The following is a 72,089-nucleotide window of genomic DNA, read 5'->3' on the forward strand; positions in this document are numbered from 1 at the left end:
AGGATACTTCTCACTTTCTTCTCAAAATTAAATAAGAATATTAAACATTATAATTACATATTCAATTGTGTACCAATAATATTTAAATAGAAAAAGAATGCAAATTTCAATTTATGTTGGTAAAAATTCACTAATGTCTAGATATATCAATTTGTTCTAATTTACGGTTAAGAAACTCCCATAAGAAAAAGTCTATAAGACTAAAAAGTTTTATGGGTCAATAGGTCACTTTATGTCAGTTGGTACTTGGTCAAAATAAATAAGGTTGCATTTAGGTAAACTCAAGTAGGTTGTTCGGGTTAGATCAAGGTTACGCTACATCCAGGTCAAGGTAATGTTGATAAGGTCCACACCTTGCCGAGTTGAATCAAGTCCATGTTGGATGGAGTTGAGTTAGACCCATGTTTGACTAAGTTGAGTCAAATTGATAAAAATGTTGAGTTTCGTTGGACAACTTGAGACCAATCAAGTTGAGTCAAGTCAAATTGGACTCAAATCGTGCCCAATCAAGTTGGGTTCACAACGAATCAAGTAGAGTTAGACCTACATTGGATCGAGTCAAGTTAAACCCATAATGGGTCCACATTAAGTTAAGTCAAAGTTGAGCTCACCTCAGGTTGAGTTAAGTTAGGACTACCTATAGCCTAGTTGATTTGTGCCCATCATTGGCTCAATTGAGTTAAGCACACCTTAAGATGAGTCTAGCAAGCCTACCTCAGGTGGACATTAAGCCAAGTCGAGGTGAGTAAGACCTGCGTCTTCTTGAGTCATGACAGATCCACATTGGTTAATGTAAGGCTCTTCCCCACATCGAGTCGAGTTGAGTATAATTCAGCTTAGGTCGAGTTAAGTTAGATCCACTTGAGACCGAGTCAAGTCAGGATAAACTCAGGGCAAGTCAATGCGGGCACATCTTAGGTCGAGTAGATTCAATCACACCTTAGACCAAGTCAGTTTGGGTCCAACTTGGACTGAGTCGATTCAAGCCCACTATTGGCCAAGTCGAGTCTAGCCATCTCTAGCCAAGTCGAGTTGATTCCATCTCAGATTGAGTCATACTAGTACCATCTAACTAGAGTCGAGTCAGGTTCATCTCAAACCGAGTTGAGTGAGGCCCACCACTAGCCGACCCACCACTAGCCGACCCACCTTGGGCCAAGTCGAGTAAAGTTGATGAATTCGTTGGCGCCGTTAATTGGAGGAAACTTGCTCCATTCGACGGGAATGACCTCCAAGTGTCGATTGTTAAGTGAAATCAACTGAAGAATGTAACAGAAGACTCGATTAATCTCACGGTGAGAGATCGATTCACTCTCGAACGAAGTTCCAGTGGGGAACTCGCGAACTCTCACTGTTCCGGTAACCCTAGGAGGAGAAATCCTCTACTAGGAAGGTGCGCTGACAAATAAAGGGATTAAACCTCAATATTATTCATCAAAGCTGATTAATACATGAGGTTGGTCTGCCTTTATAGATGAAGAAGGCAGCCAAGAAAAAACGGAAGTGGTAAACACCGTCTAACAACAACCTAACAGTGAGAGAGGGAAATGGTTTTGCTAATTGACCTTAACAGTTAAGGAGCAACTCGTGAAGGAAGGAAAACGTAATGGAGAAAAGAGCGTTTAAGCACAACAAAGATAACTCCTTCATTGAACCCTAGCGGCTGCCATGACAAGAAAAGAGGTGGAAAACGCGTGAATGAACCCTAGTTGAAATGTTGGCTTCAATGGACTATGTGCTAGAAGTGTGTAGGTTGCTGCATATTGGGTTTAAGCCCAATGACACTAAATCATGAGGCTGAAGCGCATGTGCATGATGCGCGTTGGCAGTTGGCAGAATCTTACGGAAATCTAACATGTGATGAAAAAAACGTTGGTAATAGCTGCTAAATTGGGCTTCTCGATCCACTATGTATGTACGCATATTGGAAGCATTGGTGTGGTGAAGAATTGGGCCGCAGACCCAATACCAATTGGGCAGCTTGGAAAATGGGTTGCAATTAACAAAACAAGCCCAATTAGAACAACATTTATTTAATTAAAAATAAAGAAAATAAAAGAAATTAAAAGAAATGGGCCTAGCCAATGGCCCAAGCTATGAGCCTTGTTGGGATCACATAAAAAATCCACCCCTCAAGTCAAGCAGAGTTAGATCCAACTCATGCCAAGTCAAGTTGGACCCACCTATGGCTGTGTCATGCTCACCTTGGGCTGACTTGAATTAGGCCTAGTTGATTTAGGCCCACATAAGATCAAGTAGAGTTGTTTCCATGTTAGGTCGAGTAGAGTTTGGCCATGTTGGATTGAGTTAGGTGCGGTCGACATCAGGCCTAGTATAATCAGACTCATGTTGGGTCGATGTTAAGTCAAGTTCAAATTGTGCAATGCTAATTTAGATTGAGACAAGGCTGACCAAGTTCAAATATACATTAGATAATGTCGGGTTGGCCAAACCCAAGTTGAATTGGGTTAACTCAATTGGACAAGTTGGGTTGAGCTCTGTTGTAACCGAAATGACGAAGGAACAATGAACCAAAAATAAAATTTGAAACAAACAGAGTTTGGAGTCGTCACCATAGTTTATTTTGAAAAACTACGAAAAAACCAAAAAATAAGACAAGGTCTGCAAAAAATCATATTTTTGGGTCGGAAGTCGATTATGCGTAGTGAAGGTGTTAAAACCCTACAAAAGACGGTACCTTTAATTAAATGTGCAAAAATTATGTGGTTTTCAAAATATTTAATTTTTCCTAGAAATAAGAAAACATAGATAAAATAGAAACAAAAAATAAAAATTATTCTTGGACTCGACAAGGATGTAACTCATTCCAACGTATTTTCATTCAAAATGAAAAATCAAGGACCATGTAGCTCTAAATGAAAAACCTATTTGAGAAATAATTTAATTTTATTTTGTGAACCCAACAAGGATTGACCTCACTCATACGTATTTTCTTTCGTAATAAAAAATCAGGGATCATGTAGTTCTTAATTAACCTTTTAAAAATGTATTGATTTTTTTATAATTTGAAAACCCTTTTTTATGTTTTTATTGGATATTTTTAATTATTTGAAAATGAGTGTCACATGACGCGAGCGGTTGGACAGACACTATAAACGAAGAAAATTATTTTTTATATTTAGTTCTTTATATTTTTTATATTTACTGTAAAAATAAATTTAAAAATTGGTGTCACGCGAACGGTCGAACAAACACTAAAGAAACGACATTTTTTTTATGATTTTTAGAATAAGATATTTATGAAAACTAATGCCCATAAAGAGAATGCCAAAATTAAGTGTAAAAAATGTGTACAATATTAAATAAAATATAATAAAAAATTGGGAATGCATAATCAAAAGAAAAATATTGATAGGGACATACCTTCTAAACTTTTCAATTCTTCTTCTCTGTTAATCTCTATCTTTCATTCCTTACCTTTTAACTACCTTTTGTCCTTTTTTCTTATTTTGCGTACTTCTCTTAGATTTTTGTTTTCCTCCCAAAAGAAATACAAAGGAGGTGTATTTGAGAAAGGAAGATAGAAGTATAGAGAATATTTTCTTTATCTTATCTCCCTTTTCATGACATACTGTGTATTTATATCCACACATTGCAATATCAATGTAATCCTAGCCTTAATTGTAATGAACAATATAAGGAAGAGATTGGTCATTGGTCACTATAGCAACACATTACGAGAATCAAATCACAAAAAATCAGAGCACACTATCATTAAAATAGATATTGCTTCTAATTATTAGAATCATATAACTATTTTCTTTATCAGGAACAACGAGTAGAACAACAAAGAGCGAGGATGAAATATATTAGTTTGTTGGGCTCATGAGGAGGGGTGTGATAGTTAAAAATAAATTGGGCTCTTCCTTTTTTTTTCTTTTTTTTCTTTGTTTCATCTCTCTTTTTTTTTTGTTGAAATTAAAGTTTGAAAATATTTGAAGAAAATTTTATTTCACCCTTTTTATTTACCATTAACAAAAAAATACTTCTTTTTTTTATTTTTTATTATTTTTGAAAATAATTTTATTCACCATGACGAAATTGGGTGTTAACAAGTTCTGACTTGTCTATTAAGTTGGGAATAATACAAATTAAGTAAGAACTAATATATACTTAATGTAAAATATTTGGAGATCAAGTTGTAATTTATAGCATTTTAAAGACTCACTCACGCTATTATGAAAAATGTTTAAAAGTTAACTAAAGTCTTATAGTGGGGCCTATCCCACTTTGGCCCTCACCTTAATCCACTTTTAAGTGGGGAGGACTAGGACTTTTTTAGTCCACTTATTTGGTGGGCCGATAAAAGGGATGCTTATTTAGACAACCCCATGGATTCGAAGATTCAACAAATCGATGCTATGTCTATAAACTCAATAAAACTTTATATGGTTGAAAACAAGATCTTAGAGCTTGGTATGAGAGATTTATAAGAGGTCATGTAGACACCACCCTCTTTAGGAAAAACTATTAATATGATTTCATTTTAGTGTAAATATATTTAGACGATATAATTTTTTATGCTATTATGTGGAGACTTTTCAAGACTTATGAAAAGTGAGTTCAAGATGAGCATGATGGGAGAGGTGAAAATTTTCCTTGGTTTGCAAATAATAATAATAAAAAAACTAAGGATCATATCTACATCCATCAAATTAAGTATGCGAAAGAACTCCTTGAGAATTTCAACTTAGAAGATGCTAAGGAAATGAAAACATCAATGCATCTCAACACATCCCTAGAAATGAAAAAAAAAAATCTAAATCTATAGATTACACTAAATATAGGCAAATGATTAGTTCATTGTTATATCTTACTGCATCAAGACTTGATATTATGTTTACTGTTTGCATGTATGCTTATTTTCAATCTGATCCAAGAGAGGTACACCTAAGTGATATTAAGGGAATTTTTAGATATTTAAAAGGTACTACTAATCTTCATTTCTGCTACAAAAAGTGTGAAAGATATACGTTGTAGGGATAGTGTGATGCATATTACGCAAGGGATAAACTTGAAAGAAAAAGCATTAGTGTGTGTGTGTGTGATCGAAACTTGGTCACTGTTTGGTCCCTACACTTTCAAAATCATTGTTTTTGGTCCCTATTTTTGGATGACGTTAAAAATAACAAACGACGTGCCACATGTATTTATTCTTTTTGTAAAACAAAAAACTAGAGTTGGCTAGACCGACGCTTTTCACGAACATTGGAAAAAATATGTTTTTGATCCTTGATGGTCCCTGGTCAAAACTGGGTCACTTGTTGGTAGAGATGACAAATAAACCTATTCCCGTGGGTATTGCCCGAACCCGTCTCCGTTTTGACGGGAATTCCCGCATTGATTGGGTATGGGTATGGGTATGGGTATGGGAAATTCCTGACTTTTTCAATTGAATATGGGGATGGGTATGGGGATGTACATATGCCCCCATAATACCCGTCCCCGTTTAAATTATTAAAATATTCACAATTAATTAAGTAACCATATATATATATATATATATATATATATATATATATATATACTTACTATTATTTATTTCTTCTAATTATTTGGTTTATCATGAAACTCATTCGCATCTCCATTATATTTTTCATCTTATCATAAATTTTATGTAATTATTTAAAAAGATGTATCTCAATTAAAAAAAATTTATGTCTCACATTTGAATATTTATATTATTTTTTAATATTTTTATTTATTGTATATTTTCCTTTCATATGAGAAAATTTAATACTCTCAATTTAAGTATTTAATAGCACAAACCTTTCGTTTACTATGTAATATAAATTTTTTTTTACTTATTATTATTAGTTTTTGTTTCATTTGAAGAACTCTTTTGTTTTGCTAAAACAATTTTTGTTATTTTTCAACCATTGAGTATATATATGTTGATATTTGAAAATTTTTGTTAGATCTCCAAACTATTTTTCATCTTATCATATCCTTAATTATACATTTGTTTTCCTTTGTAAGATTTCTTTCAATAGTCTCTCAAATTGTTTCTAAACATTTGTTAATTTTTTAATATTTTTATTTTTTTATGTATTTTCATTATGTAAAATACTATTTCAATATATTTTATCTAATTATTTTTTATTTTCTAACTCATTATCAATCATACTGTAATTTTTTCACTATAATTGTATAAATAACTTTATTTATGCAATATAAAAATTTAATGTAATTTTCATGAATATTTTTTTATCACTATCCAGCATAATTGAAATTTAAAAGATACAAGATCTATGTTAAAATTTTATTATTATGATTATTATTTATTCTTTGTATCATTTTGATCAAGTGATGTAGTATAACTTTTATTCGTGTATAAAAAAGAGATTCATTAGAATTTAAAAGATTGAAATAAACAAACATTTAAAATATAATTTAATTTGAATATTTGTTTTCCTTTTATATTTTTTAAAAATTATTTTTAAATTTTATCAACTAGGTTTCATTAATGTTTGCAAATTTAATAAATATGTTGGTTCTCATGAAATTTTATTTGGTATTATAATCTAAAATGTAAATAATTATAATTTATTTTAAAATTTTATTATGATTATTATTTGTTCTTTGTATCATTTGATCAAATGATATATTATAATTTTTATTAGTGTATAAAAAAGGGATTCATTATAATGTAAAAGTTTGAAGTAAACTAAAATATATTTTAATTTGAATATTTGTTTTCCTTTTATATTTAAAAGAAAATATTTTTAAATTTATCAACTATATTTCATTAATATTTGGAAATTTAATAAATGTTTTGGTTCTCATGAAATTTTATTTGGAATTATAATCTAAAATGTAAACAATTATAATTTATTTTAAAGTATTTGATATCGAAGAAACAAACAACCATCTCTAATATTGAATATTTGATAATATTATGTTTCCTTTACCATAATTTTTTATTATTTTATAAAAATTAATTCAAATTAACATTGAAGTAGTAAAAAGTACGAGGTTATATCCATTACCTGATGGGGATGGGGATGAGACAAAAGTTTGATACCCGTTGAGTTTGGGTATAGGGATGGGAGATGATCTTTTTTTACGGGAATGGGTATGAGATAGCGAAACCGTTCCTACCTCGCCCCGTTGCCATCCCTACTTATTAGTCCCTGCACATTGAATAATAATTATATAATAATAATAATAACAATAATAGTATTATTATTATTATTATATAATAATAATTATATATAATAATAAAAATAATAGTATTATTATTATATAATAATAACAATAATAGTATTATTATTATAGAATAATAATAATAATAATAATTATATTTAATAATAATAATAATAATAATTATATATAACAATAATAGTATTATTATTATATAATAATAACAATAATAATAATAATTATATATAATTATTAATAATATTAAAATAAATAATAATATTTGAAATATTATTAATATTAATATTAGTAATAATTATATAATAATAATAACAACATATTAGTAATAATATAAATAATAATTAATAGTATTAATATATCAGTAGTAATATTAATAATAATTAATAATATTATTATTTATTATTAATATTATTAATAATAATATATAATAATAATAATAATAATATATTATTATTAATATTAATATTATCATTATTATTTCTTATTAATAGTTTTTTAATGTTATTAATGTTAGTAATTAATAAGATTATATAATAATAATAATAATAATAATAATAATAATAATAATGTTTATATTATTAATAATATAATTATATTACTAAATATTATTAATATTATTAATAATTATTAATATATGATAATATTATTATTAATAATTATATAATAATAATATTATTATTATATAATGTTATTATTATTAATAGTAACATTATTATTATATTTTAACAATGATTTTGTATGTGTAGGATCAAAGAGTGATCAAGTTTCAAGCAGAGACCATATCCAAATTAAGTTCAAACTTTAGGGACAAAAACATATTTTTTTCAATTTTCGTGGAATGCGTCGGCCTAGCCGACACTAATTATTTTTTTGTTAAAAAAAATTAAATAACACATGATATGATATTTATTATTTTTAACACCATCCAAAAATATGGACTAAAAACAATGATATATATATATATATATATTTATATGTGTGTGAAAAAATATGTTTTTGTCACTCAAGTTTGACTTAAATTTAAAAATGTTTACTGGTCGAAACTTGATCATTGTTTGGTTTCTACACTTTCAAAATCATTGTTTTTAGTCTATATATATATATATATATATATATATATAAAAAGAACTATTATATATATCCATCATTTTGATATAATAATCTATAATTCAATAACATCATAAAAATATTATCATGATATGTATTTTAATTAAATTTAGATATGAATATAAACTAGAACCAGATTACTTCATTAATTTAACTTACTATACATACAATCACAAGGTAATTAACTATAATTGGGAGATGATACCTTTCATTTTGGAACAAGGTATATTGCAACTTACGGATAATGTTTTGCTATTGCTTTGCACGTAAGCTGCCTTATCCAGAAAGAGAAAAGTTAATGGAGATATCACTAGGAACAGTCAAGAATCTGGAATATCGATAAGCATACATGAAAACGGTTTTCTATTACTTGACATGCAAGTTTTCTTCATCTTCAAACAATTTTCCAAATATCTTATGCTTTCATTCATCTCCTCAAATACCTCTCTCACATTCTTCTCTTCCCAAACCCCAACTCATAACAAATTCTTTTGCCAAATCATTCTGTACTTCAATGGATCAACGTGAAGAAGGCAAACAGCAACCATCCCAGAAAACACCATCACACAATAATCAGCTTGACCCAGTTGAAAGTTCTGACTATGTTGCTCCAGAAAATGTTTTGCAGGAGCAAAGTGGCACATTCACAACGTTTGCATCATTAGAAAGTGGAAGTGAGAGTGATTCCTCTTTCGATGAACATGATGAGGATTCTGAGTTTTTTCTGAGCCAGGAGTTTGAATCTGAACTTCAGTTTCTTGAGAGTGAAGGGAGCAATGATGATGATGATGATGATGAGGAAATGGAGGAAGATGAGATCGATGTGGATGAGTTGACCTACGAGGAGTTGATTGAGTTGGGAGATTTTATAGGGCGAGAGAAGAGAGGGTTATCAGGAAGTGAAATTTGTTCATGCTTGCATTCATACACTTTTCATTCTGCAGAAAGCAAAAGTGGAGTTGATCTTTGTGTGATTTGCCAGGTTGAATATGAAGAAGGTGAAGCCTTGGTAGCAATTCAGTGTGAGCACCCTTATCATACAGATTGCATAACCAAGTGGCTTCAGATTAAGAAGGTTTGCCCTATATGTAACACTGAAATTTCTGCTCCCAAGATAGTTAGTTAATTAAGAATAATACTTGGATTTTAGATAGTGTCATATTTATGCTTCCTTAATTTGTTCAATCTAAATTTGAATGAAAATATAGTTGAGGAAATAAAAGCTGCACCCATAAGCTTTGTAACATTGTAAATAACACAACTTTGATGTTTCATAGATACAAATGGTTTCAAATCAAATTATACTTGGTCATCAAATGCTTGTTCCATTCCGTTAATTTCGTGATGTATATGAAGACATTAATGTGGTTGTTTCATTAATTTGTTTAGATTTAATTCTTTTATATAAAGTCAAAATAAAAAGAAAAAAGAAAAAGAGTACAAATCATTAGTAAACCAAATCTTATTCATGAAACCAAATCAAACAAAAACACCTATTCATAAAACTTGAAGGCAAAGAATAAGATATATGTGCCAAGAGTTCTCCCAATAGAAATGAACTTTTGATCGTAAAGTGAAATTTATGCAACGTCCATTCCCAATCAAACGTTATTAATTATGAGTCACCCGTCTAAGGGGATATTTGTTAAAAAGGCATTGTCGTAGCTTTATGCAAAACCCCAACCCTATTATTAATTATTCCTGAAGCATGGGTTGAGTCCTGGCAACGTAGTAAAGAAAACTCATGTTAGAAGGTTGCAACAGGAATTGCATAAAGTATTGTCAAGCTTCAACTCTATATAGTTTGGAGTAGACCAACCAATGGACCAAAGTAAATCCATTATCGAAATTTCAAACAAGACACCTGAAGAACCAACCAAGAACCAAATCAGCATTAAAATCACAAAGAACCAACCACTACCCCTCGTGATATGCAAATTCAGATCTTTCTAGAAAATTCTTCTTTTTGGAGTAATAGATGAGATCAATTTAGACATTAATTCTTTAATTCTTTGATGGCTAATATTAACGGATCAATTTAAAATCTAATTCACAAGTCAATTATAATTGATTGTAGTGTATTCTCATAAAAGTGAATTGTTGTTTTTTTTTTTGTTGTGTTTTGATATGCTCTTTTGTTTGGAATTAGCCGGTGCCATGGTTGGTTAAAATCTTCTAGCATGAAGATAAAAGCTATATTAGCATTGCTTTAAAAGTGAGTATTTTTGTTTGAAATGATCATCAGGTAGTGACCACATATGGAGTAGTACATATGGTTTGACTTCGTTCTATATGGTTTGACTTCATTCTTTATGGTCGAGACTTTGTGTTTTTCTTTTGAACTAATCATCAATGATTTAGTATGTTATATTAGTGTTTCTGATAACATCTATTTTTACCTATTTTTATGTGTCTATTGTCATGAATAAATAAATTATTTTCTACCTTTTATCTTGTTTTATCATTAGGTTTAATGTGTTTTGCATTGTTTTGTATTTTAGTTGTTTTATGTTTGTTTTACCTTTAAACTCTTTGTTCAAGTGCATGAAATAAATAAGTAGGGAACAATTTTAGTGGAAGAAAATAAGCAAGAACTCAAAGGAGCATGTTTTGGAAAAGAAAAAATCAATTTGAAATAAATACCCGCATTGGGCGCCATTGGGATCATGCCTAATGCTTCAATTATAGAGTGTTGTCAAGCTATCTGGGTTGAGCGCCACATTTGTAGAGTTGAGCACCACCAACCACTGTAGAGGTAGTGTTGAGTGGTGGAAAAGTGGAGTTGAGCACTAGTTAATGCGAAAGAATTGGCGCTCAATGGTGGAAAATGGGGTTGAGTAGTTGTTTGACAAAAAGCCCTTTTTGCATTTCAACTGATGGTGCTCAATGGTGCCGAGATGGCACCAAGCGGTGGCATCATTAACATGTCAAAATTGGGTATTTATTCATGTTTTCCATGAGGTTTTTGATCATTCTCTCCTCCCACACTTCATTCTTCACATATAGCGACTAAGAGAGGCTCTTAGAGGCTGTTTGGGGTGCTGGGAAGCTCTCCCTTCTCTTCCTTGGGCTTCAATCTTTATCAATTGTAATTTTTACCCTTTTAGGTTGAGGGGAAAGACGAGTCACGAATTGGAGATGGAAATGTGAAGTGGAAACGCGATTGGGGCATGGAGTAGGGGCAAAGAATCTTGGGGAAAGGCGTGCATCTCTCTTTGGTTTCAATTTCTTCCTTTCCTCTTCAATTTGTATGACTTAGGTTCTCTACCATGGAGAGCTAGATCTATTTGTTGACATTAGGTGTAATAAAATGAATCTTGTGTATTTTGTGATGTTAATACATATGTTTTTCCATTTTTATGTTAGTATTTTATTTCTATGCTTCATGCTTGTTGTTGCTTAATTTATGGTTCTTAAGGTGTTAGAAAATTGTCTTTTGAACCTAGAACTGAAATTAAGTATCTAATGGAGCTTGTATCTAGGGATAAAATATGATTCATTAGTAATCCTAAAAATCTTGAACTTAATGCATGGGTTTTGTTGAGGATTCAAAGGATTGGAACTTGATGAGTTACCATAGGCTCAAAGTCATTTAAGTATTTTTATGAGTTAATTTTGACATGAATTTAGAATTGTGATAATTGTGAATGCATGAGAATGAAGTAGATGAGATCTAATATTGACAATTGTAAATACTCTATGTTAAAAAATTTGTGCACACTAACTGTATGATAAAAAGCCAAAAGAGTTTCTTTGTGTTTTGTGGTCTGTGTCTAATTGAGTTGTGAATTGTAAGAGTTAGCATGTGTTGCACAAGCACTGGAAGAAAAAATGGTTTTAACGAAGGTTTATTTTTACATTACCCGGGGTTAAAACTTTTGCTAAGTTCTTTACCCAGGGTTTATATTTCCCCCGCTAAACCATCCCTGGAGAATGTATTAGTCGGGGTTTTTGCGAACCCCGAGAAGCACCAATCAATAATGGAGGTTTTTTATCCTCTTGTATTTAATAGAGGTTTTAAAACCTCAGTTAAGTTTTGTGGGTTTAAAACCCTAGTTAATTACCTTGAATTTTAGAACCTCTGTAAAAAATCGTGGGTTTTGAAACCTTTGTAAATTAGTATGGGTTTTAGAACCTCCATAAAATACCAAAGGTTTCAGAACTCCCATAAAATACCATGGGTTTCAAAATCCCCATAAAATACCATGAGCTTCAGAATCTCCGTAAAATACTATAGGTTTCAAAACCTCCATAAAGTACCATAGATTTTTAAATTATTAATATTATTTTTTTACTCATTTATCATTTATGTATTCATATATATTTTTTCAATCACAATTATTTACATTTATTATATTTTTTTAATCTATATTTAATGAAGTTATACATAAATAGATATAAACTCATCAAATTGACAAATTATTTATAGATGACTAAATGTATATCAAAGTATAACAAATATACGAATTCAAATTCAAATTCAAGTACAATATTAGTCAGCAAAAACTATCATGAAGTATTGCAATGGTTCTCAAAACATAAAATGATTCGATTAACTTCCACATTATATTATATTCTTCAACTATCGCATATGATTTTCCTCATGTCCAGAACTTGTTGTATTAGTTGGCACACTTCTTTGATCAGAAACCTACAATATAAATGTGAATCATAATTAAAAATGTAAACTCCAAAAAATAAAAGAAGTTATGCAGTCTTAAACATTACCGGTGCAGGATTGAACATAGTCAACTCAGGTGGCAATTGACCTTGATAATTTGGAGAAAAGAAGTTCATGATTGCATCAAGTCTTTTGTCACGTTCTTCATTTTGTTTATTTTATTCATCCAATTGTGACTTTAATGCAGTGACCTATATTAGAACACAATCTATTATTAAAATCGTAAAAAACACAAACATTATAAAACACTCAATCTATCAACAAAAGTTATACTACATTTCTTACTCCTACTTATGAAAACCATCCAAAGCAACACAACAACAACATTAATAGTGTCCAATAATATTCAACACAACAACATTTATAACCTTGGCATGACAATCCAAAGCAAACAACATCATATTGCTACACATGAAAATGAATGTTCAATAACTTGATTTTGCAATTCTGAATAAGAAGGACAAGATGAGGATGTCCCAAAATGAAAATTCGTAGTATATCCAAACACACGAGAGAGGCAAGGTCCCAATCCCATTCCTCGGACACGACCACAATGTTCTTTACTTCCCAAAACATGAGCTAGTGAATTTTCAATTGATATATCTTGTGAAAGGGAAGATGTATTTGTCTCATATGCTTTAATTTTTTCCTACAAATAATACAAAATGTTATCAATGAAGGTAACATTCAATTTGATTCATTATTTTTCTTTAGAAAACTTATGCTTACTCCAATCTCTCTTGCTCCATCATTCACAAATTGCTCATTAGCATGTTTATGTGTTGCTATCCAAACTTCTCCCCTACTAACTTTGCGACCAAGCTCTTGCTCCTATAAAACTTAAGAAAATCACGAATCATATATGATATAACAAAAATGATTGAAGAATAAAGTTATCATCTCATCATTCTTCCGTGCGATCCACCTGTGTGAGGAACTGTTTGCTTCTTTCTATTATCTTTATTTTTTTTGGAAATTTCCTAAGCATATATGTAGAAAATTACTAAAAATAAGTAAAGTAACACTTAAAAGAATGGAAAAGATAGTTGTTATTACCTTTGTCCTTGAATTTAAACGGTAGTCAACAAAAGAAGCCCATTGGTCTCTATTCATTCCTTCTGGACACATTGTAATGATTTCATCTGTATTACGTGTTCCATCATCTCTTTGTTGCTATAGTTGTTGTCTATACTCACTCCATTTTATGTTAAGTGATTTCAAGATATATGTCACATGAGCATTAGATTCCACTAGAAACTTGGCCTTCAAAATTATTACACAACTAGTTTAACAACTATTGCAATATAACAAGAATCAAAACATATAAAAAGATTTATAGGTCAATTACTTGAATGATTTTCTTAAGTATATCTTCTTTGTAATCATTGGGAATCTTCCTCCAACTTTGATAGTTGATTGGAAAGGCATTAACATTTCTTGCAACACGACCTAAAATCCTATTCAACAATGCTCCACTATCATCAATTAGTTGGTTGTCACTATTCCATTTCACAAGAATCCTTTCATTGGGAGATAGAAACCAAACATCATTCAATGTTAATTGTTTTCTAACTTGTGTGCCTTCATCATCTATCAAAATACATGTGAAATATATCGTTAGTTTAAGACAAACATAAAACACAAATACTATATGGCTTGGACAATTACACATAAAAATCAATAAATTAACAATCTTACCAATGACATCAACAAGCCATGACCTTTTAGGTGATACATGCTTTGATTGATTACTTTGCATCTCAATATCCACATTTTTTGCCCCTTCACTATCAGAGTGTAACCTTGGTGTTGATTCAGATGTAGAATCATGCACAAACTCATTTCTAGGTTGATTATTAAATTCAAATTCATGTGCGGAATTGGTCTTGGTAGTGGAGAACAACCTCTTCTTCAAACATTCTACAAATTAACTCAAGTCACTAAATAAATAGATAATACATGAAATTTAAAAGTACCAAAATGATATGCAAATGAGACATCTTACTAGATTTAAGTGTTGAAAGCATTGAATTCATGTGAGGTGGGGGTGGAGGTTGCTCATTATTATTCTCTATAGGATGGGAATTCATGTGACGTGCTGCATAATAATTAGATTAATACATGAAAAAAGTAAGATACTTTTTAACATGGAAATATAATCATCATACCAAATTGAGATGCAAATTGAGGTGTTATGCTGGACTGTGGCGGAAACGGAAGTTAAGGTGGAGTATGAGTAGGTGAAACTTTTCAATTCTTACTATAGGTGAAACCCGTGGTGAAACTTAGTCAACTTACTTGGGCAAGATGGATGAGGCGCAGGTGGACACATTATAGATGATGGTTGGCCACTTCTATTTTGGGTAGGGGCTGAAACTTTGTCATTAGTCTTCTTCATGTATATTTTCTTCATCATCAGGAATTCTATAAACAATAACATTAATACAAGTCAATTCACATTCATTAAATTATGATTATCTAATATAATGCATGTATAAGTAATATGGATGATAATTTAAACAAAAACTAGTATAGAAATGTTCAATTTCAGTATGACCTTGTTAATGGTATATTCCCTTCTCCATATGGAAATAAAGTTTCCAAATTTTGTTGATCAAATGGTTCACATTCATGGAAAGTGACATCATTATCTCCACCAATGTCATATAAGTCTCGTGGCTTTAGATGCACAGGAATGCTCCAATTTTTATCTAATTCATCAATTACATAATAAACCATTTGAGCTTCTGCAGCCTGAATGTATGGTTCGTCATCATCATTATCACCAATGTGTATTAAACGTGGAAAGTTTACTAATCTAAATCCCAAGTCATATGTTATAATCCCTCTAGAAGTAGTTGTATTAGCTCACATACATTTAAACAAAGTAACAGACAATCAAGCATTATAGTTGATCTCAATTATGTCTACCAATTTTCCATAATAAGGCACACCCCCAAATTGTATTTGATTGTCAATGCTACTTGCATAGCTCGTTGTCCCAAAAGTACCAAATATTCCACTATTTTGTGTTTTAAGTCCATCATCTCTCTCTAACGTATGAAACTGGAAGCCATTAAGCGCTTTGCACAATCAATTGGACCCATAGCTAAGAACTTTAAATCATCTGAGTAAGGTCCATTTAAGTCATTCTTTATCTAAAAAAAAAGGAAAATATGATCAACATAATGGGATGTCTTTAATATTATCAAATTTAAGAATGTAAATTAGACATACCCGACGAGAAAACCATTCCACAAATTCTCTATGAACCCTCTTATCTATCATAGAGGATGGTCGTGTACGACTTTTTAACTGTCTTCGTACAATTTCTCTAAATTCTCTAATTTTAATAAATGAAATAATTACATGGTTAGTCTTCAATGTAGATGAATAATAAAAAGTTGTAAAGATAAAGTACTTACTGAAGAAAAGGGTTAACTTGGGCACAATTAGTCAATACATGACGATGTGCTTGTAACTTTTCCTTTGTTGATAAAGAGAAGTAAGTAAAACCCCCAACTGGTTTTCCAACTGGTGGAAACAAACCACTTACACTAGATGCCATGGTGTCGGGTTCGTCATCAACACGCCTTATTCGATTAAATATAGTCTCAATTCCATCTAAATATCTAGAACAAAAGGTTAAGGACTCTTTAGCTAGACAACCTTAAGCTATTGAGCCTTCTGGTTGAGCCTTGTTACGCACATAAGACTTCAATTTTCCCAAATATCTCTTAATGGGATACATCCACCTATATTGGACAGGTGCTCCAATCTTGGCATCTTCCACCAAATGCACAATCAAATGAACCATGACTGTAAAAAATGAAGGAGGAAACAACATCTCCATGTGACCTAATGTGAGAACAACTCTATTTTGCAATTGGTTAAGTTCATCCACTTTTAAAACTTTATTGCACAAGTTCTTAAAAAAGGAACACAGATTAATCAAAATAGAGCACACTTCTTTAGGGAGCGTCTTCCTCATTGCTAAAGGTAGAAGTTGTTGCATCAAAACATGGGAATCATGACTTTTTAATCCTCCAAGCTTAGATTGTTTAACATCAACACATCTACTAATGTTACTTGAGTAGCCATCTGGAACAGTGATGTTCTTCAATGTTTTCAAAAATATATGTTTATTTTCTTTTGTCAATGTATATATAGCCGGAAGATATTTGTTATTTGCATCAGGCCAAAGATCAGGTCTAACTCCCCAATCTTTTAAGTCATTTCGTGCCTTTAGGTTGTCCTTTGACTTTTTACATTGGTTTAATAATGTATAGACCACATTATCACATACATTTTTTTTCCAATATGCATAACATCTAGATTATGGTGCAATAAATTGTTCACCCAATAAGAAAGTTCAAAAAATATACTCTTTTTTCTCTATTGTAGAGGGCCATCAATAGGGTGGTGACCTTTCCGTTGTCTTTCCCAAATACAATATTAACATTCTGAACTTGTTGTAAGACATTTGTTCCTGATATTCTCAAAGGAGGATTTCTACTTTCCACACTTCCATCAAAACGACTACGGCATAATCTAAATTTGTGCCCTGCATTTAACCAACGTCGATGATTCATGAAACAAAATTTACCCTGAATCTTCTTAGGAGTTATGTCAAAATTGCACCTAGGGTAAGCCAACCCAGTATGTGTGTTCCACCCAGATAAGGTTCCAAGACCAGGAAAATCACTGATAGTCCATAATATAGCTGCATGCATATGAAACACTTCTTTCTTATGTGAATCAAAAGTTTCAACCCCAATGTTCCATAACTCTTTTAATTCTTCTATTAATGGCCTTAAATATACATCAATATCCTTTCCTGGTGCTTTTTTACCAGGAATGATCATGGAAAGAATGAATGAACTTTGCTTCATACACATCCAATGAGGAAGATTGTAAGGTATAAGTACAATAGGCCAAGTACTATGACATGTACTCAAATCACCAAATGGATTGAACACATTAGTAGCCAAACCAAGTCTGACATTTCGAGGGTCTGAAGCAAATTGAGGATTCATTAGATCAAAGTTCTTCCATGCTTCAAAATCACTTGGATGCCTTAATATGCCTTCATGTGTACTTCTTGATGCATGCCATTGCATATGCTCAACTATTTTAGAAGACATAAACATTCGTTGTAAGCGTGGCTTCAATGGAAAATACCTTAAAACTTTAGCTAGAACTTTCTTTTGTTTTTTAGTAGCACCAACAATATTATTGCTCTTCTTTGTTTTCTTCCATCTAGATTCATTGCATTTCGTACAAAATTCCCTAACTTTATCTTCTCCATAGTATAACATGCAATCATTTGGGCAAGCATCAATTTTGGTGTAATGAAGGCCAAACTTATTAATGATTTTCTTAGGTTCATAGAATGAAGATGGAATTTTAGCATAATCATAGGCATCTGCTAACAACTCCAATATCATTGACATTGCCTTGTCAGTTATTCTGCATAGACATTTGATGTGGTACAATTTGAGCAAGAAAGAAAGTTTAGAATATTTGTCACATCCTTCATACAAACTTTGTTGTCCATCATGCATAAACTTCATATACTGAGCAATTTCATCAGGCATCATTTGGCTTGATTCAGGTCGCATATTCTCATGATTGTCCATATTTTGAGTGTTTACAAAATTTCCGAATGCATCATTAACCATGTCACATATGGGATCATTAGCAAATCCTCTATCCTCATTCGATTGGAAAATTGGAGGTGTTGAAATTGTATGTTGTACATAATTTGTCTCACCATGTAGAAGCCAAAATGTATACCTTTTGGAAAAGGATGAAGAATTAAGTGTTCATATGTTGCTCCTCGATTTTGCCATTTGTTAAGATTGCATTTCGGACATGGACAAATTATCTTACCCTCAACACTCTTATTAGCAAATGCAAAGTCCAGAAATTTATTCAATCCATCCATGTATTGTTGTGTATTTTGAGGCAAATCAATCCAAGACTTATCCAAATCCATTAAGAATAGTCTGTTTATGAGAACAAAAATATATTTAGTAAAGAAAAAAATGTAACAAATGATATAAGAATAGAAAAAAATATTGATTTTCCCACCCACGATCATATATTCCTCTTTCTCATATATTCCTATTCTATGTAGTAACCACAAAAAAATCTCAATTTTTCATTATTCACTACCAGGAAGACTTAAAGCACAAGGTTTTAATACCTCTTTAGAAGATACAATATGCTCTATGGCTTCTTAGATGTTGAACTCTTACAACGCTCCAAATATGTACGAGAATTTTATAGTTCATGTACCTGTAAAACAGAATTTACTCATATATCTATTATTTTAAGAAATAAATAGGGTGTAGTGTATCTGTTAGGTTACTTACTAGCTTACAAATTTAATGGAAAGCTGATTGATTGCGCAGACATAACCATCAATATAATGTTACGGCTACGCTTTCATTTAAGTTTTTGATGAAGATAAACATAATATAACCTATGTTTTTTGAATTTGTATATGACCTTGATTCATTCTTAGTGTGTGTGGTGTGTTTCAAACGAATAAAGAAATGAATCATGTAAAAAAAGGAGACACATTTGGGATTGTGTTTGAAACATTCAGTGGTATACAGAGCACAAATTCTTTCTTAGGAATATTGAGCTATTACTTGTAAGAAAGTGCTTCGTATGACTCGATCTAACTAGTTATTAAACAATCACTACACTTTCCCATCAACATACCATACGCTCATCTGACTGACAAAAGGGACACTAAGACTGAGAACAATCGCTTGAAAGGAGGATGAAGGGTTCTGAAAGATATAGTTTGTTATAAGGTAATAGTGTTTGTGTGTGTGTGTCCTACGCCAGTGTTAGGGTTCTTCCTCATCATTGGGGTAAAGTCCACTTATGAAACACTCATACGCAACTATTATAGGGGTCTTTCTCGTCATTGGGTGGAGTCAATCTATGAAATATACTCAATCCTAATATCAATTGCATGCACCACTCGTGGGTATGAAGAAGGTGAAGGAAACCTTACCCCAAAAATGACTAGGGTTCCATTTGGACCAGGCATGTGAAAAATTTGGAATTGATGAGTCATGGGAAATTATTAGTACATGGATATGAAAAAAAAAAACCATCACTCTGAATCCCACAACATGCATAAACCTTTGTTATCTAAAACGACTACAACAAATGCCATCCATCTAGAAACGACTAAAACTGTCGTCGTTCGTCTAAAAACAATTAAAACACAGTTTTTACTCATTAGCGTCAATAATATACAATTCTTAAATATGATAAACATACTTTTTTTATATTTGTAATACGAATTAATATATTGTCGTGTTGAATACATATTAGATTTGAGATGTAACTATAAAACTTTGACTGAAATCAACGACTACAAGAATTAATGTATGATATGAAGAGTGAAGAGATTGCATAGAAAATTCAAGTTTATAGTATCTATATGATTAATATGTATATATTCCAAAAGGTACAAATGGGCTGCGTGAACCGAGTTTTAGATCCGAGGGTATATATAGCTTTCTCAACTGCATTTCCATGACCCCAAATACAACTTTATTCTACATCCACTAAACACAAACAATTTCTATAAGATTCTACCTTTTTATAATATAGGAACACATGTGAGGTACGTAGCGTAATTAATTAACTCTCTCTGCTTCTTCTCTTCTTTTCAAATAATAAGAAGAAGATCAGATCTTATGAAGTTCATGTAAAATCATCAGATTGAATTGATCAAGGAGTTGATGAGAACACTTCCATGGCTGAAAGATCTAAGGAACTCCAAGTGCTCCAGCAAGTGTCACTCATTGAATGCATGGTAGAAGAAGAAAAAGTGATGGGTAATAAATGGGCATCGTTTTCACTCAACGACATCGAGTATTCCAATTCCTTCACGGGTGGTTCCCAAGTAACGAAAGAGGACAAGGTAGCATCACACCAAAGACCGTCTTCATCACCACATACACCCAGAAGCCTCTCCAAGTCGTCAATCTCACCCAAACTCAATTCCTCCCCACCAAATAACTATGAGAAGAAGATCTGACTGCACTTTATTAGCTACTGCGCTGATCTTTGTTAGTTCCTATTTTGCCTTGTTCCCACTTTCTAACTCCTCATCCTTCGATGAAGAAAGACAGGCCTTGGTCAAGAGTGGTTGGTGGAATGATTACAGAAATATTTCAAACCATTGTGATTGGGATAGTGTTCGTTGTGATGAAGCCGAAAGTGTTACTTACATTGGCTTATCTAATATTCTCCCTTTCACAATTCCTCCAATGCAAGAACTGCAAAACTTGAATGTGACTGTCTTTCCCAATTTGCAGTTTCTTGATTTAAATGGAATGGGTCTGAGGAGAAGCATCCCTACAAAAATTGGCACACTTACAAAGCTTACCCATCTTGATTTGTCTCACAATAGCCTCCAAGGTAAGCTACCACTTAAAGCCCTTTCAAATCTCACTCAACTTCTTCGTCTTGATTTTTCTGGAAATTCTCTTAGTGGTTTCATTCCCTTGTCATTGGGTGAATTGAAGAACTTGGTTTATCTCAACCTTGATTCAAACCTTTTTACTGGCATTATTCCATTAGATGTAGGCAATTTGACAAATCTAACCCAATTACACCTCAAACAATTTTCTCTCTGGTTCAATACCTCCTACATTAGGTCTACTCAAGAGTTTGAAAGATCTCTATTTAGAGTCTAACCAATTGCAAGGTCACATACCTGTTCAGTTATAGAATTTATCCAGTTTGGTTGCTCTACGTCTTTCTCAAAATAAACTCTTTGGTTTAATACCTCCAAAACTTTTTCAAATGGACAAAATGCTCACTTTGTATATCTCATCAAATTCCATGGGAGATTGTGAAATGTCCCTCCATTTCAGTAATTGGTTTAAGCCACAATAGATTAAATGGAAACCTAACTTCTCAAATTGCTTGTGTCAATGACCTTGATCTTAGTCATAACTTTTTTGTTGGTGAGATTCCATCTCAATTGGGAGTGAAATCAATACTAGATAAGTTGGATCTTAGTTATAATTATCTCACTGGTAAACCTCCCAGGGAACTTGCCCATCTATCAAATATAAAACTTTCATACAATTCTTTTAACTTTTCACAAGATCCTGACTTCAAGTTACACTCATCGGATTATTGTTATTTTCCAAGACATTCACTGATCAGTAACAACCCACCAGATTTTGCATTGTGCTTTAGCTCCCTCCAAACCAATTCTCATACTAGTGAAGTTAAGCGTAGCATTGAAATTGCTCTTCCCATCATCTTCACCCTTCTTATTGTTATCATTCTAGCATGGTTACATCAGAATGCAAAGGAACATATCTAAAAAGGAGGGACTTCGTGGCATAGCCATGATGCCTTCATACCCAATCAAAAATTCCTCTGATAATCCAACAGGATCTTTCTCATCTCCCAAAGATGAACTTTGGAAAAGCCTCTCACAAAATCAAACTCTCATATGCCTTAGTTGTTGCTTTTTAAATTTTATCTAAGATTGTACGCCAATGTATCCATCAATATATTATACATCAAACAGAAATAAATGTTTTAATTTGACTTCAACGGGACAGACACATCATAAAACTGGCCAATTCCAAGTTCAAGCTATGACCAAGAACAACATTTCAGAATGGTTCATGATGATATATTTCCTCACTAAAAAATAAATAAATAACAGCAATTACTCAGGATAATTTAGAAAGCATTCTAGATGGATGTAACTAAGAATAGGACCATCAAGAGTAACTGATGCTCTGATATTATCACCCTTAATTATTAGAAGTGACGAAGTATTGTCATAGAAGACATAAGTTTTGGGCAATGCAATTTACAGTGCTTAAGGTATGAATCATGTCAACTAGAGAGCACATTCAGGCTTCCTTAGACAGGACAAGAGTGAAACTGAGTCATATAAACTTTTGTTACTCATTCTAATGTACAGGGTTCAGGTCATGTCCAACATCATAAGGTTTCAGTATTTTATTACACTTACTGATGAATTATACAATTTCCAAGTCATTGGGATGCAATAATCCCAACAAACTTCAGCTTATTTCCTTTCCTTCCGAGTTTGACAAAGACACTATTAACTTTAACACTAAACATACAACCTTGTCTCAGTAGCATGTGTGGCCAATACCTAAGTCCTATTGCCGCCATGTGTATTGTGTGAAATGAACATTGAACTCTTACAAGAAAATAAAATAATGAAAATTCCTAAAATCTATAATATCCTTTTTATTGGAGTTAACTAGGTAGATTATATTCATGTATTTCAAGAAAAGAAAATCACATATCCAATATTATAGAAGAATAAGTCAACCAAAGAAACAATAAACCATTGTGCAATCACTCCTATAAGATTGTTCAAACACGCTAATATAGTATTTCCATGTATTACTTTATTATACTTGTTCCAGGCCAAATAAGGGTCTTCTATCAGCTGTAGTTTTCATGACCTATCAGAAGTCTCCAATCCATAGTTTTAACCCTGATTGCTATTGAGAAATTTACTTGTAACTGTGTATCTGGTACACAAATGAGTACTCTTATTTATAATGAAAAAGGAGGTATGGTAAAAATAAACAAAATAATAACTAATACTAGGAAATATTTGCTAATATGTTTCCTTATTTGAAGTAATCAAGTCATACTCCTCTATTTAATGTAATAAAATCATATATTCAACAACTGCCTAGTTCTTTAGATCCTTAACTAAGATACACCTATTTGTTTTTCTCATCAATCACCCCCAATGACCATTTCACCCCACATCAAATACACCAATTATTTAAGCTGATAAGAGATATTTGTTTTTCTCATTAACATTACCACGCACAATAAAATATGCAAATAGCAGAAAACAGAAAATACTGAAAGAGCAGAAAACTTGACATGAAAAGAGGAGCACGAAAGTAGCAATGGGGCAATTACTTGGTAGTGGCAAAATCGAACACACTGCAATTGTAATGGCTATGGTACGGTTACTTGGTGGTGGCAAAATCGCACACCAGTGACAAAATCGGAAAGAGAAACGAAATTAAGGAAAAATCGAAAGAAAAAATCGAACGCAATAGCAAATGAGATGAAAACAAAGCAGAGATTGAGATGCTGGAAGATGAAATCGGGAGATCGAAAGAAAAAAATCGAAAGACGAAATAGGGAGATAAAGTATGAAAACGAAATTGGAAGCAAGGGAGAGCAATCTTCGTTACCTGTAGAAGTTTCATGCGACAGTGAAGAACGGTGGAGAAGGATGCGGAAAGAAACGGTTCCTCAGACCTTTAAACGATCTTCTCTATTGAAGAACACGACCACGCGACAGATCTTTTCCGTTGAAGAACACGACCACGCGACAGACATCTCCTGAGACACTGTTTCTAAAACATTAAAACTTATAAAAGAAATGAAAATGAAAAAATTAATTAAATTTTAAATTTTACCGGGTTCTTAAAAAACCCTCTGCTACTTAACTCTGGTTTTTAAAACCTCTAGTATATTGTATTTTACTAGAGGTTATTATAACCTCAACTAATTAACTCCTTTTAAAATTAAATAATTTTGTAATAAAATTTTTGTAGAAATAACGATATTTATTATTTACTACATGTGACCGACTTACTTGCCATTTTTCATTAACAATTTCAAAGATAAAGAAACAAAGATATAGAAAACACTTTAATTATTTCAATTAATCAACTAAGAATTAGCTATATATAGAGCAAAGTAATAGAGAACCAGAGGATAATTACCTCTAACAAAACTAGAACCTTCAACAGAAAAAGATACAATCTGAAGTAATAAAACTATCTTTAATACCCCTGTCAAGATAGATTGTGAATATCAATTAATTTCATCTTAAACACATTTTCTTCAAAGGGTATTGGATACAAAGACTTAGTAAACACATAAGCAAGTTGATATTTAGAAGGAACGTGAATAAGTCCAAATTCAGAAAGAATTTGAAGACAAATTTTGTTGATTTAGAACCAAACCATGCTAGGATCTAGCACCTTCAAATACCAAAAAATACTTTAGTTCACTAAGGCCCTTGATGTGAAAATTAATTATTGAGATAAGCTATGACTTGATTGATCATATAAAGGTTGGTATCAGTGATAACTATGTCACACTACGCTGTCTATTTTATGTTAAAAATTTTCGCAGAAAAATTTTGGGCCCACGTTGCCTTTTCCTCCATAAAATATCTTTCTCAACTCTCACCCCTATTTGAAATTCACTTTGACGAATAGTTCCAAATTTCACTCCAAGCTTTACTCCTACTCACATCTTGTTCGCGTCATCACCGACGTATATATTGTCATCTGTGTCATCAGCATTGTCTGCGTCATCATCAGTGTCGTATGCACTGTTTGCCTCTAGCCTATCATCGTTGAGGGCACTGAAATTACAAGGTATTATCCGCAATCCTTGACTCCATTTTTGCACAAAAGTTTTGTTCTATTTTGATAAACCGTAAATCCTATTTCGTTTCAACCTTAAATTCCGTTTCAATGTGCGATCTGTTGGTACGAGTTTCAGGACACCAAAACATGTCATTTTATCCCAGTGTGTGCTGCGTCAACCTCATACTAGTATAATCCCAGGATTGCTTTTTAAAAATCTAGATGTTGATATTATGATCAAAATGGTGGTGCTGGATCATTTTTAAAAATCTTGATGTTGACATTGGTTGTTGCTTTTTTAGTAAAGGGTTTTGAGAGAGAATGAATGCACAAGCAACGTTGTGTTGACTGTATTATTATAAAGGCAATACAACCCTTTATATAAGGGCTAAAAAGAGTAACCATGCTAATAAAAAAAGAAACGGAACAGAGCCAATATCTGTCACATAGCAGTTTCTGCTTATGGCATAACTGCAAAATATACCAACCACCTCCCTAAGCCAAAATTTCTTTTACATTAGTAACTCTAACACGCCTTACAGTGGCAAAACTCTAACTTTTCGTTCTTCACTTGGTCACGAATGTAGTGGAATTTTGTCTCAATGTGCTTACTTCTCCCATGAGAAGCCAAATGTTTAGCAAGATCAATCATAAACTTGTTGTCCACAAGGAGCTAGATCTTCCCTGCTAGTACCACCTTTAAACCTTCAATCACAAAACTCAACCATGTAGCCTGATAGGTTGCTTCACACGCCGCTATATACTCAGCTTCACAAGAATTCAAAGCAACAATTGATTCCTTCGTTCCGAGTCTCTAAGGAAAAACAAATACCTTATTGCACTCTTCCTATCACACTTGTCTCAACACCAATTTGCATTAGAGTATGCAGTGATTCTCAACTTTATTCCTCCCTTTCTTCTTGGAAACAAAATACTACAGTTGTGTGTTCCTTGCACATACCTAAGAATGTGTTTTGCTGTATTCATATGGGAAACTCTTGGATTCTGCATATACCTACTCACAACACCAACATGTAACTCACATCTGGCTGTGTGTTACACAAATATCTCAAACTCCCTACCATACTACGATAGGCTGTAGCATCAACGACTTCTTCCTCTGTATTTGTTTCTAGTCTCAGACCCACCTCAACTTGAGTATTTGGTGCATTGCACTAATTCATCTCTATCTTTCTCAATATCTCTTTTGCATATCGTGACTAATGCATTACAATTCCTCCCTCAGTTTCAGTAAATTCTATGCCAAGAAAGTAACCCAACTTGCCTAAGTCGCTCATCTCAAACTCACTAAGCATGTGCACCTTGAATTTACGTATCAAGGCTTCACTACTTCTTATGACCAACAAGTCATCTATATACAAACATACTATCAACTTCTCAGGTCTTCCTCTTATTTGACTACAATGAACATAGACACCATGCTTTGAAGCAAACTTCTCAAAGCTAATGCTACTCATGAATTGATCAATTCTTTGGTTCTAGATTGTCGGGGCCTGTTTTAACCCATATAAGGCTTTCCTCAACCTGTATACCATACCGTGTTGCATTCTGACTTCAAAACCTGGGGGCTACACCATATAAACATCTTTTTCTAGCCTTCTGTTGAGAAAAGTTGACTTTACATCTAATTGATGTAATGTCCAACCAAGCTGAGTTACTAAAGCCACTACAAGTCTCACAGTTCCATCCTGGCCATGAGTACATATACCTCACCATAATCCACTCCAGCCTTTTGCAACAAGCCTGGCCTTATATCTAACAATCTCACCTTATGGATTTACTTTGGCCTTGTAAATGATGAGTGCGTATTTTTGCCCTCATTCAATGTTTAATTATGAGTATTTAATTGAATTTTTGTGCTTAAAAAGTAATTTAATTGATAATTATGATAATTAGGCTGTTTGAGCTTGTGTGATAAAAATGTCTTAAAAAGTGATTTTTAGTTGCATAAATTATTTTTTGGATATTTTAACGTTTGTTGATGTAGCTGAAATTAAGATTAAGCTTATTTAAAGGTGGAAAAATAAATTGATTGAAATTACAAAACACCTTTAAATAAGGCTAAAATCAGCAAGTTCTGGAAAAAACACTTTTGTACCCATACATTACTTATACACTCCCCTTTTCAAAAATAGGCTGCAGAAAATCTACTTCTACACCCCTGCCTTTGTCTATTTTCACCCCTTCCTACCACTTAAACTCCATTCAACCAGATGCTGCCATGTGGCCATCTCCACCTTTCAAATCAGGCCAACTATATGTTGACATGTGGCATTAATCCTTGCAAACACATATGCACCAATTAGACATTGCCACATCATCATCTCCTCCATGTGAACCCTAACCCTAATTTTCTTGCAAACACATATGCACCAATTAGACATTGCCACATCATCATCTCCTCCATCTCTCACATGGCAGTGTCGGAAAACGTGAACCAACAGCACTGACAGCAGTAGCATGACAATGGACCAGCACCTCCATTAGTTCGCACTTGCACCACCATGGAAGCACAATTCCGCCATCACCACCTGCAACGAAACCAGCGCATCTCCACGCATTCAGCAGCGAAACACCATCTTCAACCTTCGTTCACGTCGTGAGCACGATGCAAACGTAGTAGCGCCACCATCACCAACAGAAACGTAGTAGTGCCACCATCGCCAACAGAAACGTAGTAGCGCCACCATCATCTACTCCGTGAGCGAGAACGAACTAGATGCAGAAAGCACGCGCACCAGATGGAAGAAGAAGAAGACCGCACTAGTGACGCGCACCGTTCGCCGTCCACACCATAGTTCCGTCAGCACCCCTCGATGGCAGCAACCTAAAACGCGAACTGCACCAGGACCATTCTCCATCTTCTCTACAACGCGACCCAGAAGCGGCGCGGCCACCATGTTCATCAACGGCAGCGCCTGCACCTATGGACCACCTCCTTCACGCATCTTCACGCTGCCACCACCATTAACGCGAGCACGAACCATGGCAGCTCCGCAGCAATAGTTCGTTCACCGCAACACCTCCATTGCAGCAACACGCAGAAGTAGTTTGAACCTCCGGCTTCGCGCCTTCAACCCTCCACACAACACTGCATTTGCGCTGTGAGCCAGCAAGCGCGCCACTGCCAATCTCGCTGGAAAACGGCAGCAACAGCCGTCAAAGAGACAACCTCACTCATTCCTCCATTGCGGAAACCCTAATTCTGGAGAGAGAAAATGCACTGTCACGTGTCCACATCTGACAACGGATCAAAGTTGGTCAACTGGTGAAACTCTGATCAAAGGTCAATATTGTAAAAATGGTCAATATTGGAAATTTGACAGAAATTAAATTGCTAATTAATTAAATAAAAATAAAAGATTTTAACAACCGACACATAAAGCCAAAAGCCTAGTCCAATTGCTATATAAAGAGACCAAGGGAGAAGCAGAAAGGAACAAGTTCGGGACTTCGGAGTTTTGGTACCCTTAGGGGGGCCTAATTTCGTTTCCTTTCTCTTTCTCTCCATTCTTCTATTTTTATTTTGCATTCATGGAGTTCTAAATGTCTAGGGTTGATTCCATTGTAATTTCATTATAGATTCTGAGTTTAGAATAAAATAATTTCTTTATTCTTTTTATTATTGTTGAGGTTTTCATTTATCTATGTCTTTTATCTTTGAATCATGTAAAAAGTAAAGATTTTAAATCTATATGCATGTTGATCATATGAGTTCAAAGGTTTTTAAATTTAATTGAAACTTTACTTTGATTTTATTTAGAAACTTTCATGTGATTGAATGAGTTTTTACTAATAATTGAGGCTTTACTTTGATTAAAGGTATTTACTCTAACTAAAATTAATTGAGACTTTACTTTAATTAATTAAGCTTTTTATTTGGGTGAGGAGATAAAAGAATAGACATGATTAGGCATAGTAAATTTGATTGAGACTGTACTTTAGTTGAATTTACTGTAGATAATCTAAAAGTTCTCATTTTTAATTGAGATTGTACTTTGGTTAAAAGTGAAAACGCCAACAAATTAATTGAGACTTTACATTGATTAATTTGTAAATCTACAACAATAATTAATTGAATAATAATCTTCAAATAACCGATGATGAATTATTTTGAAAAAGCAATGGAATCAATCTATTTTCTTTACTATTGTTTTTATCTCTTTTTATCTTTTCTATTTCATTCTTGTTTATCTTAATCCTCCCATATTTTTATTATTTTATTTGACTAACCGTTTTGTATAGTTTTTATAAGAATTAATTTGTTAAAAATCAATTCCGTGTTTGTCGGGAGACGACTTTGGGTTACTTTACCCTTTCTATTTTGTTGACTACTTTCTTAACAATACTGAAGTTGTTATAGTTTAGTAGTATTAATTTGAACAACTCAACGACAGCGTTATCAATAACCAATCCTTTACTTTGGTCAAATATGCTAAGGCTATTGTCTTCCATCTTCATCACAAACCCTTTTGCAAAAGCTGACCCAAGCTTAGTAAATTGGTTTTTAGTCCTGGCACGTATAACACTTCTTCCATCACTACTTCTCTATTATCTGTGTCTCGAAGAACAACTCTACCATACCCTTCTACCACTAAACTCCTATCATCAACAAACTTGATCTTCCCATTAACCACATCCTCCATCTTTACGAACCACTCTTTCTTCCCAGTCATATGGGTCGAACATCTAGAGTCTAGATACTACGATACATCCTCTGACTCATCTTCACTCGTTCTTGCCATCAACATCACTACTTCAGAATCAGACGTGTTTTCTTTCTGCCAAATGAGCTTGGTTCTTGGGTTTTTCTTTGCACTCTCACCCTTCCAGCAATTCTTAGCAAATTTCCACTCCTTTTCTCCATCAGAGTTAACAATAGCCTTTGGTTATTGCGTTTTCCAAACTTAGCCACACATTCGTTCTTATGTTCTTGTGTGTCTTTATGCTGAGAATTGCTCTTGCTTGACTTCTCGAACATTTTTCCTTTTCCTTTGTATGATGAACGAGCTTGCAAGACTTGCTCTTGGCAGACTTGATGTTCATTCATTCTGTATTCATGTGACTCCAATGAATGTTACAGCTCCTCGATCTCCATAGTTTCCAAATCATGTGTTTCCTCAATAGCAACAACCACGTGATCAAACCTTGGTTGTAGGGTTTTCAAGATCTTGTCCATAATACTCTGATCTGAGATGGTACTCTTGCAAGCCCGCATTGCATTGACATGTTCTTGAATCTTGTTGCAATAATCTATCACGGTTTCACTTTCATCCATGGTCAAAAACTCAAATCGCGGCCACAGTGTTTGCAATCTTACCTTCTTGTTCTTGTCCTTTTCACCATAAGTCTTGACCAAAATCTCCCAAACTTCCTTAGCAGTGGCTGCCTTTGAAATCTTGTTGAAGATCTTTGGCATTACACATTGATAGATAAGATATTTGGCCTTACTATCCAACTTCAATTGTGCCTTGTGATTCTTCTTTTCTTCCTCTATGGTCTTCAAACTCAACTTTGCCACGCCTTCACTCACTACTTCTGCAACATCTCGGAAGCCAAAGATAGCTTGCATCTTAATGTGCCAATCATCAAACACCTTGCCGTCAAAGATCGGCACCGACCCTTGCATCATCCCTCTGAACCCAACCATGACTTCGTTCTTGATTTAGAATCTTGAACCTTCGTTAACTTCTCACGTGCCCAAGATTCCAAGACAAAATTCTCCCATGTTCTTTTACTGAGAAAGAAACATGTGCTTCAAGCATTACCTGTGGACAACCCTATGCTTTTGATACCATAAAGGATTTGAAGAGAGAGTGAATGAATAAGCAATGTTGTGTTGACTGTATTATTATAAAGGCAATACAACCCTTTATAAGGGTTAAAAAGAGTAACCATGCTAACAGAAAAAGAAACAGCACAGAGCCTATGTCTGTCACAGCAGTTTCTGCTTTTGGCTTAACTACAAAATATACTAACGGTTACTGGGTTGTTATTAATTATCTTGAATTGCTTTCATTGGATTGAAAGTTTCTTACTTTGGATCTTTTTATATATCTACCTTAAAATTCAAAAAGAAAAAGAGAAGGAGTTGTTAGTGAATTCATGGCGGTCGATTTTGTCTGGTGGATTAAATTTCTTAATGGGGTCCTTTGTGTGTATAAGGGATTCACTTGCTTGTCTAATGAGTAATTGTACTATTGCAGATGCTACTGGTAAAATCTCAAGACAACATTACATTAAAATAACTTTAGCAAGAGCTTTCATGTTATCTTTTGATATTAATATTTTTATGTTTATTATGTTTTTAAATGATTGGACTTGTAATATGTTGGAGTTGCTCATGTCTGATTAGTTTGAAAGTCTTGGAACCAAGCATCGGTCATTTGCTTATAAATGTTGCGAAGGGAATTTCCATTGCTTTTGAGTGAAATGACAAAAACAATCTTTTTGTTGCATGGTAGCTCATTTGGATATAAATGTTTCCAAGGAAATTTCCATTGCTTTTGAGTGAAATGACAAAAACAATCTTTTTGTTGCATGGTAGCTTGTTTATTCGTGACAAACAAATATATATAGCTTGTGGTGAATGATTTGTCTTAGATGCCTAATTCGTGAAAGTACTATGATGTAAGCATTTTAATTATTGAGAAAATTTTTAGCACAATACATATGAGCCATATTATCAAAATCCAATTTCTGATTGGAGATATATGATTGGAAAATGATTTTTTTGATAATTAAATTTTGACAACTTTTTCTTACAACTTTAGATATCATTTTCTAAGTGGTTTTTATTTTTCCATTTTCTCATTTTCAATATTTCAAAACCACTTAAAAGATGACACATCATATTGTAAGAGAAAGTTGTCAAAATTTAGTAGTCAAAATATCATTCACCTATATGATTTAGCTAGACAAGCATCATGTGGTTTGTTTTGTATGCAACTTTAAATATCCATGATTATATACCTTTTAACGTGAAGTTACTTTTGCGATATGCAAATTCTTTGTTATTTATCTCTCAAAATACTTGAATAATGCCATAGCCTTTAGGTTAAGAAACTCTGTTTTTCGTAAACAAAATTTGGAATGAAATGCTTCTCTCCCCTTTTTCTGCCTTTCTATAAAAAAATAGTCAGTCTTATATATACATGCTAGTTCTGAACCAGACACATTATTAAGACTTAAAAGCCTAATTAATTACAAGGGTTTTCCCTGCATAGTGTGTTGATGGAGAGGACCAAGCATGCATGTAGAAAAACTAAAGATATCATGGCATGAATCTGGTGGGATCCTATTAAAATTATGATTTACGATTTCGTTTTCATTAGGAATAAAGATTGTGGTGCTTTTTGCAAACACGTGATCCTTTCCATTAATATTATTTGGTGTGCATGCATAGAAAATAGATGGAAGATTTAAAATGAAGGTGTATGCATGGTATATGAGCAGGTGTATCTCCTAGAGAAGGAACGAGTGCAAAAATGTCAGACAATAAAGAAGACCAGGCTAAGAGTAATGTAACTTATACGAAGGAAGCACGGATGGTGCTGATAGTCTCAACTTTGGACCTCTTGTTCCCACCGAAACTGAAAGATCTTTGATGGAACGTGTTAGGCATGAGTTGTGAGCTAAAATAGGGACTATGATTTAGGATTACAGAACCAAAAACTTATTCTCTGATTCATGATTAGTATTGTTTTTCACAAACTGAAAAATATGGTTACATAACTTGGTCTCGACCAGGGTTACTAGGAGAAGATTGTGTATATAAGAGAATAAATTCAATGAAAGAGAATAGTGGCTCCCAGGTGACACCACTTCCCTTTTAGAAGCTTGGTGGCAATCACATTCCAAATGGCCATATCCGACGGTAAGTTTACACATTACCACCAATCATTGCTTTGCTTTCACTTAATAATATGTTTAAACTTTAAAAATGCATATAACTTATCCTCAAACGTATTTGAAAAAGCATGGTGTCAAGTCATATATATATATATATATATATATATATATATATATATAAATGATTGTTTGACAAAGTAAATATTACAAAGTTTTTGACAAACTGGCGTGGCATATATTAAATGAATTTTGTGAGTTAAAAAAATGGGAAACTGCACGTGTGAGAGAGAAATTGAAGAAAAGGGAGGTGATTCAAAAAATGGAGTTCTTTATCACCTCCTCTAAAGCTTTTCTTCCCCACGGTGAGAGAGAACCATTCTACAAATTTCTGTTGATTAAAATTTTCGTTGCATTTACCCAAACCCCATTATCATTGCACATCCAATCCCACCCACACAAAAGCAGTTCTCGACGGTGTAGACGAAATCACAGTGGAACGTTCCCGACGGTGGTTGACGGAAAGCATTGAAGTTGCAGGTTAGGTTTTTCGATTGTAAATTAATTTGGGATTTAGGGTTTTCATGGGAAACCATAGCTTCTTGGAGTCGAATGCATTTTTGGGGTTTAGGGTTTTTATCGGAAACTGACGTGTTCCTTGTGATGTGTCACAGCGTCGTGCCATTGCCGGAGCTAAGACCGGGCCTTGGGCTGGCCACGGTGTCGTCCCACAAGTGGTCGAGGAGGCTCACTTATTTGCAGGTTAGTTTTTCATGGCTAACTTTTCCATTCATTACGTAATGGGCAGTCGTGTTCTTTTATAAAAATTTATAAATATTCAAAATTATTTTTATGTATCTAACAAAATAACACCACCCTTTTCACTTGTAAAGTTAGATAATTAATAATCTTGAGATACTTTCATCATCCTCTGTTATACTCAATTTGAATTGCTTTTGAAGTAAGTATGCATATGGTTTACAATTTGAGAGTAACTTCATTATACAATTGATATTAGTCAAAAGTGTGATAGATTTAGCTTTTAAAAGTGTTTTGACGGAAAAAGTGATTTTGAAATAAGAAATGTTGTTAAAGTAGTAAACTATATTTTTGTGAACAATATCAAATGAGATTTCACTTCACCACAGTGACAAAACATTGTTTTTTTTTTTCTGGATAGAGAACAAGTGATAACTTTGACGCAAGTACAATATGATTATAGAATCAAACAAACACTTTAACATAGATTTGAAAGCACATTTATGGTTTGAGACGTGGTTGTACTACATGTGTTAAACATGTATGAAAACATTCTAGAAACACTTCATTGGAATAGTCAAAGGGGTTGTAAAAGATTCGGTTTTAGGATGTAGGCGAGGTAGAAGTAATGGCTAAAATATTACAGCTGTATAGAAAGAAAATTCAGGTTCTGTTCTATCCCTGTGTAGCAGGAAAAATGAAGATTTGGTTATGGTATGAAGTAGGCTGCTAGATGTCAACTCAATTTACATAATGTTCATGTGCACATATATTATTCATGCATTAACTAGGTTTCATGAACCCTGCCACTTGAGTTTAAGTATGCGAAGATAAATTGGGGTTTAGTGTTAATATAATTAATTTTCAAATTGTTATTAATTTTGACTTAATTTATATATAATTTTGACTCACTTGTTTAAGACATTAATTTTGACTCAGTTTATATAGAAGAACTTCATAGGAAGATACAAAATTGGAGAATAATTGTAGCATCATAAATTACATCATGGGCAACGAAATTTGTAATGTGGAAAACTTAATAAGAGGTAAAGACTATTACAATTTTGATTGGTGAGAATAAAACACAAGCATAGTCAAATAAAACAGCTTGTTGGCATTAATTTTGTTAGTGGAATTAATTATTCCATTTTCTTGCACCATTAACCATGGCAATTGACACAGTAATGCATGTGTTTTATTTATAAATTTGGTTCAACATGTGCTTCCACATTTGGAAGTTGTCTGAAATAATTTGTCTGGGTTGCTGATGTTGTTACAGGTAGAATTTCGGTTCATACATCATCAGTTCAGAAGAATTTAAGTAGGTGTACACATTTCTTTGTTACGTCGCAATGGTTAAGCGAAAACTGCCAAACCAGGATGAAAACAAGGTAAGTTTGATATTCTTACGAAATTTTTGTTAACAGATATTTGAATTCAAAATAATTTTTTATTTTATTAAATGTTTCTTAATAGATTCGGGTTTGTGATTTTGTTAAAACATAATATATTGTTCACCTGAACTGTGTACTAAGAGATATACATCGTTCAAAGGTAGAAGGTACACCTTTCAAATGGTGTTTGCAAATGGATAGGCCTCTGAATATCTCAAAACCTCTGTTGATGGAGATGCTAAGGAGATGGGTTCCAGAATTTAAAGGTTTTCGTGTAATGCAACACGTAGTCCCACTTAGGTGTGTTGATGTTTGCATGTGCTTAGGATTGAGTATAGTAGGTGATGTAGTTAAATTTGATGACAAAATATGTAGGGAAGTTGGATCATTGTTTGATGGTGAGGCTGTAACAATTAATACTATAACTAAGAAGATCAAATCCATGGCAAGTAGCAATGAGGTGGATGATGTGGATGGTGTTTGTCGGTTATATATTTTTATGTGTTTTGTTGTTTTATTTTTCCCCACTACCTCTAGTAGAATTAGAGCATTACCTTTCAAATTGTTGGATAACATTGCATCACTTAGCAACTATAATTGGGGTGGTGCCGTTTACACTTTCCTGATTAATGCCATAAGTCGGTCATATGAGGTTTATGTGCAACAACAAAATAAGTATGCCATTAGCATAGTTGGAGCAGTTCTAGTGATGCAGGTAATAGTTTAATTGTATGTTTTTTATACCCGTTTCAAAGTTGTCATTAGTACGCTGAAATTCATGGTGCTTTAATTTTGCAGCTTTGGGCTGTGGAACATCTTTCCTTATGTCCTGTTGAACGGGTTTGTTGTTTCCCCAGAATTTTGGAATGGCCAACTTTGACCATAAGGACGGGGAAACTTGAGTTTGCATTTCAAAATAATCAGGTTTTTAATGTCCATATTCAATTATAGTTGTTTACAGGGTTGTTAAGTATTTTTTCATTGGCTTTAATCACTTGGGTAATGTATTAATTTGTAGATTGTTTGGGAATGGTCTATAACCGAAGAACACAAAAGAAATCCCATTTTGAGGACTGCGTTAAATCTCCGTGAAGGAGGAGTGGTGGATGAAGAAGTTGATGACGTTCAATCTAGTCCTAAATCTCCCATTTCTGCAAAAAAAATGGAAATTAATAATAGACGCATTGATAAGTTGGAGGCAGAACTTAAAAAATTGCGTGAAGATTTGAAAAAATGTAAAAAACCTCATCCTTCCCCTTGTAAAGTTAGTCCACATGAAGCCGAAGACAACCATTGTGAACCGAATCTTGAGGAAAGGCGTGACCTAGCAATTGTTCCAAGCAATGAATTAGAAAAGGTTTCGCTTGATGTGGATAGGAAATTGTTGTACACAAGTGTGACGTCCCAACCAAATAGGTAAAACGCTTGGTCTTATATTGAACTTTTTAAGTATTTGGAATCATAATTACTTAAATGGCGTTGTAGTTACCATAGCCAACGAACTTCTCTGGTATTTTTTTCATGATGTGCCAAAGGCACCACCGATGTCGAGTAGTTGGAAACACACATTGTACTGCATTTTGCATTGCCTTACATTGGTCAGTAACTATACCATTTGGTGCCTTATTTGACATGCACTTCAGCCACACATTAAAGAGCCAAAAAAAGTACTTGTGTCTTCCTTAGACAGTAATCCACATCCTAATAAAATTGATTGATCGTGGTGGTTAATCCCCACAAACGGTACAAAGGGAATGTCATATTTGTTTGTTAGGTACGTTGTATCAAAGGACACGTCTCCGAAATCATGACATGCGGATCAACTCCTTGCATCTGCCCAAAAAATGTTACGGATACGATCTTCGGAGTCCAAGTCAATATCATAAAAGAAATTACTATTTAGTTCTCTCATGCGAGAAAAGTGATTTAGCAATGCTTGGTCGTCCCCATTTTTTCCAAGGGCACGCGTATTGATCGCTAAGTAGTTTCTAACGTCATGCTCAACAAAGTCCAGGTTCTCATAACCGCCTGCATAAAAAACCAACGATCAAAAACTCTTGTTGATGCGCACTCCCGCCTAGGGATGGTAATGGGGCGGGGCGGGCACGGGTTTCGTTATCCCATACCTATCCCCGTAAAAAAAATTCATCCCCATTCCCATCCCCATACCCAAACCCAACGGGTATCAAAGTTTTGTCCCATCTCCATCCCCACCGGGTAATGGGTATAATCTCGTACGCATACCCATTTTCTTACTACTTTAATATTAATAATAATTAATTTTTATAAAATAATAAAAAATTATGGTAAAGAAAACATAATATTATCAAATATTCAATATTAGAAGGATGGTTGTTTCTTCGATATCAAATACTTTAAAATAAATTATAATTGTTTATATTTTTTATTATAATACCAAATAAAATTTCATGAGAATCAAAACAATTATTAAATTTGTAAATATTAATGAAACATAGTTAATAAAATTTAAAAATATATTTTTTTTAATATAAAAGGAAAACAAATATTCAAATTAAAATATATTTTAAATGTTTGTTTACTTCAATTTTAAATTCTAATGGATATCTTTTTTATATACTAATAAAAGTCATAATACATCATTTGATCACATAATGCAAAGAACAAATAATAATAATAATAAAAGTTTAAAATAAATTATAATTATTTATATTTTAGATTATAATACCAAATAAAATTTCATGAGAACCAACAACACGTTTATTAAATTTACAAACATTAATGAAACCTAGTTGATAAAATTTAAAAATATATTTTAAAAAATATAAAAGGAAAACAAATATTCAAATTAAAATATATTTTAAATGTTTGTTTACTTCAATCTTTTAAATTCTAATGAATCTCTTTTTTATACACTAATAAAAGTTATAATACATCATTTGATCAAAATGATACAAAGAATAAATAATAGTCATAATAAAAGTTTAAAATAAATTGTAGTTATTTACATTTTAGATTATAATACCAAATAAAATTTCATGAAAACCACACATTTATTAAATTTTCAAACATTAATGAAACATAGTTGAAAAATTTAAAAATAACTTTTAAAAAATATAAAAGGAAAATAAATATTCAAATTAAAAATATATTTTAAATGTTTGTTTACTTCAATCTTTTAAATTCTAATGAATCTCTTTTTTATACACTAATAAAAGTTATAATACATTACTTGATCAAAATGATACGAAGAACAAATAATAATCATAATAATACAATTTTAACATAGATATTGTATCTTTTGAACTTCAATTATGTTGGATGGTAATAAAAAAATATTCATGACAATTACATTAAATTTTTATATTGTAGTAAATAAAAGTTATTTATACAATTATAGTGAAAAAAATTATAGTATGATTGATAATGAGTTAGAAAATAAAAAATAATTAGATAAACAACAAATAAAAATATTAAAATATTAAAAAATGTTTATAAACAATTTGAGAGACTATTAAAAGAAATCGCACAAAGGAAAACAATGTATAATTAAGGGTATGATAAGTTGAAAAATATCTTAAAGATATAAGAAAACTTTTCAAATATCAACATATATACGAAATGGTTGATAAATAACAAAAATTATTTTAGCGAAACAAAAGAGTTCTTCAAATGAAACAAAAACTAATAATAATAAGTAAAAGATTTTTTTTTTATATTATCTAGTAAACGAAAGGTTTGTGCTATTAAATACTTAAATTGAGAGTATTAAACATTCTCAAGTGATAGGAAAGTATATAATAAATGAAAATATTAAAAAATAATAGAAATATTCAAATGTGAGACATAAAAACATTTTAATTGACATACATATTTTTAACATAATTACATAAAGGTTATGATAAGATGAAAAATATAATTGAGATGCGAATGAGTTTCATGACAAACTAAATAATTAGAAGAAATAAAAATTTATATATATATATATATATATATATATATATATATATATATATATATATATATATAGTTAGTTAGTTAGTTACTTAGTTAGTTAGTTAATTAATTAATTATGAATATTTTAATAATTTAAACGAGGACGGGTATTATGGCGGGGATATGTACATCCCCATACCCATACCCATCCCCACACCCAATTAAAAAAGTTGGGGATTACCCATACCCAGTCAATGCGGGGATTCCCCGTCAAAACGGGGACGGGTTCGGGCAATACCCACAGGGACGGGTTTATTTGCCAGCTCTACTCCTGCCTCGTCATTTATGTCAAGGGTTCTCTGTGCATGCATATTGATGATTCTATTACCTCTAATTAGCCTTGACTTTCCTGGGCTAATATCATGACTGTGTTCGTCCACCAAAGTTTTAATGCACCATTTTCCTTCTCTTTTAAGTGCAATCATTTGAGCAGGACAATTCTTCCTTTGGGTACGTTGTGTCTTCTTTTCTGGAGGGATTCCAGACACATATTTTCCTTCTTGCGAGCACACTAACTTCAAATACGAAATGTTCCCATCCAGATCCTTTTGTGAAGTTCTTGTCCTCACCCCAAAACCTTTTCGAATAGCATAGTCCTTGTCAATTTTTTTGACCTCCTCCTCTGTTTCGAACCACATCCCAACAGTGGGGTCCCTTTGTTGGTCTAAGTCACCACCTTCATTGTTACAACTATTGGATACCAACGTCGCAGTGGTTGCCTGACTTCTGTCCTCCTCGTAGAAGGAAATGTCATTTAGTCCCAATGTATAGGTGGCTTCCACATTTTCCATGGTCATACTTGTTGAAAATGTCGTTGGTAACACATAAATTTCCTGTGCATTAAAACATAATGAAAAAAAAACAATAAAAATCAGCTTGTATTGGACATTTATTGGTACCACAACTATATAGGCCAATACCCACACATTGGAAAGTAGAAAAACCATATCCTTACGGGTGTCTTTATGAATCAAGTTTAGATCTTTCGCAAAACCCTATGCTTGTTGAACTTTACATTAAAGATTATCTTTTTAAGATATGTTCTGCAACTATCACAAATGGAGTGCATTGTATTAAATGCTTCATTTATGGTAGCAATGAATGATGCACTTACCTCGTCTTTGAAGCACCACAGAGGTTGAAGAAAGTTGGGTGAGATAATGATGGAAGTTGACGCCAACTCACTATTGCATAATAACTGGGAGATGAAATGCTATGTTGGTTGCATCCGTGTGCATTTAATGACCCAATGAAGCACCACGGAGGTTGAAGAAAGTTGGGTGAGATAATGAAGGAAGTTCACACGAACTCATTGTTGCATAATAATTGGGAGATGAAATGCTATGTTGGTTGCATCCGTGCGCATTCAATGACCCAGCTGGGTGGATGGGATATGAATAGTTATTACAATGCAACAATACGTTTCGGTCATATGAAAACGTGATGAGGAAGTAAGCATTAGGGTAATTTGGGAATTTTGTCCATAGTCAATTAAAGTGATATAAATAGAGTTCCCTTTCATGAAATCTTAAAGTGAAGAAACCGTATATCACTTGAGTAACCTTTCACCGTAACAAAGGTAGAGGTAAGAATTTCTGGCTTCAATCCTTGTAATTGCGATGTTGGTATAACATTTCAACAGGCATGGAGAAGAGAGTGAACGTCGAAGAGATCTTGAAAAAACTGAAACCTCCATTACATGAAGTACCTTCAATTGATCTCGGGCAAACATCAAATGCAACATCAGCGAATGATGACAATTGATAACTTATGTTTGTTTTCATGTCTGATTGTTTTCACGTAGTACCATGTTTGTTTAATGTATAAATGTTTAGGATTTCAACTTCTAATTAAGTGGCAAACAATAAGTAGTTATATGGCAAACTCAGTTAGTCATATTGAACAACATCTTTTCGTTATTCTAATGCGTTATTGGGTCTATGCATGTTGTGAGCTGCAAATAAATCACTGGATTTTGTTTTGTCTCATGACGTTGTAGCATGCTCATAATGTTCAAAAATAAGTTCCTCAAAACATGAATGGCTAACAATGAAAACAAGGCTGCAGGTTTAAATGACAATCATAAAATTCATAGATGGCAAACACAATGAAATGTTTTGCACAACAGGTTTTCACGGACAGGTGGGAACTTCATTTGCATTTTCTTTTTACTAAATTTTTTTATTAAAAAATCAGTACAACTTTCTTGGTGTCACCAATATATGGCAAGCACATAAAGTTCTAAAATAATTTGGTTTCATAGAGGATGCAGGTTTAAATGGCAATCCAAAACTACTTAAATGGAAAACGCTATAATATGTTTTGCACAACAGGTTTTCATGGACAGGTGGCAACTTCATTTGCATTTTCTTTTCACCAATCTTTATTATTAAACAATCAATACAACTAATTATTGTAAGCAAAATATGGGAAGCATATAAAGTTCAAAAATAATTTGATTTGACTAAGGCTGCAACTTTAAATGGCAATCACTAAGTACCTATATGGCAAACACTATAAAGCTTTTTGTAGAACAAGTTTTCACGGACATTTGGAAACTTCATTTGCATTTTCTTTTCACTAAACTTTTTTATTAAAAAATCAGTACAATTTTCTAGTTCTCACCAATATATAGCAAGCACATAAAGTTCAAAAATAATTTGGTTTCAATAAGGCTGCAACTTTAAATGGCAATCACGAACTACTTGAATGGCAAACGCTGTACAATGTTTTGCACAACAGGTTTTCACAGACAGGTGGCAACTCCATTGGCATTTTCTTTTCACCAATCTTTATTATTAAAAAATCAATCCAACTTATTTTGTGTAAGCAAGATATGGGAAGCACATAAAGTTAAAAAATAATTTGGTTTGACTAAGGCTGCAACTTTAAATTGCAATCACTAACTACCTATATAGCAAACACTGTAAGGCTTTTTGCAGAACAAGTTTTCACGGACAGTTGGCAACTTCATTTGCATTTTCTTTTAACTAAACTGTCTTAATAAAAAATCAGTACAACTTTTTGGGTGTCACCAATATATGACAAGCGCATAAAGTTCAAAAATAATTTGGTTTCAATAAGGCTGCAACTTTAAATGGCAATCACAAACTACTTGAATGGCAAACGCTGTACAATGTTTTGCACAACAGGTTTTCACAGACAGGTGGCAACTCCATTGGCATTTTCTTTTCACCAATCTTTATTATTAAAAAATCAGTCCAACTTATTTTGTGTAAGCAAGATATGGGAAGCACATAAAGTTAAAAAATAATTTGGTTTGACTAAGGCTGCAACTTTAAATTGCAATCACTAACTACCTATATGGCAAACACTGCAAGGCTTTTTGCAGAACAAGTTTTCACGGACAGTTGACAACTTCATTTGCATTTTCTTTTAACTAAACTGTCTTAATAAAAAATCAGTACAACTTTTTGGGTGTCACCAATATATGACAAGCGCATAAAGTTCCAAAATAATTTGGTTTCAATAAGGCTGCAACTTTAAATGGCAATCACGAACTACTTGAATGGCAAACGATGTACAATGTTTTGCACAACAGGTTTTCATGGACAGGTGGATACTTCATTGGCATTTCCTTTTCACCAATCTTTATTATTAAAAAATCAGTACAACTAATTTTGTGTAAGCAAAATATGGGAAGCACATAAAGTTCAAAAATAATTTGATTTGACTAAGGCTGCAACTTTAAATGACAATCACTAAGTACCTATGTGGCAAACACTGCAAGGCTTTTTGCAGAAAGGGTTTTCACGGACAGTTGACAACTTCATTTGCATTTTCTTTTTACTAAACTCTCTTAATAAAAAATCAGTACAACTTTTTGGGTGTCACCAATATATGACAAGCGCATAAAGTTCCAAAATAATTTGGTTTCAATAAGGCTGCAACTTTAAATGGCAATCACGAACTACTTGAATGGCAAACGATGTACAATGTTTTGCACAACAGGTTTTCACGGACAGGTGGATACTTCATTGGCATTTTCTTTTCACCAATCTTTATTATTAAAAAATCAGTACAACTAATTTTGTGTAAGCAAAATATGGGAAGCACGTAAAGTTAAAAAATAATTTGATTTGACTAAGGCTGCAACTTTAAATGGCAATCACTAAGTACCTATATGGCAGACACTGTAAAGCTTTTTGTAGAACAAGTTTTTACGGACAGTTGGAAACTTCATTTGCATTTTCTTTTCATTAAACTTTTTTATTAAAAAATCAGTACAATTTTCTAGTTGTCACCAATATATAGCAAGCACATAAAGTTCAAAAATAATTTGGTTTCAATAAGGCTGCAACTTTAAATGGCAATCACGAACTACTTGAATGGCAAACGCTGTACAATGTTTTGCACAACAGGTTTTCACAGACAGGTGGCAACTCCATTGGCATTTTCTTTTCACCAATCTTTATTATTAAAAAATCAATCCAACTTATTTTGTGTAAGCAAGATATGGGAAGCACATAAAGTTAAAAAATAATTTGGTTTGACTAAGGCTGCAACTTTAAATTGCAATCACTAACTACCTATATAGCAAACACTGTAAGGCTTTTTGCAGAACAAGTTTTCACGGACAGTTGGCAACTTCATTTGCATTTTCTTTTAACTAAACTGTCTTAATAAAAAATCAGTACAACTTTTTGGGTGTCACCAATATATGACAAGCGCATAAAGTTCCAAAATAATTTGGTTTCAATAAGGCTGCAACTTTAAATGGCAATCACGAACTACTTGAATGGCAAACGCTGTACAATGTTTTGCACAACAGGTTTTCACGGACAGGTGGATACTTCATTGGCATTTTCTTTTCACCAATCTTTATTATTAAAAAATCAGTCCAACTTATTTTGTGTAAGAAGGATATGGGAAGCACATAAAGTTAAAAAATAATTTGGTTTGACTAAGGCTGCAACTTTAAATTGCAATCACTAACTACCTATATGGCAAACACTGCAAGGCTTTTTGCAGAACAAGTTTTCACGGACAGTTGACAACTTCATTTGCATTTTCTTTTAACTAAACTGTCTTAATAAAAAATCAGTACAACTTTTTGGGTGTCACCAATATATGACAAGCGCATAAAGTTCCAAAATAATTTGGTTTCAATAAGGCTGCAACTTTAAATGGCAATCACAAACTACTTGAATGGCAAACGCTGTACAATGTTTTGCACAACAGGTTTTCACAGACAGGTGGCAACTCCATTGGCATTTTCTTTTCACCAATCTTTATTATTAAAAAATCAGTCCAACTTATTTTGTGTAAGCAAGATATGGGAAGCACATAAAGTTAAAAAATAATTTGGTTTGACTAAGGCTGCAACTTTAAATTGCAATCACTAACTACCTATATGGCAAACACTGCAAGGCTTTTTGCAGAACAAGTTTTCACGGACAGTTGACAACTTCATTTGCATTTTCTTTTAACTAAACTGTCTTAATAAAAAATCAGTACAACTTTTTGGGTGTCACCAATATATGACAAGCGCATAAAGTTCCAAAATAATTTGGTTTCAATAAGGCTGCAACTTTAAATGGCAATCACGAACTACTTGAATGGCAAACGATGTACAATGTTTTGCACAACAGGTTTTCATGGACAGGTGGATACTTCATTGGCATTTCCTTTTCACCAATCTTTATTATTAAAAAATCAGTACAACTAATTTTGTGTAAGCAAAATATGGGAAGCACATAAAGTTCAAAAATAATTTGATTTGACTAAGGCTGCAACTTTAAATGACAATCACTAAGTACCTATGTGGCAAACACTGCAAGGCTTTTTGCAGAAAGGGTTTTCACGGACAGTTGACAACTTCATTTGCATTTTCTTTTTACTAAACTCTCTTAATAAAAAATCAGTACAACTTTTTGGGTGTCACCAATATATGACAAGCGCATAAAGTTCCAAAATAATTTGGTTTCAATAAGGCTGCAACTTTAAATGGCAATCACGAACTACTTGAATGGCAAACGATGTACAATGTTTTGCACAACAGGTTTTCACGGACAGGTGGATACTTCATTGGCATTTTCTTTTCACCAATCTTTATTATTAAAAAATCAGTACAACTAATTTTGTGTAAGCAAAATATGGGAAGCACGTAAAGTTAAAAAATAATTTGATTTGTCTAAGGCTGCAACTTTAAATGGCAATCACTAAGTACCTATATGGCACACACTGTAAAGCTTTTTGTAGAACAAGTTTTTACGGACAGTTGGAAACTTCATTTGCATTTTCTTTTCATTAAACTTTTTTATTAAAAAATCAGTACAATTTTCTAGTTGTCACCAATATATAGCAAGCGCATAAAGTTCCAAAATAATTTGGTTTCAATAAGGCTGCAACTTTAAATGGCAATCACGAACTACTTGAATGGCAAACGATGTACAATGTTTTGCACAACAGGTTTTCATGGACAGGTGGATACTTCATTGGGATTTCCTTTTCACCAATCTTTATTATTAAAAAATCAGTACAACTAATTTTGTGTAAGCAAAATATGGGAAGCACATAAAGTTCAAAAATAATTTGATTTGACTAAGGCTGCAACTTTAAATGACAATCACTAAGTACCTATGTGGCAAACACTGCAAGGCTTTTTGCAGAAAGGGTTTTCACGGACAGTTGACAACTTCATTTGCATTTTCTTTTTACTAAACTCTCTTAATAAAAAATCAGTACAACTTTTTGGGTGTCACCAATATATGACAAGCGCATAAAGTTCCAAAATAATTTGGTTTCAATAAGGCTGCAACTTTAAATGGCAATCACGAACTACTTGAATGGCAAACGATGTACAATGTTTTGCACAACAGGTTTTCACGGACAGGTGGATACTTCATTGGCATTTTCTTTTCACCAATCTTTATTATTAAAAAATCAGTACAACTAATTTTGTGTAAGCAAAATATGGGAAGCACGTAAAGTTAAAAAATAATTTGATTTGACTAAGGCTGCAACTTTAAATGGCAATCACTAAGTACCTATATGGCACACACTGTAAAGCTTTTTGTTTAACAAGTTTTTACGGACAGTTGGAAACTTCATTTGCATTTTCTTTTCATTAAACTTTTTTATTAAAAAATCAGTACAATTTTCTAGTTGTCACCAATATATAGCAAGCACATAAAGTTCAAAAATAATTTGGTTTCAATAAGGCTGCAACTTTAAATGGCAATCACGAACTACTTGAATGGCAAACGCTGTACAATGTTTTGCACAACAGGTTTTCACAGACAGGTGGCAACTCCATTGGCATTTTCTTTTCACCAATCTTTATTATTAAAAAATCAATCCAACTTATTTTGTGTAAGCAAGATATGGGAAGCACATAAAGTTAAAAAATAATTTGGTTTGACTAAGGCTGCAACTTTAAATTGCAATCACTAACTACCTATATAGCAAACACTGTAAGGCTTTTTGCAGAACAAGTTTTCACGGACAGTTGGCAACTTCATTTGCATTTTCTTTTAACTAAACTGTCTTAATAAAAAATCAGTACAACTTTTTGGGTGTCACCAATATATGACAAGCGCATAAAGTTCCAAAATAATTTGGTTTCAATAAGGCTGCAACTTTAAATGGCAATCACGAACTACTTGAATGGCAAACGCTGTACAATGTTTTGCACAACAGGTTTTCACGGACAGGTGGATACTTCATTGGCATTTTCTTTTCACCAATCTTTATTATTAAAAAATCAGTCCAACTTATTTTGTGTAAGCAAGATATGGGAAGCACATAAAGTTAAAAAATAATTTGGTTTGACTAAGGCTGCAACTTTAAATTGCAATCACTAACTACCTATATGGCAAACACTGCAAGGCTTTTTGCAGAACAAGTTTTCACGGACAGTTGACAACTTCATTTGCATTTTCTTTTAACTAAACTGTCTTAATAAAAAATCAGTACAACTTTTTGGGTGTCACCAATATATGACAAGCGCATAAAGTTCCAAAATAATTTGGTTTCAATAAGGCTGCAACTTTAAATGGCAATCACGAACTACTTGAATGGCAAACGATGTACAATGTTTTGCACAACAGGTTTTCATGGACAGGTGGATACTTCATTGGCATTTCCTTTTCACCAATCTTTATTATTAAAAAATCAGTACAACTAATTTTGTGTAAGCAAAATATGGGAAGCACATAAAGTTCAAAAATAATTTGATTTGACTAAGGCTGCAACTTTAAATGACAATCACTAAGTACCTATATGGCAAACACTGCAAGGCTTTTTGCAGAAAGGGTTTTCACGGACAGTTGACAACTTCATTTGCATTTTCTTTTTACTAAACTCTCTTAATAAAAAATCAGTACAACTTTTTGGGTGTCACCAATATATGACAAGCGCATAAAGTTCCAAAATAATTTGGTTTCAATAAGGCTGCAACTTTAAATGGCAATCACGAACTACTTGAATGGCAAACGATGTACAATGTTTTGCACAACAGGTTTTCACGGACAGGTGGATACTTCATTGGCATTTTCTTTTCACCAATCTTTATTATTAAAAAATCAGTACAACTAATTTTGTGTAAGCAAAATATGGGAAGCACGTAAAGTTAAAAAATAATTTGATTTGACTAAGGCTGCAACTTTAAATGGCAATCACTAAGTACCTATATGGCAAACACTGTAAAGCTTTTTGTAGAACAAGTTTTTACGGACAGTTGGAAACTTCATTTGCATTTTCTTTTCATTAAACTTTTTTATTAAAAAATCAGTACAATTTTCTAGTTGTCACCAATATATAGCAAGCACATAAAGTTCAAAAATAATTTGGTTTCAATAAGGCTGCAACTTTAAATGGCAATCACGAACTACTTGAATGGCAAACGCTGTACAATGTTTTGCACAACAGGTTTTCACAGACAGGTGGCAACTCCATTGGCATTTTATTTTCACCAATCTTTATTATTAAAAAATCAATCCAACTTATTTTGTGTAAGCAAGATATGGGAAGCACATAAAGTTAAAAAATAATTTGGTTTGACTAAGGCTGCAACTTTAAATTGCAATCACTAACTACCTATATAGCAAACACTGTAAGGCTTTTTGCAGAACAAGTTTTCACGGACAGTTGGCAACTTCATTTGCATTTTCTTTTAACTAAACTGTCTTAATAAAAAATCAGTACAACTTTTTGGGTGTCACCAATATATGACAAGCGCATAAAGTTCCAAAATAATTTGGTTTCAATAAGGCTGCAACTTTAAATGGCAATCACGAACTACTTGAATGGCAAACACTGTACAATGTTTTGCACAACAGGTTTTCACGGACAGGTGGATACTTCATTGGCATTTTCTTTTCACCAATCTTTATTATTAAAAAATCAATACAACTAATTTTGTGTAAGCAAAATATGGGAAGCACATAAAGTTCAAAAATAATTTGATTTGACTAAGGCTGCAACTTTAAATGGCAATCACTGTAAAGCTTTTTGTAGAACAAGTTTTTACGGACAGTTGGAAACTTCATTTGCATTTTCTTTTCAGTAAACTTTTTTATTAAAAAATCAGTACAATTTTCTAGTTGTCACCAATATATAGCAAGCACATAAAGTTCAAAAATAATTTGGTTTCAATAAGGCTGCAACTTTAAATGGCAATCATGAACTACTTGAATGGCAAACGCTGTACAATGTTTTGCACAACAGGTTTTCACAGACAGGTGGCAACTCCATTGGCATTTTCTTTTCACCAATCTTTATTATTAAAAAATCAGTCCAACTTATTTTGTGTAAGCAAGATATGGGAAGCACATAAAGTTAAAAAATAATTTGGTTTGACTAAGGCTGTAACTTTAAATTGCAATCACTAACTACCTATATAGCAAACACTGTAAGGCTTTTTGCAGAACAAGTTTTCACGGACAGTTGGCAACTTCATTTGCATTTTCTTTTAACTAAACTGTCTTAATAAAAAATCAGTACAACTTTTTGGGTGTCACCAATATATGACAAGCCCATAAAGTTCCAAAGTAAATTGGTTTCAATAAGGCTGCAACTTTAAATGGCAATCACGAACTACTTGAATGGCAAACGCTGTACAATATTTTGCACAACAGGTTTTCACGGACAGGTGGATACTTCATTGGCATTCTTTTCACCAATCTTTATTATTAAAAAATCAGTACAACTAATTTTGTGTAAGCAAAATATGGGAAACACATAAAGTTAAAAAATAATTTGATTTGACTAAGGCTGCAACTTTAAATGGCAATCACTAAGTACCTATATGGCAAACACTGTAAAGCTTTTTGTAGAACAAGTTTTTACGGACAGTTGGAAACTTCATTTGCATTTTCTTTTCATTAAACTTTTTTATTAAAAAATCAGTACAATTTTCTAGTTGTCACCAATATATAGCAAGCACATAAAGTTCAAAAATAATTTGGTTTCAATAAGGCTGCAACTTTAAATGGCAATCACGAACTACTTGAATGGCAAACGCTGTACAATGTTTTGCACAACAGGTTTTCACAGACAGGTGGCAACTCCATTGGCATTTTCTTTTCACCAATCTTTATTATTAAAAAATCAATCCAACTTATTTTGTGTAAGCAAGATATGGGAAGCACATAAAGTTAAAAAATAATTTGGTTTGACTAAGGCTGCAACTTTAAATTGCAATCACTAACTACCTATATAGCAAACACTGTAAGGCTTTTTGCAGAACAAGTTTTCACGGACAGTTGGCAACTTCATTTGCATTTTCTTTTAACTAAACTGTCTTAATAAAAAATCAGTACAACTTTTTGGGTGTCACCAATATATGACAAGCGCATAAAGTTCCAAAATAATTTGGTTTCAATAAGGCTGCAACTTTAAATGGCAATCACGAACTACTTGAATGGCAAACGCTGTACAATGTTTTGCACAACAGGTTTTCACGGACAGGTGGATACTTCATTGGCATTTTCTTTTCACCAATCTTTATTATTAAAAAATCAATACAACTAATTTTGTGTAAGCAAAATATGGGAAGCACATAAAGTTCAAAAATAATTTGATTTGACTAAGGCTGCAACTTTAAATGGCAATCACTGTAAAGCTTTTTGTAGAACAAGTTTTTACGGACAGTTGGAAACTTCATTTGCATTTTCTTTTCAGTAAACTTTTTTATTAAAAAATCAGTACAATTTTCTAGTTGTCACCAATATATAGCAAGCACATAAAGTTCAAAAATAATTTGGTTTCAATAAGGCTGCAACTTTAAATGGCAATCATGAACTACTTGAATGGCAAACGCTGTACAATGTTTTGCACAACAGGTTTTCACAGACAGGTGGCAACTCCATTGGCATTTTCTTTTCACCAATCTTTATTATTAAAAAATCAGTCCAACTTATTTTGTGTAAGCAAGATATGGGAAGCACATAAAGTTAAAAAATAATTTGGTTTGACTAAGGCTATAACTTTAAATTGCAATCACTAACTACCTATATAGCAAACACTGTAAGGCTTTTTGCAGAACAAGTTTTCACGGACAGTTGGCAACTTCATTTGCATTTTCTTTTAACTAAACTGTCTTAATAAAAAATCAGTACAACTTTTTGGGTGTCACCAATATATGACAAGCCCATAAAGTTCCAAAGTAAATTCGTTTCAATAAGGCTGCAACTTTAAATGGCAATCACGAACTACTTGAATGGCAAACGCTGTACAATATTTTGCACAACAGGTTTTCACGGACAGGTGGATACTTCATTGGCATTCTTTTCACCAATCTTTATTATTAAAAAATCAGTACAACTAATTTTGTGTAAGCAAAATATGGGAAGCACATAAAGTTAAAAAATAATTTGATTTGACTAAGGCTGCAACTTTAAATGGCAATCACTAAGTACCTATAGGGCAAACACTGTAAAGCTTTTTGTAGAACAAGTTTTTACGGACAGTTGGAAACTTCATTTGCATTTTCTTTACATTAAACTTTTTTATTAAAAAATCAGTACAATTTTCTAGTTGTCACCAATATATAGCAAGCACATAAAGTTCAAAAATAATTTGGTTTCAATAAGGCTGCAACTTTAAATGGCAATCACGAACTACTTGAATGGAAAACGCTGTACAATGTTTTGCACAACAGGTTTTCACAGACAGGTGGCAACTCCATTGGCATTTTCTTTTCACCAATCTTTATTATTAAAAAATCAATCCAACTTATTTTGTGTAAGCAAGATATGGGAAGCACATAAAGTTAAAAAATAATTTGGTTTGACTAAGGCTGCAACTTTAAATTGCAATCACTAACTACCTATATAGCAAACACTGTAAGGCTTTTTGCAGAACAAGTTTTCACGGACAGTTGGCAACTTCATTTGCATTTTCTTTTAACTAAACTGTCTTAATAAAAAATCAGTACAACTTTTTGGGTGTCACCAATATATGACAAGCGCATAAAGTTCCAAAATAATTTGGTTTCAATAAGGCTGCAACTTTAAATGGCAATCACGAACTACTTGAATGGCAAACGCTGTACAATTTTTTGCACAACAGGTTTTCACAGACAGGTGGCAACTCCATTGGCATTTTCTTTTCACCAATCTTTATTATTAAAAAATCAGTCCAACTTATTTTGTGTAAGCAAGATATGGGAAGCACATAAAGTTAAAAAATAATTTGGTTTGACTAAGGCTGCAACTTTAAATTGCAATCACTAACTACCTATATAGCAAACACTGTAAGGCTTTTTGTAGAACAAGTTTTCACGGACAGTTTGCAACTTCATTTGCATTTTCTTTTAATTAAACTGTCTTAAGAAAAAATCAGTACAACTTTTTGGGTGTCACCAATATATGACAAGCGCATAAAGTTCCAAAATAATTTGGTTTCAATAAGGCTGCAACTTTAAATGGCAATCACGAACTACTTGAATGGCAAACGCTGTACAATATTTTGCACAACAGGTTTTCACGGACAGGTGGATACCAGGTGCAACTGGTAGCATCTGCTGGTTTGCCAGGGGTGTTAAAGGTCAGGTTGGGGGTTCGATCCCCACGGCAACAACCCACCCAGTATGAATGGACGGAGAAGGGTGAGGGGTTGGGGTGTATCGGGCTGTAGTAACCTGATAGCCTCTAGGGCCCGAGGAGGGGTAGCCAGGGATGTTACATCCACCAAAGGGGTTGCATGAGAATCTCACGAAAAGGAGACGTAAAAGGCAGCCAAATTCGATCTTCATACAAAATTAACCCATCTTGCAATGTATAATTAGAGAACGCAACAGGATCCTGATTAATACCATTCAAAAGTTGAGTGTAAGTTTCATCACGTTGTAAAGTGGTGCATAATTCATCCAAAAATTGGAAGTGAGGAATAGTGATCACATAGTAATGGCCAAAGTTGTCTTCCTTAGAGATGCGAGAAAGAGCATCAGCAGCCACATTAGAATGGCTAGCACAATACTGAATCGTGTAATTATATCCAAGGAGTTTACTCATAGAATTATTGCTCCGGATTCTAGATGGTCTGAACCAATAATTCTTTAAGAGATTTGTGATCTGTTTGAATGATGAAAAAGTGCCCCAATGAATATTGACGTCACTTTTTAATGGCTGCAACTATGGCATGCAATTCGCGTAAGTAGGTGGATGCTTGCACCATCCTGTAACATAAATTTTTACTAAAGAATGCAATTGGTCGTTGATCTTAAGATAGAACTACACCCATGGCAATGCCTGAAGCATCTGATTGAATAACAAAAGGTTTTAAAAATTTGGTAATGCCAAGACTAGGGTTGTGGACATCACCTGCTTTAGTTTGTCAAAAGTGGTTTGTGCCTTTGGAGACGAATGAAAAGCATCCTTTCGAAGCAAATCTGTGAGAGGTCCAACCAAAAAAGCATAACCATGAATGAATTTCTTATAAAACTTGTTAGACCCAAGAATCCCTTTAATGTTCTCACAAAAGTAGATGGTGGCCATTGCAACATGACCCTAAACTGCAAAGCCATTGTACCCCAAGCACGGATTCAGGTCCATAGAGATCAATTAAATGAAAATCAACCAAAAAGGTGTGATCCTGGATGACGAGCGAAACTTGAGTGCACACCTGAGAGCAAGTTAAAGCATGACCATTGCCAACCATTACTGATAGTGGGGTGGTGGTACTGCAAGGAAGACCAAATGCATGGGCGCACTTAGACTAAAGGAAATTATGAGAACTTCTGCTGTAAATCAGAACGCGAACAGAATGCTCTAAGATTTGTCTTGTAACATGAAAAATTTTTGAGTTAAAATGATCCGACAATGGTATCAGAAGGTATCATCTCTTCATCGTCATGCACTAGAAGGAAAAAATGAGATTTGCAATGGTGACCAAGACTGTATTTTTCATCACAATTGTAACATAAACCACAATCACGTTGATTATGCATTTTCGAAGTGGACAAACGTTTAAATGGGATAGTGGCGTAACTAGTGGGGAAAGCAAAGGTGGTTGTTGAGATTGCGGTAGGGAATGAGACGTCGATAGGGGACAAGACACCGATACAGTGGGATTCCGAGAAGGAGGTACCATGAAATTGAATTTATCCTCCTGAAGTTTGGCCAACTCCACCGCTTTCGAAAAGGACACCGGTTGGAAGGCGAGAACCTCGCGTTGAATGTTCAGATGAAGTCCCGAAATGAAGCACTCAAGAAAAAACGAAGGGGAAATGTCCATGACCTTGTTCGCCAATCCTTCAAAGTCGTTTAGATACTACAAAACTGACCTGATTTGAGTAAGCTTACAAAGACGCCCCTTAACATTATGAAAGCGCGATGGGGCAAAGCGTGTTTCGAGAGACTATAAGAAATCTGGCCAAGAACGAAGGAGGTGATTCCGCTCCAACCACTGAAACCAACTAAATGTAAATTGAATAATTGGATTGGGTGATCAAGCTTTGTAACAAGGATGTAGGCATAATCATGAAATTGTGTTAGAGGTGGAGCAAAGTTAATTAGGAATTGATTCCATGTCTGATTGTTAAATTATTCGTACCCATAATCTGTTACATCGTCCAACGATGCATAAGCTGCCGCTAGGTGATAGGTAGAGGCTTTCCAGCTTGGTATTTTGATGGTGCAAGGGCCGATAGTTGTGTATGGGTCATTGAGATAAATTTAGGTGGACGAGAATATTAAAGTTAAGTTGTGATAAATGGAAGGCTATACTGAGAAGATTATAAAGGTGTGTATATATAGTATTAGTATGTGAGAGTTGGTATGTATATGATATGGTGAACAAAATAAAGGATGATTGTAAAGGTCACTAAGATTAGGGGTGCTGGGAAAAGATGGAGTTATGTTGGATATAGATTTATCGTTTTTGGATACTTATTATCTAGTAGGGTAAGGTATCTCTCATAAATTTGTGTAACTTTGAGTGGAAGATATTTGATTGAAAGGCTTGAGTATCGTTTTAGTTTAAAGTAGAAGTAGGCTGCCTAATTTTAATGTACTGGATTGGTGGTCATTTTCCATAAGCTTGATTTAAATATTATGCAATGTTAAAGTACTTGGTAAAGTCATAGGTCGAGAATGAGGGGATTAACAACTATGATTGATGGGCACTTGAACCATATGAGGGCTACAAATTACCAAGAATTAAACCTTGATTGACGAGTATATATATCTGGACTTTTGGAAGTGCTTTGGACTGTAAGTTAATCTTTTTTGGGTGCTAAAATCAGTGGAGTTTCGCTACTGGTGTAGCGTCTGAAGACACGTGTGTGGCCACCAAACGATAGGTGCAGCAAGGTTGTCCTTACAACGTGTAGCGCCTGGCGGCAAGGTGTGCTCCGCCAGGCGATAGACCCTAAAATAGTGGGTCTGGAGTGACTTGGCGCCTGGTGACAAAGGTGTTCCGCTAGGCGGGTCTGCACAGTGTTTTCACCTGGCAGCGCTTAGGCAGCACCAGGCGATAGTGTTACAGGCAGTGGTTGCGTGTGTTGTTTGTATGCAGTGATGCGGGACTTGGATTAGGAGATGTTGTGCCATTAGCGAGTAGGTTCATGGATGATGGTGAACATGTGATGATATTAGTAGGGAGGCTCATATCCTATTACTCTCGTGTGGGGATACGAGCGGGTAGGTTCTATGTTTCGAGCTCACACTTGAGAGATGTTGCGAGCGAGGAGCTTCGTAACTGGTGGATCACGTGTGTTGGACTACAGACGGGTAGGTCCGTAAAGCAGGACTACGAGCGGGAAAGTTCGTAGAGCAGGACTACGAGCGAGGAGGTTCGTAGAGGCAGGACCACGAGTGGGCATGTTTGTGTGAGTATCATAAATCCTGAGTCCATCGCTAACTTTTTGTATGGATTGAAGGTTGAAAAGCCTTGGGCTATTAAGGTCTTGACCAAGAACTAACTAGAATAAAATAGTGGGGTGTTTTTTTTTTATATATTAACTTATGTGTTAATTGTTTATAAACTCACCCTTTTTGTTTGTGTTTGGCAATGATCGTGTGACTTGTCATGCAGGAGCAGATGATATTCCAGGTGATGCTGTTGATGCATAGCGACAGAGATGGCTAACTTGGGAAACTTTGAGCTAGGGATTTTATTATGTTTTCTTCTATTTTGTCGGATTTTGGAACTTGTAATAAGATTATTATTTTAGTTATATTTAAATTATGGCGCGATGAAAAATAAATTGAATTTTTCCCTGTTTGGGAATAATAAATTTAGGTTGTTTGATCTTCATTTCTTATTTATTTATTTTAATTAAGTAATTTCTAGTAGAGATGTTACACCAAGGAGAAAAGAGAATTTCAATGTAAAAATATTCTTATCTCCAAAAGGTTCATTACACTGATCTCATACATAATGGTTTTTGCATATCAGGGTAACCATCACCAGTGCAGAAAGGGCCTTTGGCAGCGGTTGTTTTCAATATTCTGCACCGGTTCGGGAACCGAAGCATATTGGGGCGAGGCCAAAAGGTCATAGTTTTTTGCCTCGGTTAAGAACCGAAGCCATAGAGTCCCCTTCTGCCTCGGTTATACGTTCCACCCGAGGCCATATGGGCTTTTTTTTTTTTTTTTTTTAATTTGATACCCCTTTGGCCTCGGTTTTGGGTACACCCGAGGCCATATGGGCTTCTTTTTTTTAAATCTGGCCAATCATACATTGCCACATCATCATCTCCTCCATCCTTCTCGCCGGCAGCCACCACTAGTCACGACCACCACGCACCTGCACAAGCCACATCGCTGGACCACCATTTCAGCGCCTCCCACTGCCATCAGCCTCGCACTGCAGCGTCAACGTCGCAAGCAGCCACCGTTCGTGAGCAACACCTCCATCTTCTCTCCACGCACCACTACACTGCAACAGCGCCTCTATACTCGCGCACCAGCAGCCACCAGAGGAGAAGAGAAGCTCTGCCACCATAGCCACCGCACCTGCAACGCACAACAGCGACGAGCAACACCATGAACGAACCTCCACAAATCAGCACCACGCACCAGCATCTTCATTGCCGCAACGCGTGTGAACCAGATTCATTGCAGCACCAAATCCATTGCAGCACCAGATTCGAACCTGCATAACGTTCCTGCATCAAATCAAAATGGAACACCCTTGCCGGAAGTCCCAACGATAGAAACCACAATAGAGAGAGAGAGAGCACGCGAGAGAGAGAGCGCACGAGAGAGAGACAGAAAATGGTGGCCGGAGGAGGAGGTCGCGTGGTGGTTGCACTGGCCGGAAGGTGTGGTGCAGCGGAGAGAGGCAGCAGAGAGAGAGAGAGAGTTGCAGAGGCTGGCGCGGGGAGGAAGAAGAGGGTTCGCGATTTTCGAACCCTAAATAAACCCTATGGCTTCGGTTGTTAGAAGAACCGAAGCCATTGACCCCTTTTGGCACCGGTTCTCCTTGGACCGAGGCCTATACCCTGACTTCCAGCCACTTTTTGGCTTCGGGTCCTGATGGACCGAGGCCTAAACACCTCTTTGGCACCGGTTTTGAGCGAACCGCGGCCTATACCCTTCTTTGGCTTCGGGTATTTGGAGAACCGAGGCCTAAAACTTTGTTGTAATTGCAAAAATGCCACCGCGCCATTATATGCTTCGGTTCCTTGCCAACCGAGGCATATAAGGCGAGGTAAAATGAGAATTCTGCACTAGTGCATGTAACAAAAAGATTCCTTTTTCATGAAAGACAAAATAACAATTTAAAAGAACTCATACACTCTCACTCTCTCAGTTGCTAACACTTGGATTATTAGTTTCAATTGGCCATTCTCTTCTTCCTCAGTGACTGTTGTATCACAAAGCTTCACGTGAATGGACACTTATGTTTGGCTATTCTTCATTTTATGCTACAGACGAGAGCTTACAGGGAAAAACATGAAACTGTATTGTTGGAATATGGATGCTAAAGTATAGTTTGTGATACCAACATGTATTTGGGAATTACTGGTTGGTTCAATTAATTATGGAAAAACCTAGTATTTGTTGTACATGAGGTGGTTGAGTTGATACCTGATATTGTTGTTGGCATTATCTATTCGGTTCAAGAGGCATCTTTTAATGCATGCTGATACTTTTGTAACGTATTTACCTCCTTTCAGAGTTCTTTTCTTCTTCTTTTTTTTGATTTTTAATAAAATGCTAAGAATTCTTGAATATGCTGCTAATCACTTTGATTTTTTTTTATACCAATCTCGTGCAATGGATCCATTTATGATAATCGGTTTTAACTGTTACGTACAAAGAGTACAAAAGAGTCTTTTATATATATATATATATATTAGTTTGTATAAGTGTTTAATATCTTTGAAAGAAAACACTTGCTTCGTAAATGCATACATATTTTTTAATCACATTTGGTTAGTGTTTTTTTAGTATGATAATACTAAAATAAGAAGGAATGAATAAAAAATTAAATAAATTATAAAAAAAATAATTGTACCAATACACAATGTTTATTTGAGAAAACACTATATATTGATGAAGAGTATATACAAAGCGCTTATATTCTCAAGTGTTGTCTATAAGGGTACTAATGGAGAACACTTTCTATAAAAAGCGTTGTTTTTTTAAAATACATAAAGCGCCTATTTCACCAAGTGTTGTTTATAAGATGTTATTAGATAGCGTTTTTTTACAAACGTTCTTTATTAATAGACACCGCTGCAATAAATAGTGCCTAAAAACATTTTCTATTAGCAAAAAAAAAAAAGTGTCTATTGAAAACTTTGGCATAGTGTCATCTAGTAAAAGAGTCATGAAAAAAAATCAATAGTTTGTTTCACAATAAAAGAACTAATCAGCTAGAATTTAAGTAAAGCCAAAACTGGTTAAGGCAAAGGTGAGCTTGACATTGCACCAAGGACTTCCTTGTCTTAACACATACAACAATTTTTGCAATTTACAAACTAATTTGGAAGAAAGAAGATTTAAACTAGTGGTAGCCTTATGTACTCTTCTCTGGTGAGGTCACTATGCACATCAAGTTGATGTAAAAACCAACTACAAGAGACAATATTAGAGAGAAGAAACATCAGAGTAGTTAATTTAACTTAAAGAGAAAATGTTTTAAGAATATCTACCCTTTTGTTTGTGTGTGAAATCCTTTGCAACCAGTCAAGTTTTATGTCTCTTTGTAGAGCCATTTGCTTTATATTAGGTGATGAAGGATTGACCCCAACCAAGGATGGAGGCACATGCTTAAGAAGACTAAGCATGTTTAGAAAGGAAGTTCACTAATCCTTCATCCCTTTCATTTGTGTTTGTTATTTTTAATTCCCTAAGTTGACTTAGTTGAATCAACTTTAGTTGACTTGTTGACCTTTGACTAGGTTTGACTTGTTGACTATAGTTGACTTGACTTAAGCCAACATGCTAATCTATGTTTATTTGCTTTGTAGGCTAATTAGGAGTAAGAAAGCAATGCTAGGTGGCGCATGGTGATTGGGGAGCATAAATGATGTGGATGAGAGAGTAAAGCAAAGGCATAAAGCATAAAGTAAAAGGCATGAAGCAAGTGTACCTATGTACCTTTGGTCTCCTTTGTTTTTAGCACACTTTGGCCACATTTTGGAGACATATGAGACACATTCTTTGTCTCCTTTTGTGCTAGAACGAAATTAGCCTTGCACACACCATAGTTGGCTCTTTTGTCTCTCATTTTTGTAACCTTATTTGACCTAGTTTCTAGAAGCTAGGTTAGGTTTTTGTAGAGACATCCTTAGGTATCTTTTATTTGCTTAGAGGCCCCTAAACTCTTCTATATAAGGGGTGCTCCTAGACATGTAAAAGGGTTGAACATTTTGAAGTAAAAACACTCTTGTGTCTCAACCATTTGTGAGAGTTTCCTCCCTTAGGAGTGAAACTTTTAAGCCTTATCTTGCATAGCAAGTGGCGGCACACATCCACTCATCTTCAAGGTTGCCATGGCTTCTAGCCTAGCCTTGTAGTGGCGTGCTTCTCACATTTTTTACCATTTCTTTCCTTTCCATTTTGTGTTTTATTCTTCCTTTAATTGTTCTTGGTTTTCTATGGTTTATGTGCTTTCCATTTCCTTTGTTTTGAATCAATCCATCATCTTCTTCTCTTGAGCTTTGTGAAAGGAACCTTCACATCTAGATAGCTTGCTATCTTAATGTCCAGTGGGGATTTCACATAGCTTTCTTAATCAACTCACACCATATTCAATAATCTTAAAAAGGAACAACATAATCCTTCATCATTTGGTATCAGAGCCAGGTTATCTTGAATATGGTGTTTTTCATGTGCTAACCTTGTCTTGTTGTAGCTATCTTGGTATGGTTCAAATCCTCTTCCATGACACACAAAAACAGTGATGGCAGAAAACTTGACAATTTTAAAACATTAAACTGCACCAGCTCAGCGGTTCAAAAATTACGTTTTTGGTGTCAAAAGAAAGCTCTTTGAGTCTAGTTTCCAGAACAAAAAGAACCAACGCATTTGGAGTTCTGTGGAGAAATTTATGATGAAATTAGTGAGCAAAGGTCAGATCTGCCAAGAATACGTGAATCAGCGTTTTCAGGTTTTGTTGTGGCAGTTTGGCTACGGTTTTTGCACCTCTTTAAGCTCCTAAATGTGGTTGGATAACATGTCTTTGGATGCTTAGCTTTGAGCCTCAAATCCATGAGTTTAAATGCATGATAGCTACATGTTTGTGTCTTTGTGTATGTCATGTTGAGTCTTTAAATGTGTCTAACTTTTGCTTGAGTCATATATCATATGCTTCTTTGAGTTTTCTTATTCTTGTTTCTAAGTATTTGAGCTATTGCATGAGATCTATGCCTTTTGTTGTAGCATGCTCCTTGAAATTGATTTTGACCTAATTTTTAAGGAACTAAGTGTTCAAGACACCCTAAAATATCCTTCTCATCATCTTAAGTACCTAGTTTTGAAAAGAAAAATTATTTTCAAGACCAAAAACAGTTTGGCCGAGAGCTAATGTGTTGCTTGGTGAATCCATTTGGCCATTTTTACTAGGTGTTATGCTACCAAATTTTATACTTGGATTTTGGGTGATATTGGCAAATTAGTTCCATGCTTTAACTTGGTTATGATCTTTCTTGGTGTATGCATAATTTGAGGGATAATCTTGGCTTGTTCAAATGCTTTCCATAGAGTCTTTAAAAGTGTTTTTCATTATTTTAGTCTTGTTAAAAGTTTTGTCTCAAACTTTTCTTCTTTAGAGTTTAGCTTTCCTTGTTTTTGTACTTTTCTTGCTTGTCACTAGGTGTTCTTTGTTTTGTCTTAGTAGTTTTCTTTTCTTGAAACTCTTGGGATGTTGTGGCCGAATCGCTTGTATTGCATTTGAAAGGTTTTGAACAAGTTTTGAAAAGTGTTTGCTTCACTCCTTTGGTGGATTTTGAGTGCTAGCCTTGCCTTGTTACTTTGGGAGAGTGATCTAAACACTTGGGTTACATTTTGGGTTGGATTTGGTCTCGATTTTCATGTTGTCTAACCCCTAATCCATTTATTTTGTCTCGGATTTGAGTTTTTTTGTTGTAGGAATCATGGCAAGTTCATCAAATGCACCTACACCAAACAAAAACAATACATTGATGAGATTGCTTCGGGATTTGGAGTTGTCTAGGAAGGAGGCCTTTGAACAATTAAGAAAGGACAAGGAGCAAAGTGACCTAAGAATCCAAGAGCACATTCAAAGGCTTGAAGCTAAGGAGCAAGAAAGAGAGACTAGGAAAAGAGGGCATTCTAGGCGCAAACCATCACAAGAGAAGCAAACTCCAAAGATTCCTAAGTTCAAAGGAGAAAATGACCCAAACATCTACATTGAGTGGGAACAAAAAGTGGACCAAATTTTTACCATTCATGTAGTTAGTCATCAAAAGCAAGTAGATTTGGTAGTCTTAGAGTTTGAGGATTGTGCCATGACTTGGTGGCATCAATTATGTATGGACAATATTAACCAAGAGTCACTCGCGACTTCTTGGAGGGACCTTAAAAATTTGATGCGCGCTAGATTTGTTCCTTCCTACTATAGGAGGGAGACTCTTTTGAAGCTCCAAAGGCTTCAACAAGGGTCCATGTGTGTGGATGAATATTACAAGTTAATGGAGTTCATGCTTCTAAAAGTAGGACTCCAATTTGAAAGTGAAGAGGAAAAGGTAGCTAGATTTGTGAGTGAGTTAAGGAGGGACATACAAGATTTAGTAGAGTTATATGAGTACTCCTCTCTTGACAAAGTTTTACATTTGGCCATCGAAGTTGAAACTCAATTGCAAAAGAAAAAAGAGGCCAAGAGGAGTGGTTCATACAATGACTACTATTCTAGTACTTGGAAAGATAAAGAAAGAAAACATGATAAATCACCACTCAAGAGTTCCCGAGACCCATCTCCTAGGACTAATTCGTCTAGGCCTTCTAATGAAACTCCTAATTCTTCTCAAGGTACAAGGACAAGTTCTATAAAATGTTTTAAGTGTTTGGGATATGGGCACATAGCTTTAAATTGTCCCACCAAAAGAACCATGACCTTAAACCTTAAAATAGAAGTAGAGAGTGAACATTCTTCTCCCCCTTCCCCCAAAAGTACTTCTTCCCACACTTCTTCTTCAAGTGAAAGGATTAAACCCCTTGAAGGTGGATTGTTAATGATAAGGCACCAACTAAGACAAGTTTCCAAGGAACTTGACCCTTCTCAAAGACAAAACCTTTTTCATTCAAGGTGTCATATCAAAGACAAACTATGTCCCCTCCTCATAGATAATGGAAGTTGTGTAAATGTGGCTAGCACAAGGGTTGTGGACAAGCTTGGCTTGAAAACTATCCCTCATGCCAAGCCCTACAAGCTATCATGGCTTAAGAAAGAAAACATTAAAGTAACTCAACAAGTCCTCATTAACTTTTCAATTGGAAATTTTAAAGATGAGGTGTTATGTGATGTTGTGCCTATGGAAGCAACTCATATTTTGTTAGGTAGGCCATGGCAATTTGATAGAAAAGTCTTTTATGATGGCCATGCTAACACCTATGCTTTCTCCTTCCAAGGCAAGAAGTTCACACTCCTACCTCTCTCACCCAATCAAGCAAATGAGGACCAAAATAAAGTGAAAGATAAGAGAAAAGATGAAAAAGAAAAAGAGCAAGTTACCTCCAAAGTGTTACTTGCCTCTAAAAAAATATTTCCAAAGCAAGATGAACATCACCATTCTTCCTTCTCTTGCAAGGCTCAAAAGGAAGACCCAATGCACAAGCATGAGAAGAAGAGTGGTCTAGAAAAGAGGGATGGCCTAACCAAGGCTAGGGGTAGTACCCTTAGAAAAGATGGAACAAGAGCTCATAAAAGGGAGGCGCAAAACCTCCCCCAAATCAAGTCAAGCTCCATCTACAAAGGCTTAAAGAATTTGTGGTCAAATTCTCTCCAAGGAGGGGAGGATGATGAAGGATTGACCCCAACCAAGGATGGAGGCACATGCTTAAGAAGACTAAGCATGTTTAGAAAGGAAGTTCACTAATCCTTCATCCCTTTCATTTGTGTTTGTTATTTTTGATTCCCTAAGTTGACTTAGTTGAATCAACTTTAGTTGACTTGTTGACCTTTGACTAGGTTTGACTTGTTGACTATAGTTGACTTGACTTAAGCCAACATGCTAATCTATGTTTATTTGCTTTGTAGGTTAATTAGGAGTAAGAAAGCAATGCTAGGTGGCGCATGGTGATTGGGGAGCATAAATGATGTGGATGAGAGAGTAAAGCAAAGGCATAAAGCATAAAGTAAAAGGCTTAAAGAATTTGTGGTCAAATTCTCTCCAAGGAGGGGAGGATGATGAAAGATTGACCCCAACCAAGGATGGAGGCACATGCTTAAGAAGACTAAGCATGTTTAGAAAGGAAGTTCACTAATCCTTCATCCCTTTCATTTGTGTTTGTTATTTTTAATTCCCTAAGTTGACTTAGTTGAATCAACTTTAGTTGACTTGTTGACCTTTGACTAGGTTTGACTTGTTGACTATAGTTGACTTGACTTAAGCCAACATGCTAATCTATGTTTATTTGCTTTGTAGGCTAATTAGGAGTAAGAAAGCAATGCTAGGTGGCGCATGGTGATTGGGGAGCATAAATGATGTGGATGAGAGAGTAAAGCAAAGGCATAAAGCATAAAGTAAAAGGCATGAAGCAAGTGTACCTATGTACCTTTGGTCTCCTTTGTTTTTAGCACACTTTGGCCACATTTTGGAGACATATGAGACACATTCTTTGTCTCCTTTTGTGCTAGAACGAAATTAGCCTTGCACACACCATAGTTGGCTCTTTTGTCTCTCATTTTTGTAACCTTATTTGACCTAGTTTCTAGAAGCTAGGTTAGGTTTTTGTAGAGACATCCTTAGGTATCTTTTATTTGCTTAGAGGCCCCTAAACTCTTCTATATAAGGGGTGCTCCTAGACATGTAAAAGGGTTGAACATTTTGAAGTAAAAACACTCTTGTGTCTCAACCATTTGTGAGAGTTTCCTCCCTTAGGAGTGAAACTTTTAAGCCTTATCTTGCATAGCAAGTGGCGGCACACATCCACTCATCTTCAAGGTTGCCATGGCTTCTAGCCTAGCCTTGTAGTGGCGTGCTTCTCACATTTTTTACCATTTCTTTCCTTTCCATTTTGTGTTTTATTCTTCCTTTAATTGTTCTTGGTTTTCTATGGTTTATGTGCTTTCCATTTCCTTTGTTTTGAATCAATCCATCATCTTCTTCTCTTGAGCTTTGTGAAAGGAACCTTCACATCTAGATAGCTTGCTATCTTAATGTCCAGTGGGGATTTCACATAGCTTTCTTAATCAACTCACACCATATTCAATAATCTTAAAAAGGAACAACATAATCCTTCATCATTTGGTATCAGAGCCAGGTTATCTTGAATATGGTGTTTTTCATGTGCTAACCTTGTCTTGTTGTAGCTATCTTGGTATGGTTCAAATCCTCTTCCATGACACACAAAAACAGTGATGGCAGAAAACTTGACAATTTTAAAACATTAAACTGCACCAGCTCAGCGGTTCAAAAATTACGTTTTTGGTGTCAAAAGAAAGCTCTTTGAGTCTAGTTTCCAGAACAAAAAGAACCAACGCATTTGGAGTTCTGTGGAGAAATTTATGATGAAATTAGTGAGCAAAGGTCAGATCTGCCAAGAATACGTGAATCAGCGTTTTCAGGTTTTGTTGTGGCAGTTTGGCTACGGTTTTTGCACCTCTTTAAGCTCCTAAATGTGGTTGGATAACATGTCTTTGGATGCTTAGCTTTGAGCCTCAAATCCATGAGTTTAAATGCATGATAGCTACATGTTTGTGTCTTTGTGTATGTCATGTTGAGTCTTTAAATGTGTCTAACTTTTGCTTGAGTCATATATCATATGCTTCTTTGAGTTTTCTTATTCTTGTTTCTAAGTATTTGAGCTATTGCATGAGATCTATGCCTTTTGTTGTAGCATGCTCCTTGAAATTGATTTTGACCTAATTTTTAAGGAACTAAGTGTTCAAGACACCCTAAAATATCCTTCTCATCATCTTAAGTACCTAGTTTTGAAAAGAAAAATTATTTTCAAGACCAAAAACAGTTTGGCCGAGAGCTAATGTGTTGCTTGGTGAATCCATTTGGCCATTTTTACTAGGTGTTATGCTACCAAATTTTATACTTGGATTTTGGGTGATATTGGCAAATTAGTTCCATGCTTTAACTTGGTTATGATCTTTCTTGGTGTATGCATAATTTGAGGGATAATCTTGGCTTGTTCAAATGCTTTCCATAGAGTCTTTAAAAGTGTTTTTCATTATTTTAGTCTTGTTAAAAGTTTTGTCTCAAACTTTTCTTCTTTAGAGTTTAGCTTTCCTTGTTTTTGTACTTTTCTTGCTTGTCACTAGGTGTTCTTTGTTTTGTCTTAGTAGTTTTCTTTTCTTGAAACTCTTGGGATGTTGTGGCCGAATCGCTTGTATTGCATTTGAAAGGTTTTGAACAAGTTTTGAAAAGTGTTTGCTTCACTCCTTTGGTGGATTTTGAGTGCTAGCCTTGCCTTGTTACTTTGGGAGAGTGATCTAAACACTTGGGTTACATTTTGGGTTGGATTTGGTCTCGATTTTCATGTTGTCTAACCCCTAATCCATTTATTTTGTCTCGGATTTGAGTTTTTTTGTTGTAGGAATCATGGCAAGTTCATCAAATGCACCTACACCAAACAAAAACAATACATTGATGAGATTGCTTCGGGATTTGGAGTTGTCTAGGAAGGAGGCCTTTGAACAATTAAGAAAGGACAAGGAGCAAAGTGACCTAAGAATCCAAGAGCACATTCAAAGGCTTGAAGCTAAGGAGCAAGAAAGAGAGACTAGGAAAAGAGGGCATTCTAGGCGCAAACCATCACAAGAGAAGCAAACTCCAAAGATTCCTAAGTTCAAAGGAGAAAATGACCCAAACATCTACATTGAGTGGGAACAAAAAGTGGACCAAATTTTTACCATTCATGTAGTTAGTCATCAAAAGCAAGTAGATTTGGTAGTCTTAGAGTTTGAGGATTGTGCCATGACTTGGTGGCATCAATTATGTATGGACAATATTAACCAAGAGTCACTCGCGACTTCTTGGAGGGACCTTAAAAATTTGATGCGCGCTAGATTTGTTCCTTCCTACTATAGGAGGGAGACTCTTTTGAAGCTCCAAAGGCTTCAACAAGGGTCCATGTGTGTGGATGAATATTACAAGTTAATGGAGTTCATGCTTCTAAAAGTAGGACTCCAATTTGAAAGTGAAGAGGAAAAGGTAGCTAGATTTGTGAGTGAGTTAAGGAGGGACATACAAGATTTAGTAGAGTTATATGAGTACTCCTCTCTTGACAAAGTTTTACATTTGGCCATCGAAGTTGAAACTCAATTGCAAAAGAAAAAAGAGGCCAAGAGGAGTGGTTCATACAATGACTACTATTCTAGTACTTGGAAAGATAAAGAAAGAAAACATGATAAATCACCACTCAAGAGTTCCCGAGACCCATCTCCTAGGACTAATTCGTCTAGGCCTTCTAATGAAACTCCTAATTCTTCTCAAGGTACAAGGACAAGTTCTATAAAATGTTTTAAGTGTTTGGGATATGGGCACATAGCTTTAAATTGTCCCACCAAAAGAACCATGACCTTAAACCTTAAAATAGAAGTAGAGAGTGAACATTCTTCTCCCCCTTCCCCCAAAAGTACTTCTTCCCACACTTCTTCTTCAAGTGAAAGGATTAAACCCCTTGAAGGTGGATTGTTAATGATAAGGCACCAACTAAGACAAGTTTCCAAGGAACTTGACCCTTCTCAAAGACAAAACCTTTTTCATTCAAGGTGTCATATCAAAGACAAACTATGTCCCCTCCTCATAGATAATGGAAGTTGTGTAAATGTGGCTAGCACAAGGGTTGTGGACAAGCTTGGCTTGAAAACTATCCCTCATGCCAAGCCCTACAAGCTATCATGGCTTAAGAAAGAAAACATTAAAGTAACTCAACAAGTCCTCATTAACTTTTCAATTGGAAATTTTAAAGATGAGGTGTTATGTGATGTTGTGCCTATGGAAGCAACTCATATTTTGTTAGGTAGGCCATGGCAATTTGATAGAAAAGTCTTTTATGATGGCCATGCTAACACCTATGCTTTCTCCTTCCAAGGCAAGAAGTTCACACTCCTACCTCTCTCACCCAATCAAGCAAATGAGGACCAAAATAAAGTGAAAGATAAGAGAAAAGATGAAAAAGAAAAAGAGCAAGTTACCTCCAAAGTGTTACTTGCCTCTAAAAAAATATTTCCAAAGCAAGATGAACATCACCATTCTTCCTTCTCTTGCAAGGCTCAAAAGGAAGACCCAATGCACAAGCATGAGAAGAAGAGTGGTCTAGAAAAGAGGGATGGCCTAACCAAGGCTAGGGGTAGTACCCTTAGAAAAGATGGAACAAGAGCTCATAAAAGGGAGGCGCAAAACCTCCCCCAAATCAAGTCAAGCTCCATCTACAAAGGCTTAAAGAATTTGTGGTCAAATTCTCTCCAAGGAGGGGAGGATGATGAAGGATTGACCCCAACCAAGGATGGAGGCACATGCTTAAGAAGACTAAGCATGTTTAGAAAGGAAGTTCACTAATCCTTCATCCCTTTCATTTGTGTTTGTTATTTTTGATTCCCTAAGTTGACTTAGTTGAATCAACTTTAGTTGACTTGTTGACCTTTGACTAGGTTTGACTTGTTGACTATAGTTGACTTGACTTAAGCCAACATGCTAATCTATGTTTATTTGCTTTGTAGGTTAATTAGGAGTAAGAAAGCAATGCTAGGTGGCGCATGGTGATTGGGGAGCATAAATGATGTGGATGAGAGAGTAAAGCAAAGGCATAAAGCATAAAGTAAAAGGCTTAAAGAATTTGTGGTCAAATTCTCTCCAAGGAGGGGAGGATGATGAAAGATTGACCCCAACCAAGGATGGAGGCACATGCTTAAGAAGACTAAGCATGTTTAGAAAGGAAGTTCACTAATCCTTCATCCCTTTCATTTGTGTTTGTTATTTTTAATTCCCTAAGTTGACTTAGTTGAATCAACTTTAGTTGACTTGTTGACCTTTGACTAGGTTTGACTTGTTGACTATAGTTGACTTGACTTAAGCCAACATGCTAATCTATGTTTATTTGCTTTGTAGGCTAATTAGGAGTAAGAAAGCAATGCTAGGTGGCGCATGGTGATTGGGGAGCATAAATGATGTGGATGAGAGAGTAAAGCAAAGGCATAAAGCATAAAGTAAAAGGCATGAAGCAAGTGTACCTATGTACCTTTGGTCTCCTTTGTTTTTAGCACACTTTGGCCACATTTTGGAGACATATGAGACACATTCTTTGTCTCCTTTTGTGCTAGAACGAAATTAGCCTTGCACACACCATAGTTGGCTCTTTTGTCTCTCATTTTTGTAACCTTATTTGACCTAGTTTCTAGAAGCTAGGTTAGGTTTTTGTAGAGACATCCTTAGGTATCTTTTATTTGCTTAGAGGCCCCTAAACTCTTCTATATAAGGGGTGCTCCTAGACATGTAAAAGGGTTGAACATTTTGAAGTAAAAACACTCTTGTGTCTCAACCATTTGTGAGAGTTTCCTCCCTTAGGAGTGAAACTTTTAAGCCTTATCTTGCATAGCAAGTGGCGGCACACATCCACTCATCTTCAAGGTTGCCATGGCTTCTAGCCTAGCCTTGTAGTGGCGTGCTTCTCACATTTTTTACCATTTCTTTCCTTTCCATTTTGTGTTTTATTCTTCCTTTAATTGTTCTTGGTTTTCTATGGTTTATGTGCTTTCCATTTCCTTTGTTTTGAATCAATCCATCATCTTCTTCTCTTGAGCTTTGTGAAAGGAACCTTCACATCTAGATAGCTTGCTATCTTAATGTCCAGTGGGGATTTCACATAGCTTTCTTAATCAACTCACACCATATTCAATAATCTTAAAAAGGAACAACATAATCCTTCATCATTTGGTATCAGAGCCAGGTTATCTTGAATATGGTGTTTTTCATGTGCTAACCTTGTCTTGTTGTAGCTATCTTGGTATGGTTCAAATCCTCTTCCATGACACACAAAAACAGTGATGGCAGAAAACTTGACAATTTTAAAACATTAAACTGCACCAGCTCAGCGGTTCAAAAATTACGTTTTTGGTGTCAAAAGAAAGCTCTTTGAGTCTAGTTTCCAGAACAAAAAGAACCAACGCATTTGGAGTTCTGTGGAGAAATTTATGATGAAATTAGTGAGCAAAGGTCAGATCTGCCAAGAATACGTGAATCAGCGTTTTCAGGTTTTGTTGTGGCAGTTTGGCTACGGTTTTTGCACCTCTTTAAGCTCCTAAATGTGGTTGGATAACATGTCTTTGGATGCTTAGCTTTGAGCCTCAAATCCATGAGTTTAAATGCATGATAGCTACATGTTTGTGTCTTTGTGTATGTCATGTTGAGTCTTTAAATGTGTCTAACTTTTGCTTGAGTCATATATCATATGCTTCTTTGAGTTTTCTTATTCTTGTTTCTAAGTATTTGAGCTATTGCATGAGATCTATGCCTTTTGTTGTAGCATGCTCCTTGAAATTGATTTTGACCTAATTTTTAAGGAACTAAGTGTTCAAGACACCCTAAAATATCCTTCTCATCATCTTAAGTACCTAGTTTTGAAAAGAAAAATTATTTTCAAGACCAAAAACAGTTTGGCCGAGAGCTAATGTGTTGCTTGGTGAATCCATTTGGCCATTTTTACTAGGTGTTATGCTACCAAATTTTATACTTGGATTTTGGGTGATATTGGCAAATTAGTTCCATGCTTTAACTTGGTTATGATCTTTCTTGGTGTATGCATAATTTGAGGGATAATCTTGGCTTGTTCAAATGCTTTCCATAGAGTCTTTAAAAGTGTTTTTCATTATTTTAGTCTTGTTAAAAGTTTTGTCTCAAACTTTTCTTCTTTAGAGTTTAGCTTTCCTTGTTTTTGTACTTTTCTTGCTTGTCACTAGGTGTTCTTTGTTTTGTCTTAGTAGTTTTCTTTTCTTGAAACTCTTGGGATGTTGTGGCCGAATCGCTTGTATTGCATTTGAAAGGTTTTGAACAAGTTTTGAAAAGTGTTTGCTTCACTCCTTTGGTGGATTTTGAGTGCTAGCCTTGCCTTGTTACTTTGGGAGAGTGATCTAAACACTTGGGTTACATTTTGGGTTGGATTTGGTCTCGATTTTCATGTTGTCTAACCCCTAATCCATTTATTTTGTCTCGGATTTGAGTTTTTTTGTTGTAGGAATCATGGCAAGTTCATCAAATGCACCTACACCAAACAAAAACAATACATTGATGAGATTGCTTCGGGATTTGGAGTTGTCTAGGAAGGAGGCCTTTGAACAATTAAGAAAGGACAAGGAGCAAAGTGACCTAAGAATCCAAGAGCACATTCAAAGGCTTGAAGCTAAGGAGCAAGAAAGAGAGACTAGGAAAAGAGGGCATTCTAGGCGCAAACCATCACAAGAGAAGCAAACTCCAAAGATTCCTAAGTTCAAAGGAGAAAATGACCCAAACATCTACATTGAGTGGGAACAAAAAGTGGACCAAATTTTTACCATTCATGTAGTTAGTCATCAAAAGCAAGTAGATTTGGTAGTCTTAGAGTTTGAGGATTGTGCCATGACTTGGTGGCATCAATTATGTATGGACAATATTAACCAAGAGTCACTCGCGACTTCTTGGAGGGACCTTAAAAATTTGATGCGCGCTAGATTTGTTCCTTCCTACTATAGGAGGGAGACTCTTTTGAAGCTCCAAAGGCTTCAACAAGGGTCCATGTGTGTGGATGAATATTACAAGTTAATGGAGTTCATGCTTCTAAAAGTAGGACTCCAATTTGAAAGTGAAGAGGAAAAGGTAGCTAGATTTGTGAGTGAGTTAAGGAGGGACATACAAGATTTAGTAGAGTTATATGAGTACTCCTCTCTTGACAAAGTTTTACATTTGGCCATCGAAGTTGAAACTCAATTGCAAAAGAAAAAAGAGGCCAAGAGGAGTGGTTCATACAATGACTACTATTCTAGTACTTGGAAAGATAAAGAAAGAAAACATGATAAATCACCACTCAAGAGTTCCCGAGACCCATCTCCTAGGACTAATTCGTCTAGGCCTTCTAATGAAACTCCTAATTCTTCTCAAGGTACAAGGACAAGTTCTATAAAATGTTTTAAGTGTTTGGGATATGGGCACATAGCTTTAAATTGTCCCACCAAAAGAACCATGACCTTAAACCTTAAAATAGAAGTAGAGAGTGAACATTCTTCTCCCCCTTCCCCCAAAAGTACTTCTTCCCACACTTCTTCTTCAAGTGAAAGGATTAAACCCCTTGAAGGTGGATTGTTAATGATAAGGCACCAACTAAGACAAGTTTCCAAGGAACTTGACCCTTCTCAAAGACAAAACCTTTTTCATTCAAGGTGTCATATCAAAGACAAACTATGTCCCCTCCTCATAGATAATGGAAGTTGTGTAAATGTGGCTAGCACAAGGGTTGTGGACAAGCTTGGCTTGAAAACTATCCCTCATGCCAAGCCCTACAAGCTATCATGGCTTAAGAAAGAAAACATTAAAGTAACTCAACAAGTCCTCATTAACTTTTCAATTGGAAATTTTAAAGATGAGGT

General features: G+C 34.4%; 3 protein-coding genes across 7 annotated transcripts; 1 reads left to right on the top strand and 2 right to left on the bottom strand.

Moving 5' to 3' along the window:
• Positions 1-8,677: 8,677 nt before the first annotated feature.
• LOC114195422 (uncharacterized) lies at positions 8,678-9,606 on the top strand. Its single transcript, XM_028085895.2, has one exon. It carries the CDS (start codon positions 8,804-8,806, stop codon positions 9,413-9,415), a length of 612 nt encoding a protein of 203 aa, XP_027941696.2. The 5' UTR covers positions 8,678-8,803; the 3' UTR covers positions 9,416-9,606.
• Positions 9,607-12,700: 3,094 nt separating this feature from the next.
• Positions 12,701-24,412, bottom strand: LOC114194874 (uncharacterized). Of its 5 annotated transcripts, none has more exons than XM_085666015.1 (10): positions 24,232-24,412; positions 19,179-19,270; positions 18,863-18,978; positions 15,269-15,394; positions 14,976-15,068; positions 14,319-14,890; positions 14,027-14,233; positions 13,700-13,801; positions 13,018-13,619; positions 12,701-12,940 (listed from the first exon to the last, which is right to left on the bottom strand). In XM_085666015.1, the coding sequence occupies exons 3-7, from the start codon at positions 18,966-18,968 to the stop codon at positions 14,144-14,146; spliced, it is 987 nt and encodes a 328-aa protein (XP_085522141.1). In that variant the 5' UTR covers positions 18,969-18,978; positions 19,179-19,270; positions 24,232-24,412; the 3' UTR covers positions 12,701-12,940; positions 13,018-13,619; positions 13,700-13,801; positions 14,027-14,143. The 5 variants fall into 5 exon arrangements, with proteins under 5 accessions (XP_085522141.1, XP_085522142.1, XP_085522143.1 ...); XM_085666016.1 differs by having other exon boundaries at positions 13,700-13,809; XM_085666017.1 differs by lacking the exon at positions 13,700-13,801 and having other exon boundaries at positions 13,018-13,161.
• Positions 24,413-30,520: 6,108 nt separating this feature from the next.
• LOC146884170 (uncharacterized) lies at positions 30,521-31,093 on the bottom strand. Its single transcript, XM_085665878.1, has one exon. The coding sequence runs from the start codon at positions 31,091-31,093 to the stop codon at positions 30,521-30,523; it is 573 nt and encodes a 190-aa protein (XP_085522004.1).
• Positions 31,094-72,089: the final 40,996 nt, after the last annotated feature.

This window comes from Vigna unguiculata, chromosome 8 (genome assembly GCF_037176805.1).
Source record: "Vigna unguiculata cultivar grain cowpea cultivar isolate G323 ecotype 2 chromosome 8, ASM3717680v1, whole genome shotgun sequence".
NCBI lineage: Eukaryota > Viridiplantae > Streptophyta > Magnoliopsida > Fabales > Fabaceae > Vigna > Vigna unguiculata.

Coding starts and splice junctions, on each gene's coding strand:
- LOC146884170 (XM_085665878.1), bottom strand. CDS start 31,093: ATGGTTGGGTTCAGAGGGATGATGCAAGGGTCGGTGCCGATCTTTGAC.
- LOC114195422 (XM_028085895.2), top strand. CDS start 8,804: ATGGATCAACGTGAAGAAGGCAAACAGCAACCATCCCAGAAAACACCA.
- LOC114194874 (XM_085666013.1), bottom strand. CDS start 18,651: ATGGTTAATGATGCATTCGGAAATTTTGTAAACACTCAAAATATGGAC.